Source organism: Telopea speciosissima, chromosome 7 (genome assembly GCF_018873765.1).
Source record: "Telopea speciosissima isolate NSW1024214 ecotype Mountain lineage chromosome 7, Tspe_v1, whole genome shotgun sequence".
NCBI classification, from domain to species: domain Eukaryota; kingdom Viridiplantae; phylum Streptophyta; class Magnoliopsida; order Proteales; family Proteaceae; genus Telopea; species Telopea speciosissima.
In genome coordinates, this window is record NC_057922.1 from 1,350,896 (window position 1) to 1,403,605 (window position 52,710).

The 52,710-nt window shown below is 39.9% G+C and overlaps 4 protein-coding genes across 5 annotated transcripts in view; 2 read left to right on the forward strand and 2 right to left on the reverse strand.

Annotated features, from left to right (window-relative positions):
• The first annotated feature begins 6,229 nt into the window (after nucleotides 1–6,229).
• LOC122669323 (mitogen-activated protein kinase kinase kinase 3-like) lies at nucleotides 6,230–12,598 on the forward strand. Of its 2 annotated transcripts, none has more exons than XM_043866072.1 (11): nucleotides 6,230–6,807; nucleotides 7,729–8,046; nucleotides 8,258–8,345; nucleotides 8,498–8,560; nucleotides 9,502–9,662; nucleotides 9,807–9,882; nucleotides 10,065–10,121; nucleotides 10,217–10,327; nucleotides 10,431–10,667; nucleotides 11,697–11,803; nucleotides 11,916–12,598. In XM_043866072.1, the coding sequence occupies exons 1-11, from the start codon at nucleotides 6,350–6,352 to the stop codon at nucleotides 12,175–12,177; spliced, it is 1,938 nt and encodes a 645-aa protein (XP_043722007.1). In that variant the 5' UTR covers nucleotides 6,230–6,349; the 3' UTR covers nucleotides 12,178–12,598. The 2 variants fall into 2 exon arrangements, with proteins under 2 accessions (XP_043722007.1, XP_043722008.1); XM_043866073.1 differs by having other exon boundaries at nucleotides 11,700–11,803.
• A 2,936-nt stretch (nucleotides 12,599–15,534) lies between these two features.
• On the forward strand, nucleotides 15,535–30,756 carry LOC122666785 (5' exonuclease Apollo). The gene is made up of 4 exons (XM_043862855.1): nucleotides 15,535–15,856; nucleotides 15,965–16,070; nucleotides 20,653–20,864; nucleotides 29,022–30,756. The coding sequence occupies exons 1-4, from the start codon at nucleotides 15,668–15,670 to the stop codon at nucleotides 30,147–30,149; spliced, it is 1,635 nt and encodes a 544-aa protein (XP_043718790.1). The 5' UTR covers nucleotides 15,535–15,667; the 3' UTR covers nucleotides 30,150–30,756.
• A 2,104-nt stretch (nucleotides 30,757–32,860) lies between these two features.
• LOC122669391 (ribosome maturation protein SBDS) lies at nucleotides 32,861–48,042 on the reverse strand. The gene is made up of 5 exons (XM_043866148.1): nucleotides 47,838–48,042; nucleotides 39,696–39,825; nucleotides 39,368–39,568; nucleotides 34,250–34,417; nucleotides 32,861–33,435 (listed from the first exon to the last, which is right to left on the reverse strand). Exons 1-5 carry the CDS (start codon nucleotides 47,969–47,971, stop codon nucleotides 32,995–32,997), a joined length of 1,074 nt encoding a protein of 357 aa, XP_043722083.1. The 5' UTR covers nucleotides 47,972–48,042; the 3' UTR covers nucleotides 32,861–32,994.
• A 4,393-nt stretch (nucleotides 48,043–52,435) lies between these two features.
• LOC122666749 (pentatricopeptide repeat-containing protein At4g38010) overlaps nucleotides 52,436–52,710 on the reverse strand; it is a 1,975-nt gene continuing 1,700 nt past the window's right edge. Inside the window, exon 1 of the mRNA XM_043862813.1 lies at nucleotides 52,436–52,710. This exon is cut by the window's right edge and continues 1,700 nt beyond it. Coding sequence (XP_043718748.1) covers nucleotides 52,454–52,710 — 257 coding nt within the window. The 3' untranslated portion in view covers nucleotides 52,436–52,453.

Sequence of the window (52,710 nt, forward strand, 5' to 3'; positions counted from 1 at the left end):
CTTCTGTAATCTATCCCAATAAAAATTATATTGGTCAAGTAAATGAGGAAAAGAAAATCCATTTGAAAGGTTCAACAAACTCTTAAAAAGGACCCATTAAAACTAGCTACTACCATCATGATTAAAACTACTACCATCATAATGACATCATGGAAATTAAATTATGATCTAGTCAATGTTGTGCAATCCAATTTAGGAATGTTTGATTGGGGGTTGGACGCAATTTGGGTTTTCAAATGTTGATCGAAATTTTCATTTCAATATAGGAACAAAATTTTAATTTAGACAAGTAATTAAGACCAGAAACGAAAATCTAGTCACTATAGGAGGAAATCTCGCATTAATTGCTAATTGCAAGATCCTTAACAAGGAATCCAATGGTGATAAGGGATTGCCTTCTATACTCACGATGCAGAAAACACAACGAAATAAACCCTAAGGGGTTAGCACAGTTGGCTTGGAGGGGACATGAGACTCCGCCTCAGGAAGCGAGGTCTCGTGATCAAACCTTTGCCGCTGCATAATTTCTTGGGGCAACCCGCCTGAGGCTCACTTGGGCCCAGAAGCTCCCGGTTCGTGCGTGGTGCGGGGGTCATGTACGAGCCCATGGGGGATTTAGTCGGCCTAAAGTCAGATACCCCTCCTGTCTCAAAAAAAAAGAAGAAAACACAGCGAAATCGCAAAACTATAACACAAAGGGTTTAAGTAGTCCAACAAGGTGCCAACGTCAATGGAGAGAAAAAAGCAGTTTTCACTAATAATGGAAAAAAGGTTGTATGCTATCTTCTCATGCCTCCTTGTGTTTACAAAGAATTCTCACAACTTAATAACCCCCTTCCCATCGTTAAATTTATTACTAAACCCTAATTTTTTTCCTCAGGAACTACTACCATCAAACCCTCACATTGACCCCGAACTCGCCATGGTCCAAGAAATTAACAATGATTAACACTACGATTGATCGACACATCTGGGCCTCAAACCCTATGAGCTTTGAACAGCCCTTCAAAGATAGTCCACAACCCAATCCACATAATACTGAGACATCAACCCTTGACACATAGTCTAGGACTTTTTTGTTTTGACTTAAACTTTACATATTTATGCATTTTACCTTGAAAGATAGTCTGAGATTTTATTTATGGGCAAGAGATTGCTACTTGGTCGTCGTGTAATACCTTTTATTCCAAAAGGGGTTTAACAGTAATTTTGTACGTTCATGTGTCTAAGAATAGTAACCACGCGACCAATTAAGCAGTTCTTTTTTCATTTAATTTATCACAATTATTTGTCAATATTTTAATTTAAAGTTAGGGGTAAAAAATGCTACCTAGTTGCATGGCCCACCACGTGGCTTCTGCTCCCAGACATAGAAGAGCGCAAAAATACCACACTGTTCCCATGAGAAGGTGAAAATCTAACCCAAAACGTGATGCTTACACGTATTACCATTAGTCAACTCGTGTGTGCAGGATGTAGAGGCCAGACAGAAACCTCTTTCCCTTAAAAAGTTATGAATGGAAATACATCCCCAACCAAATAGTAAACACTAAAGATGCATTTATTGTATCCCAAGAGAATGTCTAATATAGTCGATTTCATAAAGGAGACTTCTGATACTCGATACGTACCCATGTGCACTTCAAATTCAATTGCTCTTTTTAACTCGATTGTGGTTGTACGTGTTACATAGATCATTTGTTCTATGACGACTAATAATTCAAGTACTCCAGTCCCAGTTTTAATTATTTGGACTCCTTGATTGTAGCTTCTATTATTCTATTTTTATACTAAAAACATTTATGGATGAATAAACTCGCAACCATTAATATATGAAGAAGATATAGAAAGTAGAAAAAAGAATTGAAGGGTATCCAATCTTCTTCTTCTTCTATGAGAGTGATGAACATCATATATATCCCCGATTTGTATAATGTGGTTTTCTCATTATTAATTTGTAATAAGAAGTTCAATTAATCATTAATGACGGTTTTATAACTGCGCCCCAAATTAATTATGCTGCCGAGATTATGGAATATTTAGTGTTGTATCATATTATAATATATTATTCCATCTTCATATATAACCACCCGTCCTTAATTTTTTGTTTCCCAAAGAGAACGTGTATATGTAAAGTGTTTTCAGGTTAATCGTCTTTTTCAAAGTTGGCGTTTTCTGGTACATGTTCCCATGATTTATCCTTAATAAAAATATTAGGCTGCAAGATTCCTAATCCAAAAGGTGCTGAATTTTTTTAATTTTTTTTTTTTAAAAGAAAATCTATGTGTACATACTATATGATATATATCTGCTACGTAACAGGTTGGATCAAATATTAGGTATTGGTATTGTATCGGTCAATATATATTTGTATTGTCAGTATCGGGTGGTATTGATATAGGAGGATTAAATGATTAAAAAATAAAAAAGATAAAAGTATTGATATTTTGAGATGCAAAATGGCCAATCCTTATTACTCAAGATTGATAGGAAGCTCGGTTAACTTCCCCGTAAAAGTGAAAATTATAGAGTTTGAACTTTCATTTGACACATGATCTATACAATGATCAGAATTACATCAGTTACTTTTCATGGAGACATATACATGCATACGTAAGAAATGGGCGGAGGAAGGCTACAAGGTTGCGTTGCCCTTGCATGCAGATATAGGGAGGGTGACTAAGCACCCCATCCCCATGAGCCCACTCTTGTTGGATGCCTATGTGATTTAAGGTGTTTTAATTTTTTTTCCGTCACACTTAATCAGGTTTGATTGGACCAATACCATTGTTAAGGTTTCTGTTTTATCAACTAATTACCATGATCTCACTCCTTCACAATGACTAAAACACAATCTTAAGAATGTAAATAATTAAATCCACGTACCTGTTGTTCGTTTGCAGCACATCCACAAGAGATAGTGAAGAAGCTTGAATCAAGATGTGAATCTTCAATCTCCCAAGCTTTCTCCTTAAGTGCTCCTTGTCTCCAACCCTAAGTCTTCTTTCATCTTTTCCATGCAATTTCCCACAATAATTCTTGTGAGTAAAGTTATGTTATGAGATTAAGGCGACGGTAGGAACTCAGGGCAACTATTTATAATAGTAGCATCTAACCCTAGTCTAACTCCACAATAGAGTGGGTTAGTCAATCCCATAATAAATGACCCCGGTAAAAAAGTTGGTCCAATAAATTAACTCACATTAATCGGACCCAAAACCCAGCAAAAACACATCATGAGTCTGGTCTGATTTAGAAAAACCTTGATATCGATATGGGCAATTCCTTGCATTTTGGAATCTTCGATGGTTTTAAATTCCAACAAAATCTAATATGATTAGGTAGTTCGGAATGGGATAACAATTATCTTTTTAAGTTTTGGGCCAACCTTGGAGATGTCTTGGGGAATGTTTATCAAGGAATCTGAATAAGTTCAAAGACAAAACAATATGAATGGTTATGCATCCAAGGTGCAACCTCCACGCTACTACTCTTAAAATCTATTTCTACCTTTCTTCCCCCCCCCCCCCCCCCCCCCTTCCCCCAAAACCCCTTTTCTTAAGAAAAAAAAACTTAGAAAGGGATATACCTAAAAAAGCAAGGCCAAAGAAGATATAGATTCTTAATTTCATAGGCTCTTATCTTAATTAATTATCAACCATTGAATGATCAATTTTTTTCTACCAAAAAAAAAAAAAGAATGATCAATCTTTAGGGTTCTGCTTCAACCTCGAGATTCTACATTGAAATAAAACTGGAATGCTATTAGCACTATGGATCTGTAGGGCTAACAACTCTACTAATCACCTTTTTGATTGATACGCGTTTGTTTTTTTTAAATGTGAGGAAACTTTTAGTCTCTGATGGGGGTATCATAGCTTAAAAACTAACACATTTATTTGCTAGATTTTCTATATATATGTTAGTAAGCTTAAATGTGTCTTCTGTGGCAATAAAAAGATATTCAAAACAATGAAACCCTTCATCAAACCCCTTAAACAAAGCATCCTGCAATTCATAGATAGGTTATAGGTAGCAGGAAAATATGATAATAATAGTAATAATAACAAAAGAGTGCCATAGCCAAGCCAAGCCCACATAGTTTTTTTCTTCTTTTTTTTAGGTAAAAAGTAAAATTTATTAAAAGAGATAAAAGTTATAAATATTGTACATATTATTTAATTGGCTGCACATTCTTTGTCCGTGAACGCATTTGGGCATAGGCTGCGTTCAAACACATGGGGCGGGATATAGAACGGGATTTGGATCATTTGGGGGGGGGGGGGGATCATTTCACCCACCCCCCATGTGTATGCGTACCTACCTTGCACCCTCAGTGCAAAGAACTTTATCCCTATTTAATTTTTATGTTTAATAATTTCGAACTCTACTATGATCAAAATTTACATGCAATCTACTAAGGCTTTTAGTTTAAGATTGAATTGAGTTGAATAGGGTAAATTCTCTCTCTCTCTCTCTCTCTCTGTTTGGGTACTACAAACCTTGGAATTTTCTCTAAGATGAGAATAATGTGAGTTAGGCTGGGGGTGTGGAGAAAATTCTCAGACAGGGATCTATTACAGCTCTAGGGCACCTATAACATGCCACATGTCACACTTTAAAATGATAAGATCAAAGTCTCAATAGTTGAATAGCTCCCACCTTAAAGATTATACAAATGAAAAATTAATATGATTGGAAGATTTCAGACCTAACTAAAGTGATACTCTTTCAGAATATTATGAGATCATATTTGAGCGTTTGTGAACCATCCAAGTGAATGATAGAAATGTAATCTTTTCCAATTTTTAATTGAGTTTCATCTGTCATCTATCCAATCTTTTAGATGGGACCTGCCTCATGTTATACCCTTATATTCTTAACAAAGACTACAGGGCATGCTATGGGTAGATTTTTGTTCTCCTAAGAATGATCTAAGTACGTGGATCGTTAGTGTGTGTGTGTGTGTGTATGGTTATTGTTTTAGTTACTCTTAAACATAAATTACTCTCCCGCTCCCTCAAGGAATATGAGGGTGGTCATACATCCCTTTCACTCATGGTCATGGAACACATTCATTACATCAACTCACTCTAACTTTTTGAGTCATGGTTCTTGTGGATGCACGAAGGAGAAAAACTTGTTTATATTGATTTATTTTAATGAGAAATAGGAGTCATAAATCATATCGAACATAGCTATTTATGTTTATGTGTTTGATAAACATAAATTTAAACTATACCAAAGGGAGCCTAAATCCCTTATTCCTGACCAAGAAAAGCATTCACTGTATCAAGACATGTCAAAAAGGAAATGACAATTCTCCTTTATTGGAACCAACAATGGACCCACCCCTTGCATGTGAATGGAGGCAACAAAACTATTTCATATGAGAGATAGAGAGTGTGGCACTACTGCACCATGTGGTGAAAGAAACCTACTCTCAATATCTACCCCTATTTACGAATGACCGATAATATTTGTCATAACTATTCCTTACACCCAATGAACATCACCTGAAGGCCTCAGTCAAGAGATTTGAGTGAAAACTCATTATCTTCCAATCTTAATCTAAAAGATTCATAAGAAAACTATGAAAAGAAAAGCGACCTTAATAAACCTTCCTCAACCATATGGGGAAAAATAATATGAATTAGTGAAAAGGTCACACAGATGAGTGATGACTCAGGAAACCTTTTTTAATCTTTTTGGTAAGATCATGAAACCAAATCCACCAGTCCCAAAAAGTCCCAACTCCCCCCCCCCCCAACATACACGCTTTCCTCATTAGTGGCAGCAGCAGTACCGAGACCGAGGAACGGGTAATGAAACAATATTTACTCTCATCGGGTCGACCCGTAAGCCAGATCCGTCATGTTTTCAATTTGCCATCCATCTCTCTCTCTTCCCACGCGGTCTTGCACAGACCCCGATGTGGATTCTCCGCCACACCATTCCCACAGGGACAGACAGGGCATTTCATTTCATTTTCATACCCCCGGGGCCCCGGCCCCCACACACACGGATTACACACATGAGTCTAGATGATGAATACAATACACACCTCTCTCTCTAACAGCGCCATGTCAGCACCGGGGTTAATCCAACCACCGCCGCCGGCTCATATGGCTAAGTTATACCTACTGTAGCTCTTCGATGTTTCTGTTGCTACAAGAATTACATTTATATATAAATTGGAATTAAAGAAAAGGGCAGAAAAATAAGCGGAACTTAATTAAGTCCTTCTCTGAATCTCATCCTCTATCTATCTCTCTCTCTCTCTCCCTCTCTCTGGTCTGGTCTCTCCATCTCTATCTGCTGTGTTTGAACTTTGGAGGTAGAGTAAAGCATGCCTGCTTGGTGGGGAAGGAAGTCTCACAAGAACACCAAAGAACTTAAAACAGCAGCCCCAGCCCCAGCCCCGGAAGAAGAACAACAGAACCACGATCACATCAAAGCTTCTTCAGTTAAGAACGATAAGAAGAAGAAGAAGAATAAGAGCAAGGAAAAGCCCAAGAGCTTCGATGAAGTCTCTCCGATTCTTAACTTTCGTAACTCGGCCAGGACTGCCAAGGATTTTGGTGGGTCTTGCGGCTCCGATTCCGATGGCCACTGTGGTGGTGGTGTAGTTTCCGTGAAGAAAGGTCATCCTTTGCCTCTCCCGTCCGTGTCCTCGGCGCCGTCGCTGGTAATTGATCATGGACTTGGCTCGGGGTCTAGGTCTGGGTCGGTCTCGGTTTCCAGTGTTAGCTCGTCTGGGTCTTTGGATGATGCTCCCCCTGTTATTGGTTCCTTCGGCAATTCCAGGTCGGTGCTCTTTGGTCTATCTTCTCCTCCTCTGTTTTGATTTTTCTCAACTACGAATTTCTGGGTTTGGGTGTCTTTGGTCTTGCATGAATTTCAATTATTGATTTGTCTTGGGAGTGTTCCTGACTTCCTGTGAGTTTGGTTTCATGATAGATTTGCAACTCATTTTCCGATCGATTATTCGTTTCAGATGGAAGAGATGATCAATTGATTCGATAGATTAACATAAACACCAATTGTCGCTCCAGTTTTGTTTCCACTCCCCTCTTCTTCTCCCCGACCCCTGCCCCCCCCCCCCCCCCCCTTCTGTTGTCAAATTGAATTTTTATTAGAATAGTAATTATCGATTTTTTTTCTTTCTAAAAAGGTTTCTTTTCCTCCTTTCATATACAGAAGCTTTGCATCCGCTGTTAGGTTTTAATTATGGAAGATTTATCAGATTGTACTCTAGTTGTCCTTCAATATGGACTTGCTTATACTTTTTACTTTCCTCTTTCTAATTTACGGAAGTTTTGAATTGTAGTGATTTTCATTTATTTTAAAATTTTTGGGCTCTCTCGCTCTCTCTATATGAATCTTTGCTTGCCAATTAAAGCTTCTAATTTGGGAAATTAATATTGTGAAAGGAGAAACTTTAAAAATCATCTGTTCTTGATGCAAAAGCCTGCAATTCACTGGACTTTTTTTGTTCTCATTTCTTATGGGGTGCCTTCTTGTTTCAGTTTGGGTTGCTTATATATATTTGAGGGTTGATTATACTTTGCCATTTCATGGATAGTTTCAAGTCATGGAAAGCATAAACTGGCGATACTTTGCCCTGGGTACTTGGGATACGAAGAAAGTGTACATCTTTCTAGGACATTTATTCTTTCTTTCCCATTTCTTCACCTAACAAAACACAATGTTCAATGGTGACCCCAGAGCACATGGTGAAAACAAGTTAAACTTGAGATCAAGAAGCCCAGGTCCAGGATCAAGAGGGCCGACCGCTCCCACATCACCTTTACATCCACGGCTATTTTGTACAAGTATGGATTCTCCAACAGGAAAGCAAGAGGATGAGATAACTTTATGTCATCCACTTCCACTTCCTCCAGGTTCTCCTACTAATCGTTGCACTTCACCCACTATAAGAAGTAATGGAGCCAATGAAAGCACACATTGTCTTCACTCAAAATGGAAGAAAGGAAAGCTCCTAGGAAGAGGGACATTTGGGCATGTTTACGTTGGATTTAATAGGTAGAAATAATTCCTCTTATGAACCTTTATTCATTTATCACTCTATTGTTCCTTATTTTCTTTTACTTTCTGAATCCTTTGCAACTGTTTCAGTATAGCGTTTTTTTTTTCCTGTGTTGGGGGAGGGGGAGGGGTTTAGAGGGAGGTGCTTATTCCATGGAAGGAACTGATTACTCGCACTAATGGAATTTTCTGTTTGCCATTTGAACAGTGAAAATGGACAAATGTGTGCTATAAAGGAAGTCAAGGTCATTTCTGACGATCAAACCTCAAAAGAATGTCTCAAGCAACTGAACCAGGTACCTCTCTCTCTCTCTGAGGCATTGCTTCATTTTGCAATATGTTTCTTGTTGATGCATTTGTGTCTGGTATTTTGACCTACTATTTCTATATTTTAATATTCATCAAATGGAAGTGATTGGATTTTAACCAAATTGTCTCATTTGAACAGGAGATACAATTGCTTAGTCAACTGTCACACCCAAACATTGTTCAGTACTATGGAAGTGAACTGGTATGAACTAAGCTTAATTTTTTACTCTTGTCTGGAAAAGCTTTCCAAGTCCCAAGATATGCATGCCACTCTTACCTTATAATCTGCCACCAAGATTGCCCCAAAAGCTCTTTATTTTTTTGTGATGGTAATAACTTGGGCTGCCAGCATGAAGATGTAGGTTGGAGTCTATATACGGCTACTTTGTGCATAAAATGCCGAAGGTTAGAACTGACTCCAATCCAATTCTTCTGGAAGCCTTCAAAAGTGGGACTCCTATTGGGTTACGCCTCTTTTGTTAATCACAATGTTTAGGAAACCTTTACCCATCATATATGTGTAGGCTTAATAATCTAGTACTCTCAAAAATCAGAAACTAAACAAATAAAATTTCCAATGAATAGAAACTGATGTTGGAATTAGAAACTAAAGCTTGACAGAAAAATAGCAACTGATGAAATTAGAAACTAAACTGATAATGGAACATATAATCATAATTATATAAACTTACCATTGCTATATTACATATGATCATATGACAACTACAACGTAAGTCTTTCTTCAAAATATAAGCTATTCTAGAGCATTACAAAATAGAAATTAACTACTTAATTCTGTAAAGGACTTAAAACCCTAATATTTGGGCTTATAGAATTGGCCCATCATAATAGTAAACCAAAAAAATTAAAGCCCATGGCCCAAACAACCCATTGGGCTCTCAAATTAAACCTATTAATCCATTCTTGGTCCAGTTTGATGGTCTGGTTTGTTGTTGGCCTTCTTGTTCTTTTGGACTACACCAATTTATGTAGATCAATGCATGAATCCACTTGAGCAACTAAATTTAGGATTCACCTAATACATTTATCTAATCCAGGAGCTTACCAATTTATATATTTCACTGAATTCACCTGAATATTCAATCCTATAATTAGAATGATCCTGAATTTTTACATTTACAGGGGGAAGAGACGCTCTCTGTTTATTTGGAGTATGTCTCTGGAGGCTCCATTCATAAATTACTTCAGGAATATGGTCCCTTTAAGGAACCGGTTATACAAAGTTACACCAGGCAGATTCTTTCTGGGCTTGCCTACTTACATGGAAGGAATACTGTGCACAGGTGCTTGCTTCTTATGCTAGTTCTGTGGAATGAGTTGCTATCCTGCTCCCTCTTTCAACCTTAATGCACTTGTTTTTTGTATTTTTTTCTGTTGAAGAATGATTTATTACTGCCTCAAGAACTCAAGTAAAATGTATTTGACAGGGATATTAAAGGGGCAAACATACTTGTAGGTCCCAATGGTGAAGTCAAGCTTGCAGACTTTGGCATGGCTAAACATGTATGTCTCTTTTCCCTGTGAAGAAGTTTATTTCCAGAAATATAGATAGTCGGAATTCACTTGTGGTATGACATATATGAACTTTTATGATCTCACTAGCCACAATGTAGACACCTAATCAATTTATCTTCTTATTCATTTCATATACCTACAGAATAATCCATATTGATGTTTTCTTCCAGATTACATCTTCTTCAGTGCTATCTTTCAAAGGAAGCCCTTACTGGATGGCACCCGAGGTACTGAATTGTGATCCTGTTTGTTTAATTTTATCCTTTTTCACATCCATAATTCTAGGCATTTTTGGCTTGTCTTCTAATTGTACTCTATCCAGGTTATAATGAATAATTCCAGTGGCTACAGCCTAGCAGTGGATATTTGGAGCCTGGGTTGTACAATTTTTGAAATGGCAACATCTAAACCACCTTGGAGTCAATATGGAGGGGTCTGTATTGAATTTTATGATCTGTCTGATACTTAAAATAATTAATGTTTTTGAGAACTTCCTTGTATGATCTAACATCAAGTTGCTTTGTTGTAATAAGCAGGTGCCTGCGATATTTAAAATTGGTAACAGCAAAGACATTCCTGAAATTCCAGATCACCTTTCTAGCGATGCAAAGAGTTTTCTGAGGCTCTGCCTGCAAAGGGATCCATCTGCACGTCCTACAGCTGCACAGTTAATGGATCACCCTTTCATCCGAGACCAAGCTGCTTCAAAAGTTGCCAACGTCAATGTAACTAATGATGCTCCCCGATCTTCCTTTGAATGCAGCCACACACCGGTAAAGTTCTGAAGATTTTAAAATTCCTGTTAGTATACTTATTCTTGGAATTTCAGGTCCTTTAATCTACTACCGAACATTGGTAAAAGAATTTTGAGAGATTTGAAATTTTGAATAGTTTCTCTTGTTTGTACGCGCAAAATAGGAGCTGTGAGAACTCTTGCTTTCTATGTTATGCCAATGATGATTTCTAGCCTGCAAATGGTGTATGGGTTTATCAATTGGGACCATCAAATTGATCACTCATAACATGCATTTTAAGTGGTCCATTGATCAGGTCAATTTATTTATCTCGGCTGTAGAAAAATGACTTTACTCCATGGGGTTGCTGCCTGTCCTTAACCTTAATGCAGAGCTCAAGTCTTGTCTTGACTGGTTTAGGCAACAAAGGGGCTTTTCATTCTATGCATCATGCTTATTCCAGAGTTTCAAACTGTTTAAAATGACCAATCCCTCACAGATTAATAGCTCTATATGGTCAACCAAAGCTAATGTGCTGACTTATTTTGAAAATCTTCCTCTTGATTCTTGGTTATTAATAAAAATATTATGGTTCACCTAAAGAGTCACAATTAGAACCAAGTAGGCAAATTTTTTGAATGGATAAACGTGGATTGGTGTTTGGAATAATAATGATATCGATGACGATGATTGAACCTGCCTCTAGTTACTTTCTTTGAAGTAATGGTTGTCAGACTAGAAATAAAAATGAAAAAGTAATCTAGTCATTATTATTCTGTAACACCAAGACCATAAATAACCATTTGATCCATTGATGTGCTGCACAACTTAGTGTTTACTTTGATAATCTAAAGTGACATATTGGATGCATGAAGAAAAAAGAAGGATGTTGTGGATATGGAAATGTACAAATAACAATGATTACCATCAGAAAATAAATTTGCTTAGTACTACTGTGCGGACAATTCATTTTGCCCCGTCTTGTCTCTTTGTTTCCCTAATTGTGTTTTTATATGGTGAATACCATCAGTCTTCAACTAACTTTTTCTACATTTGTTACTCTTCTAGCAGACAACCTCAGAGTTCCGTCCCAACAGAATAAATATCTCCATGCCTCAAAGAGATTATATGGCAACACAACTAGCGACATCTTCAAGAGCCTTCAAGTGCAATAGGTAATATTCCTGACCTGCTTAAAATAATTTTTTCGACCCTTATTTCACACTTGTCATTCATTGCTGCATAGGCTTCATCTACTGGTAACTTATGCTGTCTCATAATCTGCAGTGATAGCATCAGAGTGAATTTGTCATTGCCAGTATCTCCCTGTTCAAGTCCATTGCGAAACTATGGACCAGCATACAAGAGCTGTTTTTTGTCTCCTCCTCATCCAGCTTATACATTTGTGGGACAAAGTGAGTATGGTCTGAATAATTATTCAATGCTGCCAACAAGACCAACAACTAATTACACTGCTGATCCCTGGGAAGACTTCCTCCATTCAAGAACCCAAACACCTGGTGGGTCGCCCAGATTAAGACCCAATTGAGACATGCTTGGGAGGACACTGTGTATAGGCTTCTTTCCTGATGATTCTGAATTCCTCCTGGGTTGAAATGGCCTTGTCTTCTAGGATTTGGTACCCAACCTTTTTTTTTTGCATTGAAACTGCGAATGGCGCAATGCAAAGGATTGTAAATGGATTTGTCTTCTTCATTCGCGTCCAAGCAGATGAATCTTTAAGGTCATCAACATTGAGAGTCGTGGTTGAACTTGGAGAGGGAAACTATTGAGGTTGATGTAACTTTACTGTCGGGGCAAAAGGGGATTCGGGCTGCTGACTTGCTGGATGTTATGACCTCTTCTTCCATGGCTAAAACCGTTGTAGCTCAAAGATAGTCCAAAATTTATGTAGAAAAAAAAAATTGTGCATAAAAAAATCGCTTTTCTGTCCCTCTTTTATCCTTCAAGTCATTCAGTTACCGTGTTGCTCAACCTCTTTCTTGAAGAAGTGGAATGGGGGAAAGCTATCTTTTTCTTCTTTTTTGTTTCTTAGTCAATGAGTAAACCTACTCTTGATCTGTTCATAGTTTGATTCAGTGTCAAAAGCCCATTCTCCCAAAGGCAGGAATGGAACTAGGGTTAATGGAGTTGAAGGGGAAGAAAATGGAGGTAAGTCTAATAAGGTGTCGCCGCTTGGTCACAAGAATGGAATTTCAATCAGAAATTGGTGACTCTGGGTTACCAACCAGTTACGCTAGCAGTTGCCTTCTTGAAGAAGCCTATTATGGTAGTGATGCATCCATGAGTTGGCCTGCCACCAAGACTTGGAGCGCTATGTCATCATCTGCCTAAAATCCAGTTCTTACAGTTTTTTTAAAGAAAAATAAGTTTAAAACGTTGGAAACTAAGATACTGTTTTGTATGCATTCTTGGAATGCATTCTAAGTCGATTTTGCATTCTTTTTATTACTCGAGAATGCGAAATCAACCTAGAGCGCATTCTAGGTTGATAAAAACGACAGACTATTGCAACCAAGGATATTAAACTCAGAAGGATCGAATGTGTCTCTTCCTGATTCCGATCTGGATTGTATAATAATCGGCAAGAATTGATACAAAAATCCCTAGCATCGGGCCTCTTAGATCTGGCAACCTAATGGTTCGTCTCCAAAAACCTTAGAATCAGCTGCTCAGGAACATCCAGAATCAAGATAGTCAAGTGGATCCCACCTTGGACAGTGTTTTCGGACAGGGGTTAGGGTGGTCATTTCCACCCTCAGTGAAGAATTGGAAGAGACAGCGAATTGGAGGGGATAACGATTCAAAGCATATGAGGGGTGCCATACGGTTCGTTAATATGGAACATATATGTCGAAAGCGATTGTCAGGACAAAATAGAATGTGAGAGGTTTACCCCAAAAAATAAAAACAAAACAGAATATGAAAGGATCGTACACAACATTCAGTAATATTTCCCAAAGGTTAGGCTAGCAAAATGATATTTCACTTTATGAAAAAAGGTTAGACTTTCCCATACACACTCATACACTTGATACTCACTCTCTTCCTTGGTCCGATTCTGAATTTCGAAACAGTGATAGAGCATGGGAGATGATACAAGATGAGGTCCTTTGGTGTATGATCTATATATATGATATTGTTTTGGTGGATGAAACATAAGCAGGGATTAACGCCAAAGCGAAATTATGGAGATCAACCTTAGAATCAAAAGGTAAGTAGAACTAAGACTGAATATATGGTATCTAATTTTACCAACACTGAGATGGATAATGAGGTAGTGAATATTGGTGAGAGGGAGATCCCACAAAGTGATTATTTTAAATATTTTGGATCAATCGTAAAGAATGAGGGCGACATGCATAAAAGACGATCTTGTCCAGAGGACTAAAATAGCATAGATGAAGTGGAGAAGTGCGTCCGGGGTATTGTGTGATCGGCGTATACCTTTAAAACTTAAAGGAAAATTTTTTAGGACTGTTATTAGATCATTATGATGTACGGTGCGAAATGTTGGGCTGTGAAGAAGTGTCGTATAAATAAACTTGGCGTTCCAGAGATGAAGATGTTGAGATGGAGGTGGAGGAAAACAAAGAATGATAAAGTAAGGAATGACCATTTTATAGTTGGGTTGGGAATAGTTCCGATTCATGATAGATTTAGCGAAAGTTGTTTGAGGTGGTTAGGTCATGTTCAACGAAGACCTATGAATGCCCTAGTTTGAAGGAACAACCTGATTCAGATTGAGGGAACCAAAAAAAAGCTAGAGGCAAACCTAAGATCATCATAGGAAAAATGGTGAAGAAAGACATGGTTAGTTTAGGCCTTGCTCTTTGTATGACTTCAAACAGAGAGCGAAGATCCATGTGGTCGACCCCATTTAGTTGGGTTTTAATTGTTGTTATAATAAACTCCATTCTCTAGGTTTATCGCTCATTGTTGAGCAGTTTAGATGCGGTTCATAGTTAAGTTGGATCGATACCCTAGAGTGTGTGTTATTATTGTATACTCATTCCGTTTAATTTTATAGGAGAAATGTTCTCTGCGTGGAATGCAGAGGCCATGCCTAGACACATGAGGAACAGAAATGACCAACACGCCCCCATGAATGGTAAAAATTATGCCCTCCAATGTGCTAGTGCATGTGCTCTCATTGGCTGCCGCACGAGGTGTGACCCTACATCCCACGTAGAGAACATTTTTCCTATTTTTATATTATTAATATGGGAAAAACAACACCACCTAATTGCGTAGCGTGGTGTGTGTGCACCCAGACGGCCTCACACGAATGACCCGACGTACTCCTGGAAAGGCGAAAAGGACCAGTGTGCACCGATCATGTCGGGCGCGGCTTTGTCTTAGTTGTTGTTGTTGCATGGTTTTAGTGCATGGTATTGGAATGGGTATCGACAACATGTAAAATCGATACGATACCGATACGGTATCGGCCTAGATCGATTGTGTTGGGCAAAATTACCCCTAAAATTCCTTAAAAAATAATTTTTTGACCATTTTACCCCTTGTTTGTACCGTGCTATCGATTCGGTATCGGCACAGTATCGATATCAGTGACTAGCAAAACCGATACATATCGCCCAATACAGACGATACGATACGGATACTTAGAACCATGTGTTGTTGTGATGGGGCATGGAGAGGTTGCCGGCGTGGCGCACGATTATGGTGGTCATATGTCAGGGAAGAGAGAGAGAGAGAGAGACTGTGTTTCATAGACTATTAACATCATTTTCCGTTACTTTATATTTTGGATATCTATTATTAAAGGTCGGCAGGCTCCCGCTTTTAACTCTTTAAAAACTAGCAATTTGGCGGTTCTTCCACGATTGAACGAAAATTTTCATTATTGTTTCTCGACTTTCTCGTGGAAGCCTCTTGAGACTTTGAGTTTGTCTCAAAGAGTTACAGAGATAAATCCTTACGATACGAGTATACGACCTCCCTAGTCGTCTTAATTGCAACCTAAGCAACAAAAGGGAGAAGAAGAAGAAGATTGAAAAATGCCAATCGAGATGCCCAAAGGCCTTCCTTTCTCTGTGGATACCTGGAGCCCTTCTTCAAGAAGGAAGAGATACCATTTCCTCACTCACGCCCACAAAGACCACTGCACTGGAATTTCTCTCTACTCTTCATACCCTATTTACGCTGCCCACCTTACGAAAACACTGATCCTTCAATTATTCCCGCAGGTTTTATGGTTTCCTTTCGGTTCGCCCCTCCCCTCTTTTTTGTCGCATTCTCCTCTTTCGTTCCCGCTTCAGTAGAGATACCTATTTCGTTTCTATGTTTCTTTGCAGGTAGAGGATTCGTTATTTGTTGGAATTGAGGTCGGCGAGTCGGTTGTTATCGACGACCCTGATGGACCTTTCACTGTTACGGCTTTCAATGCCAATCACTGCCCGGGTATCTTTCTCTTTTTATTTTCAAAATTTCCATCTCATGGGGGTTTTGGTCTAAATTATTATGACAACGGTGGTTTCCTGAATGGCTTTGTATTCCTATATGTGCTGGCTTCCTGTTAGATTTTGATGGGTTTTGTTGGCACGAGCTGTTTTGTTCTTGATTAATTGTTGTTCTCTTGAGAGAATTTAATATTATTGTTCAGTCATGTTAAAATTGAGTCTGCTTTCGTTTTCTAATGTTTATGATAAATTGTATTTTGGTTGTAGACAAACTACTGAGTAACAGACTTCTCTCCATAGTGACTGTCTTCTTGCTGTTTCTTCTTCTATAATCTAATTGTTCTTTCATTGCTTATCTGCTCCATGGTCTTCCGAGATTGTGATTATATTCCTCAATGGATTAGAAATTGATCACATGGCCAAGGCCTGCTCATTAAAGTATGTGTTACATTCATAGAAAGCCTGTTGTTCGATGTGATAGTGAAAGTTCAGGCTGCCATCATTATTTATGAAGAAGTGGTTCGATCTGAGGGCAGCCACTTTGTGCAAAAAAAAAAAGCCGAAGGTTGGGACTGGATACCCATCCAACCCTGGGGGACCCTGTTAATCCCATTAAGTTGACCAAGTGTGAATAAAACGAGAAACTACCCGGTGTCCTTGTCCTTCTGTCTGCTATTTGCTCAGACAGTCGAATATAGACTTGGATGTGATTCTGTTTTGAGCTGCAGTTCTTTTTGCTCATCCAATGGAAACAGTGGTTCCATTCATTTCACCAATTTCCACACTTACTGCTGTTTGGAGTAAATTCTTTTGTTTCCTGCCTGCATTATGATGAGATGACTAGTTCATGCCATCTTAAGCATTTTCCTTCAGTTAAAGCATAAAGTGCTAGAGATTAATAAATTTTGAAATCCTCTTCATCATAAACTCTACGTAGTCTGTTTAGATAGCACTGTCTTTAATGTAGTCCTAGATAGGTAGGAGACCTACTAGGAGCCAGGTAAATCAGAGTTTTTAACTATGCTGGCAGAATGAGATAGAATGGACATAGATAAACTAGGGCAGAATTAGGGTTAGGGTTAGGGTTTTGAGCTAGGGTTTTATTTGGTAATGATGTGTAGGTTTTTAAGAGTCTATTAATGTAAGTTTGGTTTGATTTGGATGAAGTTGGAAATCTAGGGTTTCGGGTTAGAGGCCTTGTAAAAATTGGGTGTTTTTAGAATCTAGGGTTTAGAGATGGAATCTGGGGAAAGTGAGCTGGTCGAGTGTTAATGGCAGTATTGGGAGTGAGATGAAAATAAAAAGATCAGATTTTGATGGGTGGTTAGGTCTAGGTTGAAGTTAGGGCTGTAGGGCTTAATTAGGGTTTAAGGGATTATACGGCTGCAATGGAGAATTGAAATTAGGGTTGTTGTCGAGTCAAGTATGAAGGCTGTTGATGAAGTTTAATGATGACTGATGGAGGGAATAAGGATGCTGGTTTGATGATTTGAATTGGATCGAAGGGGAAGGTAGGTTTAGGTTAGAGGATGAGAAGTAGAAGGGAATAACTGCAATTAAAATAGCTTACTGGTTTGAAGAGATCCCCAAGAACAACAGCTTGAGCAATTGTGAGAAAACCTCCTGATCTTCATGATGCAAGGAGTCGCAAGAGTCCACCTACCCTATCCACCTTGAGATCCACAAGGATGCACACTTACAAGGAACAACAACAGCAACAAAGGCAGCAAGCATAAAGCGGAGTTTTTATTAATCAAAATTCGTGTTCAATGCTGGCCTCCCTTACAAACTTATATAGAAGACTCAAAAATAGACTTAGACACTAAAAAAGAAAGGCCTAACCCAATCCTTAACCTATTAGCTAACTTAAACTGACTAGGAAACTGAAATAGACTCAAAATAGAGTCATAATCCAGCCCAACTAAACAACTAAAAGAAAAAGTAATAAAATCACTTAAATTGAACCACTGGTTGAACCGATTCAATTTAAAACACCAAATAAAAAGCTAAGTATGGAAATAAAACTAAGTATGGGAGCTAATCCCGTATGCAACCTATTTATCCATATTTTAGGCCCATAAAAGTGGCATATTACATTAGAAACCCATGGGATCAAAGGCCCAACATATATGTAACCCAACCCTAGACTTATTCCCAATGAAACAAGCCCTATTTGGTGATGAATCTGCATCAGTCTTCTGTGTAGCTACTTGGATATTTAAATGCATCTCAGTTCCTCACACATACTAGGACCTTGCCATTCTTTCTCAGGCCAATACCTTGCCTCATTTCCCTCCCCCCACCCCCGACCATTCCATATTATGTAAGGTTTTGGTTTACTGAACTCTTGTGTTCTCCATGGTGTTTGTGGGACAATGTTAGTGGCATCTTCAACTGCATTGAGTCAAGAAAACGTAAGCCAGTTTGAACTTAAATGCTTCAAGTTCTTTTGTGTTATCATAGTACTGCTACTTCATCAACATCTACTGATTTAGGATGTGAGCACAATCTAATAAGAATTTTCAGTGTATTCTTCCTAAATCATTGTACATTATTACGACATACGGAGCTGAATATCCCCATCTGCTTGTAGCCTATGTTACCATGCACAGAAAAGAGTACAACTTGAGTGTGGCAAAGATTCCATTTCTTGCATTCTAATTGGCTTACATGAAGTGTTGGATACATGTATGGTTCATAATTTGAAGTGTCTAGGTAACATGGCTTACAGCCAAAAGAAATGAATTGAACCTTCAAATTTCATCTCCTTCCTGGTTCTAGCTTAATACTTTTCTGCTTGAACATTCACTTCTTATGAGTTTCACCAATCCTCCACTTGGTTCCAGTTCTTTGAAACTTTGTTACATTATATAATGCTGATCCTCCAGAAAGAAAGGGGTAAAAGTGTACTAAATCTAGAAAACTTTTAGACCCTATGGGCCCAGGCATTTCATTCATTGCATTCAAGGTTCGAGATTTTGGTTTCAACCTTAGGTTCAAATTTTGATCGAAACTGAAATATTTCGGTTTTCGATAGAAATTCTACCGAAATTTTATATGTTTCGGCTGGCTATTTCGGTGGTCAAATGGTCATATTTTGACTAAACTTCAGGGAAACCGTAATGGAGCATCTCTAAATATGGAACCTTTAGATTGCAAAAAAGAAACCCAAAAATGGTAGTTTGGTTTTCTACTCTAGATTTTTAGTGTACATTGTACCCTACTGTGTATTGTATAGTATAAACTTTCTGCGAAAGCAAGGGTAAGGCTGCGTACATTATGACCCTCCCCAGACCCCACAGTGGCCGGAGCCTCGTGCACTAGGTACGCCCTTTTTTATATACTTTCTCGAATATAGCATATTCTACACATAATTTAGTGTTAGGACACAAAATTCATTTAAAACAACTAAAATGACCAATAGAAATGAAGAAAAATCATTGATTATTACACAATGTCAAAGTGTTACAAGTACAAGTGTACAACCAAGATTTAAATACCCCTACAAATCCGTTCCTCCAAATCTGCTCTTCTCAAAAAGGAGATTTTAACATATGATGCCCATGATGAGAAACTTTTGCTGTTGGGGTGTAAGATCTAATACTAACAGTCACTCCAACTACCTTTTTTTTTTCCCCCCTTGAAGGAATTAGTAATTTCTTCTCCACTGACCATTAAGACATGTGCTTGAGGAGAAACTTTAGGTGGCTCAAGTATAACCATGCTTATACTAGTAAATAGTCTATATTGTACAAAGGTAGAATGTCGGTTTAACGGCCTTAGTAACCACAGAAAAGTCTAGGGTGGATATATCTGTCTACAAGTGTCATTCAGTCCTGAAAGTAGAGAGTAACGGGGAGGTGAAGCTGGGCATAATAATTGATCTATTAGGGCTTCTAGCTTACAAGGTTGTGGAGAACATTCCAAACAAAAAGGTTGGAATCAGTGAAATAATTGTATTTATCTTGCTCACAAGGAAGTGGAGAGAACTTACCAAACAAAATGGTTGTTATCAGTGAAATAATTTGATCTAAATAGGGTATAGGTTGAATCAATGTCTTTGATGAGATTAATTGAAATGAAATAATGAAAATATGGAAGTCAAATTTTCTTCTCCCCTTGATACATTACCCAACATCGGGGCATTTAGCGAATTGAGATTTTTTGGTGCAGCTGTCAGTTTAGCTCTTTAGATTTCTTAGTGGTCAGTTGTTTCAAAATTAAACTGCATAATTTTCCAAATTTGGAGAATCACATGTGAGAGGAAGAAATTACATCTACTCTGTCTGTCCTGGGTGTACTTGTGATCTTGCTGGGCAAGTCTTTTATCCACATGTTTATGAAATTTGAAGATGTGCTGGGTTTGACTGAAACATATGCTAATATAACCTTCTACTTTGTTTGCATAGTTATTTAATTTTTATTGGTGTTAATAACTTAAAAAAAAAAACATTGGATTTGTTCATGCACCTTTCTTTCTCCTACTCTATATTTTTCATCTATTCAGCATTCACATCAGATTATTTCTGAAGAACTCAATTTTGATACAATCCCTTATCTGAATTGGATCTTGTGAATTTCAGGGGCTGTTATGTTCTTGTTTGAAGGGCACTTTGGAAATATACTGCACACTGGAGATTGTAGACTTACTCCTGAATATCTGCAAAACTTGCCAGAAAAATATATTGGTAAGAAAGGAAGAGAACCTAAGTGCCCTCTTGATTATGTTTTCCTGGATTGCACATTTGGGAAATTCTCTCTGAAGATTCCAAGTAAGAACGCAGCAATTCGACAGGTACGTAGGTTTGGACAATCGTGGCATCCGTTATCTTATTCGATACCTTTTCTGGCTTTTGCTGTTAATCATCTACTATTTGATATTCTACATGCAGTTATATTTATATCTGATGATTATGATTTTAAATGAAATAAAAAATCAATTAGGAAAATGAGGAGAATGAGACAGTGATGCAGGTCCAAGCACTAGGAACAAGAAGAAGCCATGATATGGCTGCTGCTGTGTTTTTTCGTTGGAGCCTTTTTCCTTTTTCCATACTTAGTTTTTTTTCAGTACTTTAGTTAAGGGTATAATGGTCATTTGACCTTTTATTATTTCATTTCTCCCCTCCACGATTTCTAAAGGAGGATTTGTTTTTTTAAATCAGATTATAAGATCTGATCATATTGTAACTAGGATTCAGAGCTAGGACTACAATTCCTACTCTGATCATATTGTCATTAGGACTCAGAGCTAGGATTACAACTCCTTCTCTGAATAGGACTGATTGGCTGATTGATGGATTGGCTGATTGATGGATCAGCCCCTATTATAAATACATCAATTCGTGGGAGGCTCCCTGACAGTTCATTATTAAAAATTTATGCTTCTTAGCCTTGCTGCTATTGCTGCTGCTCTTTGTGAGTGTATATGCTTGTGGATCTCAAGGTGGTACAGGGTGGGTGGACTCCTGCGACTCCTTGCATTGTGAAGATCGGGAGGTCATCTCAAATCATTCAAGTTGCTGCCATTACAGTGAGTTGAATCTACTTTATTTTAACCTTCTTCTACATAAGCCTGATCTACAGTTTTTCATTCATCACACCCTAAACTCCATTAAACCTGCAACTCCTACCCCAACTAGGACTCCCTTGTAGTTCCAGATTTAGCCTTCACCTTCGAACCCTACCTCCAGCCCACAGTCCCCACATCACCCCCCCACACTCGACCTCAACCCTAGCCTATAGTATCCACTCTAACCCCTCCATCCCCTCACTCCATTAAACCCTAAAACCTGCAACCCGATTCTGCCCAACTGCAGAATTTTAAAACCTCTCCAAAACTTAACTTCTCTATATTATTAAGACCTCCTAAACCTGCATATATATTTTTTTTTTGGATGAATAAAAATTTAAATTACGAAGAAAGGAGCCAGAATGTACACGCCCGAGGGCAAAAAGCCGCAGCTAAAGGCTAGCTAGGGTGCAAAATGGAGAGGGGAAGGCCCCAGGAGACAACAATGAGCCTGTTCCTTGGGGTGTCCAAAACACTAGAGAGGGGGAGGGAACTAGCTTTATAAGAAACATAAAAAAAAGATGGCATTCCAAATCTTGTCAATAGAGCGGGAGTTGGACGTCCATCTTCTAAGGTTGTGTTCCATCCAAATGTGAGAGATAGCTGCACAAAAGGCAAGCTTGCCGATCGAATCACAAATCGTCTTCCCTCTAAACGTCATATCAATCCAGACCCATTCTCTATGGAGAGGAAGAGGGATGCGGCAGTTAGGCCAGCACTGCCGAAGAACACGGGTCCAAATGGAAGAAGCAAAGGGGCAAGAGAAGAACAGGTGATCTATATCTTCTATGCCATTCCAACAGAGGCAACAACTAGGAGAGACCTGCATATGGCGGTGAATGAGGAAAGCCTGAGTGGGGAGGCAGTTCACTAGGGCACTCCAGGCGGTGAGACTGTGGCGAGGGATGTGCCCTTTAAACCAAACTACTCTGTACCAAGGACAAGGGGTCCCTCTATGTCTAACCATATCCCAAGCGGAGTGGGAGCTGAAGCTGCCCGAGGGAGTAGGGAGCCATAATAAAGTGTCACCTCTACCTCGGTGGCCAGGGGGGATAGGGGGAGGGAGCTCCAAAGATCAGCCAGGGGAGGGGGGGAGGGGGGAGGGGACCAAGAACCTCTGGTGATGATGGTGGCAACTGGGGAAGATTTGTCCAATCCAGAGGAGTAAATGTCACGGGGGTTGACAAGGGAAGAGAGAACACCAGATGGGTGCCACTTGTCCAGCCAAAAAGAGGTAGACAAACCATCGTCGATCCTGCAAGAAATGGCCTCTCTGGCGATATGCCTCACTTGGAGAATCCTGCGCCACACCCAGGAGGTGTCTGAGGCTGGGCTAACCATCTAAATAGAGTCCCTACGGAGAGGGCCAGGATACACCCAAGAAGACCAAATGCTGGTTTTGTTGGAGAGGAGCTTCCAGATAAGCTTGATCGAACCAGCAAGGTTGACATCCTTTATCCTTCGAATCCCAAGCCCTCCCTCAGATTTGGGAAGGCAAAGGGAAGACTAGCTCTTGGGGTGAAGAAATCTACCTGAGTCCACACCTTTCCAGAGGAAAGTGCACATAATAGATTCCGCTGCTTTGATGGTAGCCTTGGGAAGGCCAAAAACACCACTCCAGTAGATGTAACAAGATTGGAGAACCGACCTAATGAGCTCGAGCCGCCCTGCATAGGAAAGGAGCTTGGCTTTCCAAAGCTGAAGCCTCTTGCGGAGGAGATCTAAAATGGGGGAGCAGTGATGGGCTGAGAGGCTAGCAGGGATAAGGAGAAGGCTAAGTTATCGGACGGGAAGGGTGCCAAGGGTAAAACCGGTGAGAGAGGAGAGGGAGGCTTTGGTGGTATCAGGAACCCTAGCAATAAAAAATTGGGACTTGAGAAGGTTGATACGGAGGCCGGAGAGGTCCTAGAAAAGGTGAAGGGAAGACATGATGGACTCAATGGAGAGGGTATCAGCCTTGGAGAAGATTATAAGGTCGTCGGCGAAGGCAAGATGGGACAAGCTGGTAGGCTTACACTTGGGGAAGGGGGAGATGAGGTGGAGGTCGGTTTTGGATTGTATGCTTCAAGAGAGCATCTCCAAGGATAAGCAGAAGAGGAAGGGGGACAGGGGGCAACCTTGACGAATACCAACGGAGGACGGAAAGTACCCAGCGGGGCTGCCATTCAGGAGAACAGAGAAGCGGGGAGTGGAAATACAGGAATGAATCCAGTTAATAAAAATGGGAGGGAAGTACATTTTGAGAAGAACTTTGGAGATAAAGTCCCAGCTGATGGAGTCGAAAGCCTTGTGAGGGGGGTGGGATTTGCGGTCGAAACCTTGGACAATTTCCTGGCAAAGGATGATATTATCCGCAATGCTTCGCCCAGAAATGAAGGCAGATTGATTGGGGCTAACAAGGGAGTCGATGACAAGATGGAGACGGTTGGCAAGAACTTTAGCAATGAACTTATAGAGGAGGTTACAAAGGGAGATGGGCCTGAAATCGGTCATGGAAGAGGCTCCAGGAGACTTGGGGCTGAGGTAAAGAAAGGTTTGGTTGATGCTATGGATCTGATTGGGATTGAAGAAGAAGCTCTTGATGGCTTTGGTTAGGTCGTCTCCAATGATGTCCCAGTAAGCAGAGAAGAAACCCATGCTGAAACCATCAGGGTCGGGGGCTTTGCTAACCTTATGGGAGCGAACAACGGAGACAATCTCAGAATCTGAGGGGATGGAGCTAAGGGAAGTGAGGAGGTGGGGAGGGATGAATTTGTTTAGGAGGTCCTCAGGAAAGGTAGGTTGGGTAGGAGGGATGGGGGGAAGGGGGGTTGAAGATACCTTTGAAATAGGCCATGGCTTCAGATTTGATGGCCTCCATCGAGGAGAGGGTAGAGCCATCAGAGGAGGTAAGCGAGATAATGGAGTTGGAGTTGGACATGGCTTTAAGGGAGCGATGAAAGAAGGCGGTGTTCAAGTCACCAAGCTCAAGCCATTTGATGCGGGATTTTTGTTTAAGGAAGCTTTCTTCTTGGGAAAGCGCAGAGGACAACTCAGAAGCAGCAAGGTTCTCCTCCTCCGCGAGGGAGGAATTGAAAGGGTCGGACTGAAGCCGGGCTTGAATGGAGGAGAGGGTGTCACGACAGGAGGAGACACGGGAGGAAAAGTTACCAAAGGAGGAGGAGTTCCAGGATTTGAGGGCCACTTTGACATTTTTGAGTCTCAGAGAGAAGGCGAGAAGGGGGGAGGAGAAGGAATGGACAGGAATGTCCCAAGCGGCTTGAACAACAGGGAGAAAACCAGGGTGGGAAATCCACATGTCAAAAAATTTGAAGGGCTTAGGGCCGAAAGATAGGAAGGGGAGGACAAAGAGGGAGATGGGGGAGTGATCAGAAAGGCCTGGAAGGTCGAAGGAGGCATAGGAGGAGGGAAGGGATGAGAGCCAGGGTTCATTGACGAGAACTCTGTCAAGCTTGCAGGCAACTCTATTGGGACCAGAACACCTATTGTGCCAAGAGAAGTCAGCACCCGACCATCTGAGGTCGTTAAGCCCAGAGTCCTCAAGAGAGGAGTTAAAAGAGTCAACGGCATGGTGGTCAATAGGGGAGCCACCCAACTTTTCATGACTAAATCTGAAGACATTAAAGTCGCCCCCCATGCCCCAAGGAGAGGAGCCAACGGTCGAAGAAAGGGAACGGATGTCGTCCCATAAAGGGAGCCTATCCGGGTGATGGTTAAAGGCATAGACCACGGTGAAGAAAAGGAGATGGTCGGAGATGCGAAGGTGAAGGATTTGGGGGGAGGAGGAGATGACCGAAAGATGGAATTTGGAGGGATCCCAAAGAACCCAAATGCTGCCATTGGGAGAATGATTGTAGTTAGTAAGGAGGGAGCAAGGGAAGTGGCGATGCGAGAAGAATTGGGCTCAAGCACCTTGGTTTCAAGAAGGCAGCAAAGGAGGGATTTAGTAGATTTGAAGCGGGAACGGATTTCAGCTTGTTTGGCCGGGGCATTGAGACCACGGACATTCCAAATGGTCTAAGGGAACATAAGCAAGGTGGAGGTGGAGGCAGCCAACCCATGGTGGGATTAACTTGGGAGCCCGGGGGGACACTACGGGCCCGAAGACGATACTCTCTCAAGGGGGGGAAGCTGACAAGAGGGAAAGAATGAGGAGGAGAAAGCAAGGGGACAGAGGGTTGAATCGAGTGGTTCAAAAAAGGAACAAGGCTATCTCTGGACCCGGTTTGGGTAAAGGTTTGAAAAGCAGTAAGGGGGTTTCGGGTCAGGTTGGTTTGAGAGGGGTTTTCAAGAGAAAGGGGTAGAACATGGGGTTGGATAAGGTTGGGAGTAGGTGGACACGTTGAAAGGGGGTTAACATTGGGGGAATGGTTGACTAGGGGAGACTTCGTTAAAAGTGAGGGCAGGGTGGGACGAAAGCTTAAAATGGCAAGACAAGGGTTATTAGCAGAGGGGGGGATGTGCCTAAGGTGAGCAAAAGTGGTAGTAGTGGGCTTCGAGGGCGAAGGGGAAGTAGTAGGTAGCTCTGAAGGGGTAGGGGATGCAGCAGGCATAACTGCAGGAAGAGGCTGCAGCTCAGCATCAGGGTACTTCCAGGGCTCAGGAGGAGCAGTCGAGAAAGCGAGGTCACCATCAGCGTCGTGCTCGAGATACTGGAGTACGGCAAATCTGTTGCGGCCAGGATCTGGAGTACTGCAAGGTAGGTGATCATCGGGCGGCTCGCCACTGGTAGGGGCCTGGTCTGAGACCAGAGGAGGATTCCGATGGCGGTGTCTTTTCCTTCGCCGGCCACGGGAGGGGGGAGGAGGGGCTTTTGGGTGGAGTGCCCTGAGATTGTCAGACGAGGGAATCGCCTCAAGCTGTTGAACCGCAGGAGCAGCTGCCGCGGCTGATACGAGAACCAAAAAAGCATCATCCATCAAAGTCCTTCCTCCAGAAGATCCACCTAGAGCAGAATCTTCGTCCAAAGGAGAGTCCTCAGAAGCAGGGTTTGAAGCAGCCATAGAGCCACCAGGAGCAGGGCAGCAAAGCTTCGAGGAATGACCAAACAGCTTGCAATGGGAGCAGTGTTGAGGGAGCCATTCATAGATGATCCTCTAAGAAAAGGAGTGGCCTTCTTCCATAATCGTGACGAAATCTGGAGGAGGATCGCTTACATTGAGCTCGATGCAGATTCTAGCGTAGGAAAGTCTATCCATCTTCTTGGTTCGCTCGTCGGAGAAGAGAGGGGTTCCGATGGTCGATCCGACAATGCTGAGGCCAGAGGAGCACCAGTAATGAAGGGGAAGACAAGGAAGGTTGACCCAGATGGGTATGGTCTTCAAGTCTATTCTGCTAAGGGAGGAGTGGGGATCCCATTGCCTGAGAAAGATTGGCTTCTCGCCAATGCGCCAAGGCCTACCCTCAAGAGCTCTAGCCTTGTCAGATTCATCAGAGAATCGGAAAATGAAGATAACACTGGAGAGTAGATAAGTGTAGACAGCACCGGCGGCTCGCCATTGCTTCAGAAGAGAAGATTTGACCACATGAAAGGGAGGGCGAGTGCCAAGGAAGTGACCAACAAGGCAGCACTGCCATTTCAGTATTTCTTCATCAAGTAAACCTTTGGGACAGATGCCAACACGAGAATCATCAAGAATGGAAGGGGGGACGAAATGGAGAGTGTGTCTATCGGTTGGTGAGGAGTGGTTACCTGAGAAAAGGGAGCTCCAAGAAGTGTTAGGAGGGATTTGGTGGTCGAAAGCTGGGCTGACGGGGCTGGAAGGGGGGGAGATGGAAGGAGCAGGGGAAGTTGAGTTTAAGGGAGCAGGGGCAGTGCCAGAGTCTGCCGAAAGGTGAGGTGGGGTGATGGAGGCAGGGGCGATGGTAGAGTCTGCCGGAGAAGAGGGACATCAGGCACCCAAGAGAAGGTGTCTCAATATGAGAGTATTTATTAATGCTTACTCAAACCTGCATATTAAAACCCTATAAACTCCAATATCATTAATCAACCCTAACCCTAATTTCTGCCCTATTCAACCTAAGCTGTCCCAAACCAGCAGCCTTGTTAGGTGAACCATTCTCCTGGCTCCTAGTAGGACTTCTCCTACCTAGGACTACATTAGACAGTCTTTACTAAATATAAAAAATTAACTTTTCATATGGTAAGTTGTTGCTTTAGAATTTTTTTTTAGATTATAAAATATTATTTGACAGAGAGGGCGAGCCTTGGCGTATTGGTAAGGTTACTCTATTGCAACCTGGTGGTCGTGGGTTCGAATCAAGGAAACAGCCTCTCCTCGAAGAGAGGGTAAGGCTGCGGACATCTTCCCCTCCCCAGACCCTGCAGTAACGAGAGCCTCGTGCACTGGTACTTCCTTATTTATAAAAATATTACTTGACAATTTGAGGGTGGACATTTTGTGCAAAAAATGCCAAATGTTAGAATTGGCACCAGTACTCCCCTCCCTGCCGCAAAAGCACGACCTGCTTTGAGTTAACAGCCCTTTGTAGATTTATAATTTGACCGAAGAAACTGTAAAACAAGGAGACAAATGTTGGTTTCTGTTATTATTTTTATCTCTGTAACTGGAAATATTTCATTGAAATATCTTAACATGTGTGAAAATATTGTAAAAATCATTGAAATGGTGGGAATATTACAGAAATTAATAAATTATATACTTTTCAAAATAAAATAGTGTGAAATGATAGAAATTCTAATGCATACCTAGAAAACATCATATACACAAACCATCATCTTTAATGTTTTAAGGGTGCGATAACTTCTTGTGATGTGATTGCTATGTTTGTTAGCTCTATGGAAAATAATAAGAGTTATATTGATTGTGTCTACCTTTCTTTCTACAAATTTTTTCTGAAATTAAAAAAAAAATTATATATTCATCTTTAATATTTGTACTGTATGTAGCAATGACATGGACATGGACATGTTCATGTTTGTAGTGTCCAACATAATTACAAGGTGTCTGACAATCCTAAAAATTCAACGAGGTGACTTATGTTTCCTCTTCCTGTTGATATAAATGATTATGTTCTTTCCCTAGCAATCTCTTCCTTCCTCAATCACCCCCCCTCAATCCCTTTTTTTCTTTTTTAAATTGAAAAAGATAAATGAGGTGTCTAGTGCGTTCAAAATTTGTGGATGCATTAAGCAGAAGATTTTAAAAAAAAATTCATCTTGTTTTTTGCATAGTTTCTATGATACTGTTTGTATTTTCGAAGTTGATCTCCTGTGTGAGTTGTATTCTGCTGATAAATGATACTATACTAGTTGATTGACAATTATGCAAATAATAAGCTAGCATATGTAACACCTTCCCCCCCCCCCCCAAAAAAAAAAAAAAAGAATGACACTTTGAACTGGGCATTTTGAAGCAGGTGATTAATTGCATATGGAAACACCCAAATGTTCCCATTGTCTACCTGGCCTGCGATCTTCTTGGTCAGGAAGAAATACTTGTGGAAGTGTCCAGAACATTTGGGTCCAAGATATACGTCAACAAAGATACAAATGCAGAATGTCTCCAAGCTCTAAAACTCATAGCTCCAGACATCCTGTCTCAAGATGTGTCTTCTCGCTTCCAGGTGTTTGAAGGGTTTCCTAAACTTTATGAAAGAGCAAAAGCAAAACTCATGGAGGCCCAAGCTAATTTTCAGCCTGAGCCTCTGATAATTCGTCCCTCTTCACAATGGTATGCATGTGAAGTTGAACATTTGGAAGTCAAAAGGCAAAAAAGAAAACAGAGTTTTGAAGAAGCAGAAAAGGATTCATTTGGTGTTTGGCATGTTTGCTATTCAATTCACTCATCCCAGGAAGAATTGGAGTGGGCCTTGCAACTTCTGCAACCTAGGAGGGTTGTCTCGACAACCCCCAATTGCCGTGCAGTGGAGCTGGATTATGTTAAGAACCACTGTATGGGTGCTAAAGTATCTTCAGATGACCCTATATGGAAGCTTCTGGACATTAACATGGAAGCAGGAATTTCCTTCCCACAAGCTCCTCAAAAAGTCCCAATCGAAGATTGTAGTTACTTTAATATGGTAGACTCTGGGATTCATGTCATAGAAACTAACCAGTTGCAGCAAAGTAATCCATCTACCAACTGTGCAGAACTTCAGTTGAATTTGTCATCCCCAAGCAAAAAACCACCCCTGACATTGTTTGGAAGAGCAAGGCTTGGTTTTCAAGATTTTAGATTTTTACACAGAGAAGAGAAAAGAGTGCCCGTTGAGTTTAACCCTCCGCCTATTGTTGCCATTGAAAGAGGTCAAGAATCATCATTGGACGAGGTTGGTTCTGTTGAAGTACAATGTGAGAAAATAGGGGAGAATGAGATGAAAGTGGGAAATAATGATTCTCATTCAAACATTGGTTCCTCAGATTGCTTGGGTGCAAGCTTGAGGAGGCTGTACAGATCCATGCATGTTCCAGTGCCCAAGCCTCTTCCATCATTAGTGGAACTTATGAATGCCACCAAAAGAACCAAGAGGAGGATCCAGCTTTAATCTACCCCATGTAACTTTAAAATGGGATATCTGTTATCTTCATGTGCCATAAAACTTGAGCAGAAAGAAGCCATTGTCATAGATAAACTTGCAGAATGTATGACAGGTATGGAACTAAGAGTTTGGTTTCATGGCAAGATGAACACTTTGATCAGATGGGCACTACCTTAGAGATTGTGTCCGGGATTGGTTGGTTTCTCTTTTACACCAGCTTGCTTTTATGTATCGAACATTATCTGGCACTGCAGATGGAAGCCGGGTGGGGATTAATTACCTCTGTATATACATGGCTAGCTGTGTCAAATCGGGTGGCTAAGAAAATTCAAGTAGCACCTGACCTGTTTATCAATTGGATTAGATATGCCAACCTGAGACCAACGCCAGGATATGAAGCAGGGTATGCTGGCTATGTTGGCTAATGTGGTTGTGCATTGTTATCCCTATTTCAATCTTAAATTCAATAATCGGACTTCTCAATGCAGGTTTCAAATTGATGTTAAAGCGAAAGTGTAATATTAGCAAGAGATGACATTCATTAACCTTTTCATTGATGTAATAATTCATGGCACATTCCAATTCTTCTTGTACCTGTGCCTGGTTTTTCTGTGTCAGTTGGCTTAGTTCGGTGCTTGTAGGTAGAGTTTTCCTTGTCTGTTCTTCAATTCATATAACAGCCAATCTGAAGTGAGACACAATCTTCTTATTAATGTATCTTTTTTATAATCAGATGACATGGTGGCACTATCTCAATCCATTTTTAGCTGTCAGAGAGCTGTCCAATGTATATATCTATTGATGATCACTTTTATTTGCTTCAAGATGGGAAACTTGAGGTTGTTATGCATAAAGAGCTTGCAAGGACATCTAAATTTTTAAGTGTTCCATTTGCCTCACCTTAGGTTGAATCTTCTAAAATCCAGAAGTAGCAAGACTATCTATTAGATTGGATGGCATTAGTTTACCAAATTGTTTGTTCCACAGTTTTCAAACCTGGAACTTGAGAGAAGCTGATAATTTCATGAAAATCTCTGTTGGAGTGAAAATCCAGAGGTTGGAACTCATAAGCCAAAGCAATTGTGAGAGTGCAAAAGTGAAAAGAGTATTCAAGAGTAAATTTGTGTATGTTCATGGGTTTTAAATTTCATTTGAGTTGAGAAAAGAATGTTACGATAGTTCTCAGGGGTGCTCGTGAATTTGGATGGGCATTACTACTGCAGTAGCACCAACGAGTGTTCTATCACATTCACCCATTTCAGTGGTCAAGTTTTTGGTGAAACATTATTATTATTAGGGATAATGTTTTCTGTGCCGCAGTGCAGGCTGCACCCAGGTACATGGGCATGCCACTCAGGGGGGTAGGGTGGTCATTGCGCCCACCCCCATGTGGCTGGGCGCAGCCTGCGCTGCGTCACAGAGAACAGCGCCCCTTATTAATATTATTGGAGTGTAAAATTCCAACATTACACTAGCTAGATACCACTACAATGAAACATTTGTAGACAAATCATGAAAATTATATTTTGCTTATGAATAAAGCTCAAATAATGAGGTGTGCTACCTCCCCTCCCCCCCCCCCCCCCCCCCCCCCCCCCCCCCCCCCCCCCCCCCCCCCCCCCCCCCCCCCCCCCCCCCCCCCCCCCCCACCCCCCCCCCCCCCCCCGCCCCATCAAACATTTGAACCAATATGGATCTTAACTTCCACCCCCTTTATTGTATGAGATTTGATATCACAGGTGTGACTTGTGAGGTGGCGTCACATTCCACAAAATCAAGGATTTTGTATAATAATTCTGATCATTGGTGATGTGATCACTTTATATATGGTGTTTAGAGATAACTGCTCTGGTGTGTTTATCTTTTACATCAGGATCCTATTTTCCATATCCTTCTTATGCGGGAGAAATTATATTGTTTCATGAGTATTGATGAAGCTACAATACATTAAGAGAAAGGGAAAAAAGAAATAGAAAATAAATGTAGGGAAAGGGATTCGTTAGTTTTTTAATCTTTAAGAAGTCGTAGCCGGCCTTTTATAAATGGTTTCTATTTGATTAGCATCAGCGTTTTCCTATTTACAACCGAGTCGAACGGGGAAGAGAACCTATGGAATCAAAACCACACCATTTCTTTGCAGACCATTTCGATTTGATCGTAAACTGACAGTTCTGGTATTCGGTTTTGGTTCCATTTTGATACCCCCTCCACGAAGATGTCTGGTTTAAAACCTTATTTGACAGTTATAATGTGGTACCAAAGAAATAAGAAATGATTTTCTCCATAGGACCCCTAATTCTATCATGTTGCAGGTTGATCTAGTAATTCCAATTGTTGGGTAGACAAGGAACATTTGGATAATTCATGTGTCAAATTTCAAACTCATACACAATATCCCCCTTATCAGCATGCATCCTCATGCATGTCTATGCATCCCTACAATACTTTTGACAACTACATGCACTCTTACCTTAGTCCTGGATTTTCAAAGCTCTATTTTGCTACTTGTAAACTCCATATTGACTAAAACTTGACACCTATGCAAGGGGTCTAGAGATCTGCCTATCCATAAAATTTTGGGTCACATGGCAAAACAGGCGACCGAAGAGAAGGCTCTCCATGGCCATGAATGAACCTTTCGCCTTGTATGCAAATAGGGATCCACAATAAAAAAAATAAAAGGTCATGGAAGTAAGTATTCAAACCCAGTCTCTCAATACAGCTTACTAGTTAAGTTCTCGTAATGTTTTAGGCACAAAATTGATTTATACAAATATTAACTGTGTTATAACTTATAGTACTTAAGTTACGTTTCTAGTACTGTCTTTGAACCAAAATTCAGGACTCCATCTCAAAATGAGTACTCCTTCAAATCTGCCTTTAAATCACCCACTTCCATGTCAGCCATGCATTCCTCAGCAGTAAGGGGTGGGAGCTGTCTCGTCTTCCGCCGCAGGTTATGCTTGTGCCAATCGCTCTTAAAGTGGTCACGATACTGCTTTGCGTCTCCAACTACTGCATTGCATGTACTACACTTGTTCTGTTTGACCTCCCCTTCAGCATTCTCATTTCCAGTAGAGATGGTTTGTTTCTGCATTTTCTCACTCAGTTGCGGGACAGTGTCAATTGACTCCTTTGGAAGACTGGGTGGAATGTCTTCATGTTCATCATAGTGATCAACATGGCCATCCCCCTCTGCATGCACAGAGACGGCAAGTATTTCCAATTTCCCCTGCAGATTCCTCAAGAAGGCATCACAATCTCGGAAATTACCAGGTTCCATTTCACAGACCTGTAAAGAATAAGGCTTAATAATTAGGCATGAAATGTCATTTCTTTTATGAGAAAACAGAGAAAAAAGAAATCATGATCTAGCCAAATATAAATATATATATATATATAGCAGAAAAGGCTAGAGCAGTTGTCATTTTTTTTTTTGTGAAAGTAACAAAATTTTATTGAAGAAGAAAAGAGAGATATAGCACAACAACAATAACAAAAAATAGGCAAAGTGCCAGACCAAGATAACAACAACAAAAAAAAAAAAACAGCCAGGGCAAGGAGCCACCCAGTCTCGTAATGAATAATCTTCCCCAACAAACAAATAAGGCCCACCACCCCTTGTTTTTCCAACTCATGTGCGAAAGAATTGGCAGTCTGAGGTTTGGAACGGAATGACACCAAATTTTAAAACTGGACTGGGCATTGCTAATGGATTTTACCTACTTTTACGATAAGTTAGTGCAATGCCCTGGGTCCAAGTGGAGTACGGAACATATCCAAGTTATGAAGAAAAAAATTTACAGCAAAACATTAAGAGCAAGGATGTTGAAATACAAAACCCCAGGTTACAAACAAAATATAATTACAGCAAAGCATTAAAAGCAAGGAATATTGAAACAGAAAATGACTAATCTCCCACTCCAATAATTGCTTTTCTTTCTGTTGCTTCGAAAGTAGATGCTTCAACTTCAGCCACTAGAATTTTCAATTCATTTTTATTTTTCATCAAACAAACAACATCTAGAACTCTAACGAAAAGGTAGAAGAACATAAAGTCATTCACATTTGATTAATGTTTAAAAGCCCACATACCCTTGACTTACCACATGTAGCTGATTTCCAGATTCATCCTTTGAAACAACGTTACCATTCCAGGAATTGAGCTTCTCCATGACAGAAGAGAAGTGGTTTTCAGGTACTGTGAGCCGCAATCTCATTGGGGACCTTTTAATGGGGAAGTGTTTCTGAAGCTCCTGAATTACTTCTAGTGCCTGCAGGATAAATCGCAATCTCAATAAAAGTAGGATTTGAAGCAGTGTAGTGATAGAAACATAAATCCAGTGATAGTTGGCCCTATAGGATATGCATGTCCCACCAGGAAGACAAATGTTGTTTACTGTTACTCGAAACAGTTACAGAATAGCAGTATCAATTTAAAAGTAAAGAAAAAGATTACCACTTGGTTCTGTAATTTTGAAAGGTCAGTCCTTCTATTGAAGCACCTAATAAGAACAACCATAGAGTCTCATATCGATATCACAGAAGTTTGTGGTTACGCCTGGAGTATCCAGTTACATTTTGGGCATTTTCTTAAACTCCCTCCGTTAAGAACTAGATCAGTTTCATACTCTGAGTCAAAACCAAAATGGAACTTAATTTTCAGCAAGTGATAGAGAAGACTAGTTAATATTTGGAAGTGCAGTTTGGTGGACGCTGGAGATACTTGAAGATTTTGAGGTCAGAGCAGGATTTTTTTTTACTGGTGGGAATTAATAGACAGTCCTTGTATTTGGGGTAACACCCTACTGACTAGTCAATTGTGGGTTTTTCTGGCTTAGACCTCTTGTTATAGTTATATGCTATGCTTTTCAACCTTCCATGCACCCTCCTCTTAGGAATAAAATTCATTTTTATATGAAAAGATGAAACCAATTCCAGAGTGATCTCATAAAGTTTTTCAAAGAGTTGTTTAACAAATAATGCATATTTGGCTAATCTTATGGGGCTTCTACTTCTGGCTTACAGAAGCCAGCTTCCTGGGTTTAAAAAAAAAAAGTGCAGCCAAAAAGATTATTCGGATTCGAGAAGCTGCACCCTTCCCCACCTCTGTTAGGCTTCTAGGCTTCTAGGCGTCTCGTGCTTCAGGCGATAAAGATTCCAAATAAAATAATTCTTTTGGATCTGCCTCTTTAAATATGAGAAGCTGGCTACTGGAAGCCTAGAAGTAGAAGCCCCATAAGATTAGCCAAATATGCCCTTAGTCCAGTTTGTCTTTAGAAGATACAAGTCATACAACTATATTCAAGGACAGACTTGCCAAGTTGCTACTTTATCCCTCTCTTTTTCACATCATATGAAATTTTGGTTATGGCAAAATAAATGATTTTCTCAACCCGAATGTCTACAACTCAAATAAAGGAAACAAAGATGAAAAAACCAACTTGTAGTGTACACATACACACACACACAGAGCAACAACAACAATTGAACCTTATCCCAACTAAATGGGGTCAACTACATGGATCAATGCAAAGACAAAATAATAAGAATAATAGAAAAAAGAAGAAGAAAATAGCACAACAGCATCAACAACTACTCATCAATAGTCCACCTAAATGGGGTCAGCTACATGGATCTTAGCCCTCCAAACAGCTCTATTTGAAATCATACTTGGGACAAGGCCTAAACTATACAATCTTTCCTTACTACTCCAAGGGTCATTTTAGGCCTGCCCCTAGCTCTTTTAGCTCCTTCAATCAGAACCAAATCACTTTTCCGTATTGGTGCATCCCAAGACCTCCGTTGAACATAGCCATGCCACCTCAAATGACTTTTTGGAGCTTATCCTGAATCGGGGCAACTCCCAAGTCAGCTCTAATCTGGTCATTCCTAATTTTATCCTTCCTAGTTTTGACGTACATCCATCTCAACATCCTAATCTGGTGAAGCCTAGGAGGCTATCACGCCAAGACCAATTCTGGAAGAGAATATTACCCGGATCTAAAATAAAATATCTGCGATGGTGATGAAAATGAATGATGGAGATGATGAGGATTATGGTGATGATGATAGTTGAAGATGAGGTAGATAGGTGGTAGCCTAAAGTCCTACTAGTTGCTTTGTTGTAGGAACCTCACCAAAGCCCATTTGAGTCGCACAAGAAAATACTCAGATAGTATGCTGTAAAATTCGATGGGTGCCTTTGAGAGCAACCAGGATTTGCATTATATAGAGGTGGAAGTCTCGAGTACAGCAAAATAATATTAAAGAAACTCTAGGAATTCCAAAACCCCATTGGAATTCCCCAAAAATAGATAACAATCCTAGACATGGAAATCTGTCCCCAAGACATTGAACTACAATCAAGATATTGAAAACCGATAATGGGAAGGCATGAAAAAACACAAAAAGAATCTGCTAGCCAGAATTTTGACTGCTCCAGGAGTCCATGATTTGGCTGGGAAGGACTGGATCTGAACCAGGACAGGCTAGGCAGTGGGTCTGGTCTTAGACTTGGGCTGGCCTCCCTTTCTAGAGTACTTCTTGGAGAAGTACTGATCATGCCTTTTTGAGGGGCCAGCTGCTATATCAGATGAATGCTTCACATCATCATCTTTGCTACATTTAGTTATCTATACGACGCTTCTTAACTGCCCAACATTCCACCCCTTACATCATAGTTGACCGTACGACTATCCTATAGAATTTTCCTTTAAGCTTTAAAGTCATACGCCGATGACACAACACTCCAGACGCACCTCTCCACTTCAACCATCCTTTTTTTTTGGGGGGGGGGGTGTGAATAAAAAATTCATTACCAAAGAGAAAGAGAAAAACAGCAGCCTTCAAATTAGGAGGGAGAGGAGAAGAAAAAAAGAAAATACATAATAGCCATAGACTCAGACAGAGGAGTCAGAAGCCCAAAGAGAGATAGAGGTAAACCCCCAGGAAACAACAATGAGTCTGTTCCTTGGGGTATCAATACAAGTGGAGGGAGGAGCCGAACTAAGTTTAGCTTTAATCTCAAAAGAAATGGAATCCCAAATCTACTAATGAGAGCGGGATTTGGTCATCCATTTCCTGATATTGCGTTCCATCCAAATATGATTGATGATAGCATAAAAAGCCAGTTTTCCGACAGTCTCACAGAGGAAGTGGCCACCAAAAGTCATATCAACCCAAACCCATTCTCTGTCAAAAGGAAGAATCCCACGGTTTCTTGGCCAGCATTTTGCGAGGATGTCTTTCCATATAGAGGATGAGAAAGGGCAAGCAAAGAAAAGATGGTTTGAGTCCTCAACCGCATTCCAACAAAGGTCACAGCTAGGGGAGACTGCAATATGCCGGTGCCGGAGGAAGGACTGCGTTGGAAGACAATCAGAAAAAACTCTCCATGTCGTAAAGCAATGGCGGGGAATGTGGTGCTTGAACCAAACCAGATTCCTCCCAAGGGGCAAGCGGATGTGATCCCAAGCAGCTTTGGAACTGAAGGAACCCGAAGAACTCGGCAGCTAAGTAACACAATCACCTCAATTATGGGGTCTCCTTGAGATAGAAGGCAAGATATTCCAAATATTATTAAGCGCAGGGTTGGAGGAGGACGGGGGAGACCAGCCATTCGGATCAAGAATATCAGCCACCAAAGAGGTTCGAGAGAGACCAGAACCATAGATAGTTCTTGAGCTAACCTGATGAAGAAGAATTCCCAAAGGGTGCCAATGATCTAGCCATAGCGAGGTGGATGCTCCATCACCAATGCAAGTATGGATAGCTCCAAGAATAGAAGAGTGATTAGATAGGATCTTGCGATTAGATAGGATTTTGCGCCAAACCCAAGAAGCATCTGAAGAGGCTGAGACTGTCCAAATTGAATCAGATCGAAGAGGGCCCGAGTAAATCCAATCCACCCAAATACTCCTTTGTCTAGACGCAATCTTCCATATCAGCTTGATAATGCCAGAGGAATTCACCACCTTTATCCTTCTAATACCCAAACCTCCTCCTTCCAGCGGAAGACAAACTGAAGCCTAACTAATGGGGCGGAGAAATCTTGTAGAATCAAAACCTTTCCAAAGGAAGGGGGACATAAGGGATTCCAAAGACTTGATGGTGGAGTGAGGAAGCCCATAGATCCTAGAGCAATAAATGTAGCAAGATTGCAAAATTGATTTGATGAGAACCAATCGCCCCGCGAATGATAGAAGTTTGCTACATCATCTTCTATATCGTCTTCTTTATTCATTGTAGAGCCCAAATATCTAAAATAGTCACTTTGAAGAATCTCCCTCTCTTCAATATTGACCACCTCCTTTACCGACATCATGCGATTAATGTTACACATCATATACTCCGTCTTTGTTCTACTTAACTTAAGACCTTTTGATTCCTAAGTAGATCTCCATAACTCCAACTTGGCATTAATCTCTGCTTTAGTCTCATCTATCAACAAAATATCGTCCACAAAAAGCATACACTAAGGAACCTCGTCTTGTATGTCTCTGGTTAAGTCATCCATGATCAGCACAAACAGATAAGGGCTTAAGGTTGAACATTGATGTAGCCAATAGTAATTAGGAATTCACTACCTTGGTCCCTCATAGTTCTTACGCTAGTCACCACACCATCATAAATATCTTTAATTATGTCCACAAATTCACATGGCACTCTTCTCTTCTCTAGTATATGCTAAATTAGCTCTCTAGGGACTTTGTCGTAGGCTTTTTCTAGGTCAATAAAGACCATATGGAGATCCTGCTTGCTCTCACTAAACCTTTCCATGAGTCTCCTGAGTAAGTAAATAGCTTCCATCGTGGCTCTTCCTGGCATAAAACAAATATTCAGTCCCAAAATTTTGAAATCTTTAGAAAATCGCAGGAGCAGAATTTCTGAAAAAGACTGACTTTGGATCCCAAATTGATCTCCATTACCAACTATTTGTCATAACCAGCTTTGGACTGAAATTTCAAACCAAATTAAATCCAAGTTCTCCGCGCTGTGATTTATTCAAGGATCCAAATTAGTTAACTATAGTCATGATCCCTTCATCTCTGAGTCCTTCAAGGCTGAGAATACATACTTTCAAAAATCAAACCACAATTAGCACCAAGTAAACCCAGTTTAAGAAGTTTCTAACCAGATCCAAAAAGCTCAAACTTTGAAGAAATAAGAAGACTAAGGTTATTCATTTCTTCAGGAAGGGAAAATTAGAAACAAAAAATCACCTGTTTCTTTGAGCTGTTATGAGGATCAATTGCAAAATGGATTTCATGCATAAGCCGCTCGATCATGCTAATCGTATATGGCCTTTGAGTTTCTGGATTGATGGTCTTCTGCATTACTATTGTAGCAATATCACGGAATTGACTTGACAGCTGAGATTCCCTCTCCTTCCCTGCAACTTGAAGCTCTCCTTGCTTCAAAATCTGATGTCCACATAACGATCAGTTATCATAAATGATTCCACTTTAATTAGCATGAAATTTTCCATAAAAAAAGTCCTTAAAGAGTGTAACATTTCAAAAGAATACATATGAAGACAGTTTTTAGCACCTCCAAGCATATCTGTGGATGATCATCAGTACCAAAGGCCGCAATCAGATCTTTTGACTTGGCAAGTACTCCTTTTGAAACATTAGAATAGACAGTATGTGACTGCAGTACTTCATCCAAATCTTTCTCTCTATACCAAATACAAAAGAAGCATTTCAGGGTTACCTTTTCAAGAATTTTGGTATACTAAATATACAAAAAAGAGAAAAGCAGAATCCATAATAATCTATCTTTGGTTTTAGTTGAAACAAATATCTACAACAACACATAATAATAATAATCCCTTCTCGACTTCTTGTCTACAGGGTTGCAAGGGTTTGGATATGTGTTTGTGTAGGTGTGTTTGTATCTGTTGTCAAACAGTTGGATCCATCCCACAACCAAAACTTTGGCTACAGGGACTGAGCTAAGTTTTAAATCTGTTGTCTGAAAGTCAGGTATAGGTACTTGAATACATTGTCCATCATAAAAGCATAAAATTTAAATGTGGACAACCATTATAGATGCAATTTACTGGATTCTTCTTCATACCACTGTTGCCCCATTATTTCTTTTTCCTTTCAGAAAAGAAAACAGTACAGACACCTCTGGGACATCTAGCAATAGATCCCATACCCTTACCCATGTCATGTCAACACAGGTACTCGGGAAATGAAGTGTCCAGGGGACACAGCTTGTCAATTCACACAAAAGTTTTTCCTCTCAGGCTTTCACCATCAATCAAAGCCCTTCTTCCTCCTGATTTACCAAAAAAAGGATTAGAAAGTTTGCTTTCACCACCTCACCAGTGGCCAACTAGGGGTTCAAATAAATGTTGCAAACCCCACCAAACCATGACCACGAATTAGGTTGGACCCCCACCAGAAAACATTTTGATATTCAAGGTTTTGATTAAAAAAAAAAATTTTGCCTCGCCACATCAACAACCGAAATGAGGACAATACTGCAAGTTTGGGAAAATGACTCAAAAAATATAGAGGGAAACTCAAGGGGAGGTAAAAGGCCGAGTATATATTTTCCTATATTAAAATAAAAATAGAGTAATTAGCAAAGACAGTAGCCATCTCTCCTCTCTGCTACACAGAGATCTCTGTGCTGGGATCAACCTCGGGCTGCACCCCTAAGGAGGTGCAATGAATTTTATGAAATAATTCTGCCCGTATAATCAGCTTACCTTGCTGCATCAAAAGTAGGTGGACATGAACACATACGAAAGTAATGTTTGAGGAAGCTAATATTAACAAGATTATGTAGAAATGTACCCAAAAGTACCTCTAATGATCTTAATCAAATTCAAAATAAAAAATAAATAGAGAACTTATATTAGTTACTGTTGAATAATGTAAACCAGAATACCATGGGGGTATTCTGGTAATTTGGGTGCTTTATTTTATGTTTTAATGTTGTTTTATGATCTGCCTAGCTATGTCGGCTATGGCAGGGTTATTTTAGTCATGTATTTTTTATATTAAGATCTATAAATAAAAGGGCTTGGCTGATCATATTGGATCATTCAAGCATTCTCAGAATTCTGATTTTTATAACATGGTATCAGAGCCCTCTTCTCTGATCTAGGGTTTTCAAAACCTTCCCCTCTCCATCGATCACTTCTCTCCATCCCCTTCATCGATTTCTTCTCTCTCTCTCCTTTCTCTTCTCTTGGTTCTCTCATCCCTTCAAGGGTAGCACTAATGAGGTGATCCAATTATGGTTCGAGTGCTGCCCTCTATTCCACCTCAGTTTTAATGTCCTAATAAAAAAAACTGATCGATAGCTGCTGCAATTTCTCTCTCTGCGATTTGGGACTGCTTCAACTTCTTTGGAAATCGATCTCATAACTCTTGAAAGATCGATCTTTTTTTTGGAGCAACACTTGCAGTACTTCAGACAGCATCTATCGTACCTGCATTCTTATTGATTGAAGACCTCAAAAGTTCCAGCTTTTTTTCACCTTATCGATCTCAACTGTCCCCCAAAACCCTGACACCTTATCGATTTGGACTTTTGGGCTGCTGTTTGTGGAGTTTTTTTGAGGGTTTATTCCCTGAACATACTGCTGCAATCGACTATTGTTTCCCACATAAATTGCTGCAGTTTTTTTAAAGAACAGAATTTTTATTTTTCAAGATCGATTTCTGCCTAGCAGTGTTTGAAGATCAGATTTTTTTTATCAACTCAAGGCTCAATATTTTTCTGACTATGGGTGACTCTGAGATAACCTCGGCTACTTCTGGAGGGGATCAGACCAGGAGTGACTTCCTTCCCTATGCAGCAGCCATCAAGCTTGATGGTACTAATTACCTAATTTGGGCCAAGGTTCAAAAACTCAGGTCTCAGTGCCAACTCGAACCCTTGAAAAATCGAAATCAGTCAAGTCGAGATCTCGCCGAGTTGTTGCACTTTTTTTTTTCTCGACTCGAAGCCTCATCTCGGTGGGTTTTAGACCTAGTTTGGGTCTGAAACTTGGTATTCAGCCTATTTTAGGCCATTTAAACACAATGACACTATCAGATTTTGCAAAAACTAAGTCCAAATAGGAGTTTCAGTTAGTAGGAAAGCAGGACAGACACTTACTTATGCTAGAAACCAAGACAAACACAGGACAAACACACTTATTTATGCCTAATATCATTTAAGTAAATGATATTGCATTTACTTAAGATATTATTCATAAATAAGCAAATACCCCCCTATTTGAATCCAATAAAAATAGTTAAAAAATCAAATTCCAAAAGGAAAAAAAATCAATCCCCCCGTTCAAGAACAAAAACTGAATTTTCGGCGGTAGGTGCAATTTTCAAACTTTCTAACGCAACTGGATTTTGACAGCATTCGTGCACACCGAATTAAGTTTGACCGGTACATAACTCTTTCAATATAAATCAGATTTTAGCAATCTTGGACTTGTTGGAAAGCTTTGTTTTGAAAGCTTTCCAACAAGTCCAAGATTGCTAAAATCTGATTTATATTGAAAGAGTTATGTACCGGTCAAACTTAATTCGGTGTGCGCGAATGCTGTCAAAATCGCTCTGAATGGAAATAATTTTTTGGACATCAAAACAAATGAATATTTTACCGCACTTTTGGTTTTTAGCAATGTTTTACCATAATAAGATTTATGGAATTTTTAGATTTGAGAAAAACCTCAGCATTAGAAAGTTGAAAATTGCACCTACCTCCGAAAATCCTGTTTTTGTTCTTGAACTGGGGGGTTGACTTTTTTTCCTTTTGGAATTTGATTTTTTAACTATTTTTATTGGATTCAAATGGGGGGGGTATTTTCTTATTTATGAATAACATCTTAAGTAAATGAAATACAAATACAAAAGCATTTACTTAAATGATATTAGGCATAAATAAGTGTCTGTCTTGTCTGTCTTGGTTCCTGGCATAGATAGGTGTCTATATACCAAGAATTTCCAGCAAGCTCTCGAGATCTGGCACTCATGTAAAGGACCTAGATGGGCATTTTCCTATGTCAAACCGAGATCTCGCCGAGAAAATGCACTTTTACAATGCGTATGTGATCTCGACTCGAGATTTTGAAAAACCGAGAAACTCGGCGAGATCTCGCCAATAAAGAGTTCTCGAACCTTGATTTGGGCCAGATCATTATCTCTGACTGTGGCTGGTAGGGGACACACTGGACACCTTACTGGTACCACCAAGCAGCCCATTGAAGAAGGTGTTGCTCGTACTAAATGGGTTGCGAATGATGCAATGGTGATGTCCTTTGTTCTGAACTCGATGACAACTGACCTCTCTAGTCAGTATCTTCTCCTTGACACTGTTACTCAGATATGGACTGCTGTCAAGGGTACTTATGATCGTTCAGGGAATGGTGCACAAGTCTATGAGATCAGAAAGACTCCTCAAAACACTACTCAGAAGGAGATGACAGTCACAAAGTACTATGCTGCCCTCAAGTGCTTATGGCAACAACTGGATCACTATGCTCGGTTTCAGCCTACCACTGCTGCGGATATTACTGTCTACCACACATATGTAGATCAGTTTTGGGTCTATGACTTTCTGGCTGGACTCAATGATGAGTATGATCCTATTTGGGTACAGGTTCTTGGTCGGGTTCCCTTCCCCACTTTGGAGGAAATTTTTTCCTATGTACACAGTAAAGAGACAAGGAGGGCTGCTATGATGATTACTCCTAAGGTTGAAAGATCAGCCTTACAGACTGCTGGTTCCACCACTGACACTTCTGCTACTGCTACTGCTAAAGAGCCTGTGAAGTGTGATCATTGCCACAAACCATATCATACTAAGGCTCCGTGTTGGAAACTCCATGGGAAGCCTACTGATTTTGAGAGCAAACGTGGTCGTGCTAAACCTAAAAACAAAGCCAATCACACTGAAAGTGTAGCTCCAACTCCTACTACTGACATCGGCCTCTCCCAGGAAGAACTTCAAGCTCTCCGGCGTCTGTTGACTACCTCTGTTGCCTCCACTACATCTGCTGCCAATTCAGGTTCCTTCTTTGCCCGTACAGGTATTTCTTTTGCTGGTCATTGTGCATTAGGGGTGTCAATGGGTCGGGTTGGGCCGGGCCTGCCTAAACCCTGACCCTGACCCTGACCCTAGAGCCCTTAACCTAAACCCTGACCCGACCCAACCCGCGGAGGTCAAGAAACCTCAACCCCGACCCGACTCGTGGTTTTCCCTAACCTGCCCGGCCCGACCCGACCCGACCCGATAGGGTCGGGTTGGCCCTGATTGACCCTGTCTTGACCCTGTTTTGACCCCGATTGATATATATCAAAGAATATATCTAAAAAAACTCGAGAAATTCTTTAAAGAAGAAGAATAAGAGGGGAAGAAGAGAAAGGGAGAGAGGGACTTGTAAATTTAAATAAAATAATTCACATACATCTATAAAAATTCATAATAAAAATATAAGGGATAGGATTCTTTAAAATAGAATTCTAGAATTGACTACTAATAGCAGATCTTAATGGGTTCAAACAAGAATCAAAAGTGCATCAAAAACACCAACAGTTTTCAGCAAATAATATGAAGATAGTAATTTGAAAGCAGAAAATCAAATCTGATTTTAAAATAGAGTAGAACTGGAAATCGACTTGGAATCACGGATGCAATCAATGGAGAAATTGAAATTGCAACAAGTAGGGTATTCACAAGAAGAGAATAGAAAACAAAACACCGATTATTTGATGGTGAACGAATGAAGAAGAATGGAAGAAAAGTAAAAGGATATAGACCAAGCATCTCTCCCGGAACTAGATTGGAATCCCACTCGATCCTCAAGATCTCACAACAATATTCGAATCACACGGAATTAGAAGAAGGCAAAGCCAATCTTATTCAATAATCAAAAGCGTGTAGGTTATGAGCTTCATGAACATTACCAGGACTCTATATTTATATGTATGCATTCGGTTGGTGAGCCACTTCAGAAAATATCTTGATCACTTGATCTAGAGCTAAATTTTGAGGTTTCAAAGACTACGAACAGAATGATTTTCCTTATCGGGTAACCGAATAATTTTCACTATCCCTTTCATACAATATATTTAGCTATCTAAAACTTAAGAATCAGCATAAACTATAACACAAGTGGTAGGCAACAAATGATGCCAAAGGGTTGGAAAAGGCATGCAAAATTCTCGATCTCAAGCGGATCATTCACCTCTTACGATACGTTTTGGATATTTTGGAAAATTTTGCCATTGATTCCTCTAACAAATAGGTATTCATCTGTTAATACAACCCACCCATTTGACTTTAAAAAAAATAACCATGCGATTCCCAAAAAACGCCCACCACCCTGTTTTTGCAAAGCCAGAGAGATGGAAAGGAGGCGAAATCGATCTCCAGAACGCAAACGCAGCTAACTTGAATCGATCGGCAAGACCTAACCTCTCCGCAATTAAATCGAAAAGATCTTTGTGAAGCATTACCGACCACACTTCCTTTTCTTATGAAGATTTACTCTTTCTACTTCCATGGTTAAATGGGGAAGAACACGGCCAAACAGGCAAAAAAAAGTTACAAATTGAAGTCTAAATCGTTAAATTTATAGGCGATAACGGTCCTCTCGAAACTTCGATTAACCCTTCTAGGTTCGACCAATGAAAAGAAAAAGAAAAAAAGAGGAGAAAGAGCAAAGAGAAGAGAGCGAGAGAGAGAACCAAGAGCGAGATACGGAACAAGAAGAACAATCGGACATACCTAATGGGTGAAACTCACCTTGCAGCTCTCCTCTGTCGGCCTTCTCCTCCAAAGTCCAAAAGAGAGCGATAGCTGAGGCTAATCCAGACATTCCAGAGGGAAAGAGATGGGTTTTGGAGACTCCCCGTCAGCCTTCTCCTCCAAAGTCCAAAAGAGAACGATAGATGAGGCTAATCCAGACATCGCAGAGGGAAAGAGATGGGGTTCGGAGACGGCTCATGAAGGGAAAGAGAAGGGAAAGAGTGAAATGTGAATCGCCAGGCTAATCCAGACATCGCAGAGGAAAAAGAGATGGGATTTGGAAGGGAAAGAGATGGGGTTTGGGGACGGCGGATGCAGGGAAAGAGAAGGGAAAGAGCGAAATGTGAATCGCTTTTCGGTTTCGAAGGGTTTTGAGTTTTTTTATTATTTTTGTTAGTATAAAGAAGAATATAATATTTATAAATATCTATATATCTATATATTGTATATATAAAAGTATATATATATATATATACTTATAAACAATTCAAGGTCGGGTCGGGTCGGGCCGGGCCGGACTCAACCCGAGGCCTAAACCCGAGCCCGACCCGACCCGACCCGCCAGGGTCAAGCTATTTCTAAACCCTAACCCGCCCTTCGGGTTGAAAAATCGGGCCGGGTTCGGGCCGAGCGGGCTTTATTGACACCCCTATTGTGCATCAGTGGTTTCCACTCCTTGGATCATAGACTCTGAAGCTACTAATCACATGACGGGCTCCTCCAGTCTTTTTAACACATACTTCCCTGCGTCAGGTAAGGACAAAGTTAAAATTGCTGATAGGTCCCTCTCCTCTATAAAGACCATATGAAGATCCTTCTTACCCTCTCTGTATCTTTCCATGAGTCTCCTAAGTAAGAAAATTGCCTATATCGAGGATCTTCCAGGCATAAAACCAAATTGGTTTTCCGAAATAGTAGTCTCCTTTCTCAGGTGGGTTTTAACAACCCTCTCCCATAACTTCATTGTATGACTCATCAACTTTACTATTATCCAAGATGAACAGCTAAGCATTATGGAAAGACCAATATGAAGAAAATAGGGCAGGAGTGGCAACTTTTGATTGAAGTACAAAAGGGTGAAAATAGTTCTATACCTTCCCTAATTAGAACCCCCCCCCACCAGAAAAAGGAAAAACACGAAAACACACACACACACAAAATTAAAAGCAATAGAATTTTGTTTTGACCATATGAAAAAAAAAGAAAAAGTTACTAATCCATCTTCACTATTTGATCCTTTTTCATACATGATTGCCAGATTTGTAGTTGGCTCCATTGCCACTCTTTCTATAAGGTTAGTCTGTTTTAGACCAAAATTGGCACCCATTTCTTCTTCTTCTTTTTGTTTCCCTCTCTTCTCATCTAGCCTCTAAATATGCATCTAAGAAACACAGTAAAGACATAAACAGCAGCATAAGTTGCCAAGCAATCATTCTGCCTGAGGACCATCAAAGAAGAAAGCAACAACGGCACTCTACATCCTTTCCTGGATAAACATGAGTTGTATCTACATAGCCACAGTTGGTCCCAGCTTCTGAAAACAATACAGTGGCCATGTTCCATTTTCACTCTAATGCTTGTTAAGGATAGTTAACCTATGAAATACTCGCAACTATCTCTGCGAAACACTATCATCATTAGGATCAAATCGACACCCATCTCCATGATCAACACAGCGTTATCTTTGAGAATTTGAAACAAAAAGACCATTCAATGCAATTTATCAATTTACATATGGCCCGACTAAAGGGGATAGTTTTCTCGGTCCAACGTCTGCAAAAGTGAAGAACATAAAATAGAAGCAGCAGAAGCTCAACTAAAGGTCAAGCTCGACAAGCCTAATGAGATGCCCCGATGAAATCAACAAGGGTAAAAGGGTTTTGGTGAGGAGCGAGGAAGAGGGAAACGAGGGCTTACACTCCAGAACGCCATGAGAGGACCTTATTTTTGTAGCAGGCGATCTCGAAGCGCATTCCATGCTTTTTCAGTCGAACCACCGCCACGTTCGTCAATCTCTTCTGCCCTATGGGCTGCACCAATGACCTCGACATCACTCTCTCTCTCTCCGAGTCTTTGACGCAAGGAAACTATTACGAATGCTATTCAGAAGTTCCAAAGCCTTCAGTCGATTGCTGATTCCTCTACTAAAACAGCGGTAATTCCTACATTATATACCCATTCAGGAAAGGGTCTGCATAATGACGCCATCGACAATGTTTTGACGCATTTACTAAAATACCCTTTTGCCTCCGAGAGTTCGAACACCTAGGGTAATTACTCTCTACGTACACTCTCTTGTAAACACATGTTCCACTTAGTAGCGTAAGTTTTCGAGTTCGATTCCTCTCCTGGTACCATAATATGCCGACGAGTGGCAGATATAAGATGGGATACCGATTCTCCCTTCCTTAATCTTTTGTTCTCTTTTATCAAAAAAAAAAAATCTTTTATTCTCTTTTAAAAAAAAAGAAAAATTCTTTTGTTCTCTATTCCACTCCCTTTTTCTTTCATTACAATTTTTATTTTATTTAATCAATTTTTTATTCTTTTAAAAATTTAATTAAATAAACTACACAAAGGCAAGTGGAAGAATCTTAGTTAGCAAATATGCGTATTATACGCGTACCCGGATTTTTAAACATATAATACTCCCATCCCCATATTTTCCCGTATTTTTATTTTAAAAAACACGTTTTTTAATCAATCGAATATTATACGTATTATACGCTTTTTTTTAAATTAAAAAAAAAAACCCAAAAGATTAGAATTTAGGGAAAAGATTTCACTTTCCCTTTCGTCCCTTTCGATTTGCGTTGAACATCCAACCGTAGCAGGCAACAGTAGCCGCCCTCCATCTCCAATCATCCTCCCCATCTCCGTTCAACAAAGCGGCAGTTAAGTCTTGTACTCTCCTCTTGTTTCTCTAGTCTTTGAACTTTGATGGTGGTAGTGAAGCAAATGAATCTGGTGTGATATTGGCGAGAACGGCTCAATCTCTATTCTATTTTATTCTTGTTTTTCTGTCTCTTGTAGCTAATGTGTACAGTGGAGATCCATATCTGGAACTCTTCCTCTTGTCTTGTGTTGGTTAATTAGTGGGAAGTGGGAACTCATCCCCCTTCACAATAACACATCTAGTTAAAAATATATGGTTATCTCATTGTAGATAATAAGAAATGTAATGTTGGAAGAATGATTTAATGATTTAATGATAAGGTAATCAACTTGCTCATCTCATTTTAAGACAATCTACATTCATTTCTTATAGATTATTGATATTTTGGTATGTTAAATGATAATTTTAGAGATGTTATATAGCATATTATATTATTATGTTTATTTTAGTTCATAAAATCATGATATTATTTTGTTTATTAGGTGATGAATGCATGTTATATAATGAATATATGTTCGTTTTTTTTAAAATATTATTGTCGTCTATGTCGTATTATACTCGTATTAAATACGTATCATATTATTACCGTATGCGTTTTATGAAGCCGAATTTTTGAAAAGTATTATTATCGTCTAGTCCGTTTAATTGCCGTACTTATCCGTTCTCGTTCAATTACCGTTCCCGAACTTACTAACTAAGGGAAGAATAAAAACTTAATTAAATAAAGTAAAAATTGTACTGAAAGAAAGAGTGAGTGAAAGAGAGAACAAAAGAATAACGAAGGAAGACTCGGTATCCCATCTTATCTCTGCCAAGCGTCGGTTTATTATGGTGCCAGGAGAGTAATTGCTCACCTGGTCCAGGTGAGGATCCAGACTCAGAAGTTTTCTCTCTGTTTTCATTTTTTTCCGGGTACAATGCCGCAGTGCCTAGGCTCTGCGAAATATGCCAGCCGTAGATCTTGGTAGAGTGAATCGTAGCCGTCCGTTTCTTTTACTGGTAACTGGCTGCTTCGGTGATAGAGGTAAGGAACTGAGGATCGGCATCGGTGATCTACTCTACAACTCGGACAAAGAACCGACAGATTAGCTAGCGATAACTCTCCCAATTCCTTTGCAATGATATGCCGACATACAGGAGATATAAACCATCAAATCAAACCAAGTTTTAAGAGAAGTAATGATAATGCTTGTTAGGATACCACTGGAGCTCCTGAACATATATAATAGCATCTCTTAGTGTGGGAAATGTGAGAAGATGATGAAAGAGCAAAAACCAATGATGGTAAACAATCATAAAAGCACATTGAAGTGGCTATGCATGCCAATATTTGAAGATTGTGGTTCCACTACCATGGCAATAGGAAGTGAAGGCCAAAGGTTCAATAGTGGAAGTTCAAGTAATGCCTACAGTCATTAGCAAAGAAGAATATTTCCATCTTTTGAACTGCCAAAAAGCATCCTTGAAGTTTTTCTCTCTCAGATGACATTTTAACTGCTGCCTAATTTAGAGTTGAGTCGACACCTACAGCATGCTTTTCAAATCTCCTAGGTTTGCAAGCAACATAAGAGGCCCTGCAAAGCCTCCAAGCAGTAGTTAGATACATGTTTTTTATTATAAAAAAAAACAACAACAACCACCACCAACTTGGAACACTGTAAGAAAAACTTCCTCAAAAAAGAAATAGATAAGATGGAAGATAAAACAATAGAACACCCTAAAATTCCTTTCATACAACACTCCTTCCTAGGGCAATCGAAGGCCTCTGTCACTGGAAACATTATTAAACAGCATCAGGAAGTTTGGGTATTATAGTAAGTACAAACCATAAACCCTTTCTACATCCCCCAAAATACATACAGACCCCCCCCCCCCAAAAAAAAAATAATAATAATAAATAAATAAATTTTCCAAGCTATGGATGTGTCTGATATAAGATGAAAAGTTCAATGTAGGTTGATCCACTGAAACAATATACATTAAATAGAGCTGTTTTAGGTCATGATAGACTGATAGAGTAATCAATTACAATGGGTATTTGAATTTATATCCAAAAATCTGGACTAAAATAACAGTTCAACCCAAATATAAAACATTATTTGTAAAAGATTAACCTGCACTAGAGTAAAGAATAATTCATGCAAATGTGTTTCCTTTGACAACGCCGTTTCAGAAGTCTGAGCTGCAGAGTAGTCCCAAGCTCCCAGCTTGTAAAGAATTTTTCTTGCTAATTCTTGGTTAAGCCTAAACTCAACCAAAACTGACACCTTAATTAAATTATTAATCATTGTACTATGGTTGCATTTTCAAAACCTTACCAAACCAATAGAGGCGAACTGAAACATTTTCCATCAACATAGCAGCATAAGTCACAAATAACTACCAAAAAATCCCAGATTCTATTGGAAAACAATGCTAGGAATATGAAGAAAAGAAAAAGATATCTCTTCCGATGGTAAATCAACCGTTATTCACTGTGATTTTGTGGACACTATCCAGCTCTCTTCTTTTACGTTGTACTTTCTAAAGATCATGATGGCCTTCACTGGCATTGCCAAGGAGGGAAATTTCATGGACCCTTTGGAGCTCTGCCAAGAACAGTATGGAAGCAAAGAAGTGTGAGAAGCTATAAGGACATTTCCCAATCTAAGCAGGACATCATTTTTATTTTATTTTTTATGGAATAAGCAGGACATCATTGACCCATAGCTATCAGGGTTGCTCATTGGGCACCCACAACTAAAGTTGTCAATTCCTTCTCCATAGATGGGATTATCAGAAATTGCAGGGCATTGCTAGATCCATCCTGTACCGTGCTCCCAGGATTCTCCTTGAGGTCTCATCAACTTCGTTGGTTACTTGTGCGAAGCCCCATCTAGCTAGCTTATGCACTCAAAGTCCCATATCCTAATAATGTAATTAGTCACCAAAAGTTCCATGTGTATTATCAAATTAAGACAGTCCCACACCACTCAACTGGCTCGAGATAGTTACTGGACTAAAGGAAGGGTATCTAATGCTTGTTCTCAACTACAGAGTGAAGAGGATGTGGAGGCTGATATTACCAAATCCCCAAAATCGAATTGGAATAGATACTGTGTAGGTTTTCAATTGGCATTGGCCCTTCTTTTCCTCTCCGTCCGCTTGGTCTATCCCGTTATTCTTCTTCTGCTTCCGCTACAGCTGCTATTAGTATTCCTCAAAATAGATTTTGAAGATTGCTTTCTTGCATCTGTGGTTATGAGGCCAGAGGGAACTAGAATAATTGAAGAAATACATATAAATATCTGTTTGACTCACTTGTTGTATTTATGTTTGATGAATGATGTGTAAAATGAAACAATTTAATATTTGATAATGCTTCTATTTTCATGTTTTAAGTTGATTACTGTTTATTTTATTTTATTTTTCAGGGAAAATCAGTTAACCACTGGTTTAATTTTTCATTCTGTTGATGTTTAGGATTGTGGAGTGATGAAGTCACCTGCCTTTATGGAATTTGAACTATCCATCCAAGCAACCTAAGTGTCCATCCAAGTTAGCCTGATCATGCACTAGAGGGTTTCTCAAACATACTTGCGATCATCATTCATGAGAAACAGAAATGAGGATACCAGAGTTTAAGAGAGAATATTATTTATATTTCATGTAAAAAATGAAATCCCTGATAATTATGATGTACAACTTGCCCTTCAAGGTGTGCTTGTTTTGCTAGCATAGTTAGCACCAGATGAATTTCCTTCAAATGAGAATGGTCGATGTCCCCAACAAAAAATTCATGGCTACTTCCATTGACCTCTATGACACTAGACCCTGGGACTTTCCTTATACTCCTCTTCTTCATCAACCTCCTTACTCTGCTTACATCTTCCCACCTACCATTGGTTGCAAATA

What these genes read in the sequence shown, in the direction of transcription:
- LOC122666785 (XM_043862855.1), top strand. Translation starts at nt 15,668, where the DNA reads ATGCCAATCGAGATGCCCAAAGGCCTTCCTTTCTCTGTGGATACCTGG. An exon ending in TCCTTCAATTATTCCCGCAG is followed by an intron (nt 15,857 to 15,964) that starts GTTTTATGGTTT and finishes GTTTCTTTGCAG; the next exon opens with GTAGAGGATTCGTTATTTGT. An exon ending in CAATGCCAATCACTGCCCGG is followed by an intron (nt 16,071 to 20,652) that starts GTATCTTTCTCT and finishes TGTGAATTTCAG; the next exon opens with GGGCTGTTATGTTCTTGTTT.
- LOC122669323 (XM_043866072.1), top strand. Translation starts at nt 6,350, where the DNA reads ATGCCTGCTTGGTGGGGAAGGAAGTCTCACAAGAACACCAAAGAACTT. An exon ending in GGAAGGAATACTGTGCACAG is followed by an intron (nt 9,663 to 9,806) that starts GTGCTTGCTTCT and finishes TGTATTTGACAG; the next exon opens with GGATATTAAAGGGGCAAACA. An exon ending in CTTGGAGTCAATATGGAGGG is followed by an intron (nt 10,328 to 10,430) that starts GTCTGTATTGAA and finishes TGTAATAAGCAG; the next exon opens with GTGCCTGCGATATTTAAAAT.
- LOC122669391 (XM_043866148.1), bottom strand. Translation starts at nt 47,971, where the DNA reads ATGTCGAGGTCATTGGTGCAGCCCATAGGGCAGAAGAGATTGACGAAC. An exon ending in CTCTCATGGCGTTCTGGAGT is followed by an intron (nt 39,826 to 47,837) that starts GTAAGCCCTCGT and finishes TATTTGGTATAG; the next exon opens with AGAGAAAGATTTGGATGAAG. An exon ending in ATCCACAGATATGCTTGGAG is followed by an intron (nt 39,569 to 39,695) that starts GTGCTAAAAACT and finishes TGTGGACATCAG; the next exon opens with ATTTTGAAGCAAGGAGAGCT.